General features: G+C 44.6%; 4 protein-coding genes across 7 annotated transcripts in view; 3 read left to right on the top strand and 1 right to left on the bottom strand.

Annotated features, from left to right (window-relative positions):
• Window positions 1-13,132: 13,132 nt before the first annotated feature.
• LOC120027207 (homeobox-containing protein 1-like) lies at window positions 13,133-33,219 on the bottom strand. The gene is made up of 11 exons (XM_038972098.1): window positions 32,997-33,219; window positions 32,388-32,478; window positions 29,890-30,328; window positions 24,100-24,185; window positions 23,552-23,662; window positions 21,749-22,009; window positions 19,135-19,291; window positions 16,132-16,214; window positions 15,848-15,943; window positions 14,843-14,961; window positions 13,133-14,725 (listed from the first exon to the last, which is right to left on the bottom strand). The coding sequence occupies exons 2-11, from the start codon at window positions 32,464-32,466 to the stop codon at window positions 14,582-14,584; spliced, it is 1,575 nt and encodes a 524-aa protein (XP_038828026.1). The 5' UTR covers window positions 32,467-32,478; window positions 32,997-33,219; the 3' UTR covers window positions 13,133-14,581.
• Window positions 33,220-46,799: 13,580 nt separating this feature from the next.
• Window positions 46,800-48,171, top strand: LOC120027428 (gap junction beta-4 protein-like). The gene is made up of 2 exons (XM_038972360.1): window positions 46,800-47,335; window positions 47,584-48,171. The coding sequence occupies exons 1-2, from the start codon at window positions 46,800-46,802 to the stop codon at window positions 47,885-47,887; spliced, it is 840 nt and encodes a 279-aa protein (XP_038828288.1). The 3' UTR covers window positions 47,888-48,171.
• A 3,291-nt stretch (window positions 48,172-51,462) lies between these two features.
• LOC120027112 (gap junction beta-3 protein-like) lies at window positions 51,463-52,257 on the top strand. The gene has a single exon (XM_038971951.1). It carries the CDS (start codon window positions 51,463-51,465, stop codon window positions 52,255-52,257), a length of 795 nt encoding a protein of 264 aa, XP_038827879.1.
• Window positions 52,258-56,581: 4,324 nt separating this feature from the next.
• The window catches only part of LOC120026813 (extensin-3-like), a 44,841-nt gene continuing 44,839 nt past the window's right edge, over window positions 56,582-56,583 (top strand). For all 4 annotated transcript variants that reach the window (XR_005473238.1, XM_038971529.1, XM_038971528.1 and 1 more), the window contains exon 1: window positions 56,582-56,583. This exon is cut by the window's right edge and continues 163 nt beyond it. The gene's annotated coding sequence lies outside the window, so the exon portion shown is untranslated.

Below are 56,583 nucleotides of genomic sequence, written 5' to 3'. Positions count from 1 at the left end.
AGTCTCCCTGGCTTTAGCCAGACAATAGTCTCCCGGGCTTTAGCCAGACAATAGTCTCCCAGGCTTAAGCCAGACAATAGTCTCTCCCTGGCTTAAGCCAGACAATAGTCTCTCCCTGGCTTAAGCCAGACAATAGTCTCTCCCTGGCTTAAGCCAGACAATAGTCTCTCCCTGGCTTAAGCCAGACAATAGTCTCTCCCTGGCTTAAGCCAGACAATAGTCTCCCAGGCTTTAGCCAGACAATAGTCTCCCAGGCTTTAGCCAGACAATAGTCTCCCAGGCTTAAGCCAGACAATAGTCTCTCCCTGGTTTAAGCCAGACAATAGTCTCCCAGGCTTTAGCCAGACAATAGTCTCCCAGGCTTTAGCCAGACAATAGTCTCCCTGGCTTTAGCCAGACAATAGTCTCCCGGGCTTTAGCCAGACAATAGTCTCTCCCTGGCTTAAGCCAGACAATAGTCTCTCCCTGGCTTAAGCCAGACAATAGTCTCTCCCTGGCTTAAGCCAGACAATAGTCTCTCCCTGGCTTAAGCCAGACAATAGTCTCTCCCTGGCTTAAGCCAGACAATAGTCTCTCCCTGGCTTAAGCCAGACAATAGTCTCCCAGGCTTAAGCCAGACAATAGTCTCTCCCTGGCTTAAGCCAGACAATAGTCTCCCAGGCTTTAGCCAGACAATAGTCTCCCAGGCTTTAGCCAGACAATAGTCTCCCTGGCTTAAGCCAGACAATAGTCTCTCCCTGGCTTAAGCCAGACAATAGTCTCCCAGGCTTTAGCCAGACAATAGTCTCCCAGGCTTTAGCCAGACAATAGTCTCCCAGGCATTAGCCAGACAATAGTCTCCCTGGCTTAAGCCAGACGATAGTCTCTCCCTGGCTTAAGCCAGACGATAGTCTCTCCCTGGCTTTAGCCAGACAATAGTCTCCCTGGCTTAAGCCAGACAATAGTCTCTCCCAGGCTTTAGCCAGACAATAGTCTCCCTGCCTTTAGCCAGACAATAGTCTCCCTGGCTTTAGCCAGACAATAGTCTCCTTAGCTAGCTTTTTTTAATGACCAGCACTGTAGGTGCACGAGACAACTTTACCAGCATCATAGCATACGTATCGATGTATTGTTGTGACATATGAAATACGAGTGATAGTGTAATCAATGTATAAAAACGAAGAAAAACATTTATGAACGTGTTAAATTATTATGTGACGTGCAGTCATATTCAGATCCTGATTGGTCATCAAGCTTATTTGACACTTTAAATAGTGCTTTTTAACGTGTATCTTTTTTGACACGCAAAGACCCAAACGGCGTTCCATATAAATCCTGGTTGAGAATGAAATGACTGAACAAATGAACAACGAAACAGCACAGCAAGTAAGTGAAAGAAATAGGTTTTGATTATGTTTTACTGGTAATGGGGACATACGTAAATGCCAACAAAATAACTGTTTGGTCAGTGTGGTGTGGTGTGTGTAACCTTTATTTAAATAATAGTTAAGAACAAATTCTTATTTACAATGACGGCCTACCCCGGCCAAACCCGGACGACACTGGGCCAATTGTGCGTCGCCCTATGGGACTCTCAATCACGGCCGGATGTGATACATTCTGGAACTATTTAACTGTACTATAATGCTTAAAAGGCAGCTAAAATGTAAAATGCGGTTATCGGTATCGTTTTTTTGGGTGAGGCAAGGAAAATATTGGATATCGGTATCGACCAAAAACATATCGGAGCATCCCTAGTTAAAACATGGTAATAACGGTCCTCTGAGTATATTAAAAAAGGTTTGGTATACCTCAACTGGTCCATCCAGCCCTGGAGATTTCCCGGACTTAAAGGCTTTAAGAACACCTCCTCCCAGCTGCCCACTGCACTGAGGATAGGAAACTATGTCACCACCGATAAATGCACTATAATTGAGAATTTCAATAAGCATTTTTCTACGGCTGGCCATGCTTTCCACCCGGCTAACCCTAACCCGGTCAACAGCACTGCACCCCCACAGCAACTCGCCCAAGCCTTCCCCATTTCTCCTTCTCCCAAATCCAGTCAGCTGATGTTCTGAAAGAGCTGCAAAATCTGGACCCCTACAAATCAGCCGGGCTATAGAATCTGGACCCTTTCTTTCTAAAATGATCTGCCGAAATTGTTGCAACCCCTATTACTAGTCTGTTTCAACCTCTCTTTCTTGTCGTCTGAGATTCCCAAAGATTGGAAAGCAGCTGCGGTCATCCCCCTCTTCAAAGGGGGGGACACTCTTGACCCAAACTGCTACAGACCTATATCTATCCTACCCTGCCTTTCTAAGGTCTTTGAAAGCCAAGTTAACAAACAGATTACCGACCATTTCGAATCCCACCGCACCTTCTCCGCTGTGCAATCTGGTTTCAGAGCTGGTCATGGGTGCACCTCAGCCACGCTCAAGGTCCTAAAAGATATCTTAACCGCCATCGATAAGAAACAATACTGTGCAGCCGTATTCATTGACCTGGCCAAGGCTTTTGACTCTGTCAATCACCACATCCTCATCGGCAGACTCGATAGCCTTGGTTTCTCAAATGATTGCCTCACCTGGTTCACCAACTACTTCTCTGATAGAGTTCAGTGTGTCAAATTGGAGGGCCTGTTGTCCGGGCCTCTGGCAGTCTCTATGGGGGTATCACAGGGTTCAATTCTCGGGCCGACTCTCTTCTCTGTATACATCAATGATGTCGCTCTTGCTGCTGGTGAGTCTCTGATCCACCTCTACGCAGACAACACCATTCTGTATACTTCTGGCCCTTCTTTGGACACTGTGTTAACAACCCTCCAGACGAGCTTCGATGCCATACAACTCTCCTTCCGTGTCCTCCAACTGCTCTTAAATACAAGTAAAACTAAATTCATGCTCTTCAACCGATCGCTGCCCAGGTTCATAACCCAATTTAAATATATTACTCAGTCTGCAAACCAGAATTTGTAAGATCCTGGTCGAATGAAACAGAAGGAGGCCCAGCTAAATAGTCAAAAAAGGTATATTCTCGGAACGTTCTAAAGTCAGGAATACAAAACAATTCATTTTATACTGACTTCTCACGCCCATACATTCACACAACCATTCACGCACACACACACACACACACACACACACACACACACACACACACACACACACACACACACACACACACACACACACACACACACAAGACGCACACACACGTCCTGCTACCCAGCCGCCAGAGATTAGTGACCTTGTCCTTGAGACATACTCCCTGTTCTCTCCCAAATCTCTAGTCAAGTCGGCACCGAGCTCAGACAGTCTGTGTTTATAATACCATAAAGACATATTGTCTTTACCCTAATTCTGACTAGGACTACACATTTATTGATTATGATGTTATACATTCTAATCACTTCCATACAATTATATGTTTCAGGGCGGAATATTCTAATCATTCAATTAACCGATAATTCTCACCTAACAATCCACCCTCAATGACTAAATAATACACACTGATACATCAATTGTATACAAGAATAATCCAGACCAATACATTGCTTATCATATCCTGCCATATGTTACCCCATCTATTGCAAGCCCAACGGTTTCCCCTCTCTCTGGGTGGGAAGACCTCCTTCCCTGCTATCAGATTCACAGTGGTCATAAGTTATCTGCCACAGTTCCTTGTCTGCTATGATTCAAACACATTTCACATGTTTTACAGTGACAGGGTGGAATCCTTTTAATTATTGCCTAAACATTTACTACAAAAAATTACACATCTATTTTTATTAACATTGTCAATGTCACTCAAAATCAAATCTCACAAAACCAATATGTGTATTTTTTCTTTGGACACTGTGTTAACAACCCTCCAGACGAGCTTCAATGCCATACAACTCTCCTTCCGTGGCCTCCAACTGCTCTTAACTGCTAGTAAAACTAAATGCATGCTCTTCAACCGATCGCTGCCTGCACCTGCCCGCCCGTCCAGCATCACTAGTCTGGGCGGTTCTGACTTAGAATATGTGGACAACTACAAGTACCTAGGTGTCTGGTTAGACTGTAAACTCTCCTTCCAGACTCACATCAAACATCTCCAATCCAAAGTTAAATCTAGAATTGGCTTCCTATTTCGCAACAAAGCATCCTTCACTCATGCTGCCAAACATACCCTTGTAAAACTGACCATCCTATCGATCCTTGACTTCGGTGATGTCATTTACAAAACAGCCTCCAATACCCTACTCAATAAATTGGATGCAGTCTATCACAGTGCCATCCGTTTTGTCACCAAAGCCCCATATTCTACCCACCACTGTGACCTGTATGCTCTTGTTGGCTGGCCCTCGCTTCATACTCGTCGCCAAACCCACTGGCTCCAGGTCATCTACAAGACCCTGCTAGGTAATTATTATTATTATTTATTTTCACCCCATTATTTCTATCTTTACTTTGCACATTCTTCCACTGCAAATCAACCATTCCAGTGTTTTACTTGCTATATTGTATTTACTTCGCCACCATGGCCTTTTTTTGCTTTTACCTCCCTTATCTCACCTCATTTGGTCACATTGTATATAGACTTATTTTTCTACTGTATTATTGACTGTATGTTTGTTTATTCCATGTGTAACTCTGTGTTGTTGTATGTGTCAAACTGCTTTGCTTTATCTTGGCCAGGTCGCAATTGGAAATGAGAACTTGTTCTCAACTTGCCTACCTGGTTAAATAAAGGTAAAATAAAAAATATATATAAAAAAAATTGCATCCAGAAGTTCCTCCGAGTTACACCAGGAACGCACAATTCCTCCATCAGTGCTCAGACTGTCCGCAATAGGCTGAGAGTGGCTGGACTGAGGGCTTGTAGGCCTGTTGTAAGGCAGGTAGGTCCTCACCAGACATCACCGGCAACAACGTTGCCTATGGGCACAAACCCACCGTCGCTGGACCAGACAGGACTGGCAAAAAGTGCTCTTCACTAACGAGTAGCGGTTTTGCCTCACCAGGAGTGATGATCGGATTCGCATTTATCGTCAAAGGAATGAGCGTTACACCGAGGCCTGTACTCTGGAGTGGGATCGATTTGGCGGTGGAGGGTCCGTCATGGTTGTCGTAGCTGAATCAGAATTAGTTAGGTAACATATATAAATAAGATGTTTTATTTATCTTTATGCTTGTCATTAGAATGTCTTCTTTTGGACTATACTGTTGGCAGTTGCATTTTCCTTTCTCTCTTGGGAAAAGTCACTTGGGGCCCAGAGAGGGGAGAGGTCAGGCTTGTCTTTTACATGTCTGGTAATATGCGAAACATCTGTGAAACCATGTGAAGGGCTCCACTATGTCTGTAATCCAGTCACTCCCTTCTTTTCCCATTGGGGGAGGAGTATGGCAGTGTCTGGAACCATTATACAATCTCTTCTGATGTTGAACTTATCTTTCATAGTATATGCCCTAGAGGTTCACTCCCCTTAGTGAGCTTCTCCAGGAGTGGGGAGAAGATGGGGTGTATTTGAGATGGGCGTATCTAGAATTGACAATTGATATATGCCATTGGATGAGGTAATGTTTTGGTCCTAAGTGGTACCAAGAACGAGATTAGAATCTCGTCTAAAGAGACCAAACTGAACGATAATTTATAGCTAATTCTATCTGGATGGGATACTCCTCTTTCAAGTAAAAGACATGTGACATGTGGTTCATCATGTGAGTTGAGAGGGGTGTGTCTTGGCTATAAAAAAAACTAAGAATTATTTTGTAAGCACTCTCAGAGAATTCATTTATAGACACTGAATTGATCTGAGAGTCAAAGGGCTATGGTGAAGCACATATAATTACGGATGAACTTTAAAATATAACTCTGACTTGTGTGTGTTTTGTAAACTCATCATTTAGTAATACAGGAAATTACCATGACATGGTCTGGGGCGGTGTGTCACAGCATCATCGGACTGAGCTTGATGTTATTGCAGGCAATCTCAATGCTGTGCGTTACAGGAAAGACATCCTCCTCCCTCATGTGGTACCCTTCTTGCAGGCTCACCCTGACATGACCCTCCAGCATGACAATGCCACCAGCCATACTGCTCGTTCTGTGCGTGACTTCCTGCAAGACAGGAATGTCAGTGTTCTGCCATGGCCAGAGAACTGCCCGGATCTTAATCCCATTGAGCACGTCTGGGGACCTGATGGATCGGAGGGTGAGGGCTAGGGCCATTCCCCCCAGAAATGTCTGGGAACTTGCAGGTGCCTTGGGGGAAGAGTGGGGTAACATCTCACAGCAAGAACTGGCATATCTGGTGCAGTCCATGAGGAGGAGATGCACTACAGTACTTAATGCAGCTGGTGGCCACACCAGATACCGACTGTTACTTTTGATTTTGACCTCCCCCCTTTGTTCAGGGACACATTATTCCATTTCTGTTAGTCACATGTTCAGTTTATATATATCCATGACATTCATGATTTCCTTAAGAGCACGAGGGTGATAGTTTGTAGTGCGATTTCCTTTTCAGTCCATTGAGGTATTTTAAAAACAGTATTATAATATTAGAGTCTTATATTGCCTGTAGGGTTGATCAATTATTATATTTTCAAAGACCTGTGGATCATCATGATTTGGTCCGTATAGGTTAATAAGCCATATCTGATTATGGTCCAATAACATATTTAAAATCATCCATACCCCCATGCTTCCCACAATGTTACCAATTGCCTTAGGTCTGGGATGTAAGACTAACAGGGTAACTTTTAATGTCAGCCAACAGTGAATGACTATATGTCACCACCTTGTGGTGAAAATGAGGAGTTACAGGCTTGATGCAGCTCGTTATTACAGGCAGGTACGTTGTAATGATATGAGAACTATGTAAACCTACACTGGAATTACACGCTGTAGTTTTTAAATGACTTTACATGGTCAGACTGATGGAACCAAAACACTACAGTTTGTTTACATGTTTTCTTTTATTTATTTTTTGTTGACAGGTAAAAGCAGACAGAAAAGAAGAGCTTTAAGAGTCTGTCCATACAGCCCCTTAATACAGATCTATAGGTGACTAAAATATAAACGCAACATGTAAAAGTGTTGGTCCCATGTTTCATGAGCTGAAATAAAAGATCCCAGAAATGTTCCATACGCACAAAAAAAGCTTATTTCGCTCAAGTTTTCTGCACAAATTAGTTTACATCCATGTTAATGAGCATTTCTCCTTTGCTAAGATAACCCACCTGACAGGTGTGACATATCAAGAAGCTGATTAAACAGCACGATCATTACACAGGTGCACCTTGTGCTGGGGACAATAAAAGGCCAATCTAAAATGTGTAATTCGGTTACAACACAATGCCACAGATGTCTCAAATTTGAGGGAGCGTGGAATTGGCATGCTGACTGCAGGAATGTCCAACAGAGCTGTCGCCAGAGAATTGAACGTTCATTTCTCTACCATAAGCCGCCTCCAACGTTGTTTTAGAGAATTTGGCGGTACATCCAACCGGCCTCACAACCGCAGACCACATGTAACCATGTCAGCTAAGGACCTCCACATCCGGCTTCTTCACCTGCGGGATCGTCTAAGAAGGGGGGGTTCTCAGGAGTATTTCTGTCTATAATAAAGCCCTTTTGTGGGGGAAAAAACGAATTCTGATTGGCTGGCCCTCCCAGGTCCACGGCTGCCGTCATGTGAAATCCGTAGATTAGGGCATATTGACTGATTTCCTTCTATAAACTGTATCTCAGTAAAAACTTTTTAAATTGTTGCAAGTTGCGTTTATATTTTTTGTTGAGTATAGGATCAGATTAGCTTCCATTAAACATTATGGCGGAGGACACATAACTGACTTGATATCAGTGTCGGTGGGTAACTTGATCTAGGATGATCTTATTCTCCATTTAAATCTATCCTGATCCTATAGCGGGCCTGATAATGTGTCTAGTGGCAACTTCAGACCCAGTCCGAGGGGGACGGGGTTGTAGTAGGGTTACACAATCCCAGAAACTTTCCTAATATTCCTTGGTTTTACAGAAAAAGCCTGGTTGCAGAATTCACAGATTTACAGTTTATGCTCTCCTAATTCACGGATTTACAGTTTATGCTCTCCTAATTCACGGATTTACAGTTTATGCTCTCCTAATTTTCAGGAATGTTCCCACAGCCAGGATTACTGGAAAACCTGGGGGAGTTTGGGGAAAATTACCGTAGCGACCCTAGTCTGTTGTTATAAACAGGGTAACACTACTTTACGCCGACCCTCTATCATCCGGTCTACATAACGCTGTCATGGCAATAACGTAAGAGGTGTCATAAAACAGTCATAACAGCTAATGTTATGTATACATCCGCTGACTTTATAACCTCCCTAACCCAGAGGTCAGGCTACTTGGCTAAAGTTACTGTAGATACTGCCAGTCAGTGACTTAGCAAAAGTTACTGTAGAAATTGCAGGTCAGGCTACTTGGCTAAAGTTACTGTAGATACTGCCAGTCAGTGACTTAGCAAAAGTTACTGTAGAAATTGCAGGTCAGGCTACTTGGCTAAAGTTACTGTAGATACTGCCAGTCAGTGACTTAGCAAAAGTTACTGTAGAAATTGCAGGTCAGGCTACTTGGCTAAAGTTACTGTAGATACTGCCAGTCAGTGACTTAGCAAAAGTTACTGTAGAAATTGCAGGTCAGGCTACTTGGCTAAAGTTACTGTAGAAATTGCAGGTCAGGCTACTTGGCTAAAGTTACTGTAGATACTGCCAGTCAGTGACTTAGCAAAAGTTACTGTAGATACTGCCAGTCAGTGACTTAGCAAAAGTTACTGTAGAAATTGCAGGTCAGCTACTTGGCTAAAGTTACAGTAGATATTGCAGGTCAGCTACTTGGCTAAAGTTACAGTAGATATTGCAGGTCAGCTACTTGGCTAAAGTTACAGTAGATATTGCAGGTCAGCTACTTGGCTAAAGTTACAGTAGATATTGCAGGTCAGCTACTTGGCTAAAGTTACAGTAGATATTGCAGGTCAGCTACTTGGCTAAAGTTACAGTAGATATTGCAGGTCAGCTACTTGGCTAAAGTTACAGTAGATATTGCAGCGACTTTAACCCAACACCCTCATCAAGGGGTTCGGATCTCTTGGCGTAACGGCAAAGCTGTTTGGTTGACAGTCCCTGGACCCAGTATCAAGTCAGTATCAAGAGGCTACTCCCAAATCCCATACAATATACTAAATCAAGATAATGAGGTAACCTAAACAGTGGTATGTGTCATAACAGGGATAAGTCAGGGGACATAAAGTGCATTCGTAAAGTTCAGACCCCTTGACTTTTTCCACATTCTAAAATGGATTAAATTGTTTTTGTTTTTTATCAATCTATACCCCATAATGACAAAACAGGTTTAAAAACTTTTGCTAATTTATTTTTAAAAAATATTAAAAAAATATTAAAATAATTATTCAGACCCTTTGCTATGAGACTCAAAATTGAGCTCAGGTTCATCCTGTTTTCATTGATCATCCTTGAGATGTTTCTACAACTTGGGAGTCCACCTGTGGTAAAGTCAATTGATTGGACATGATTTAGAAAGGCACACACCTGTCTATAAAAAGGTCCCACATTTGACAGTGCATGTCAGAGCAAAAACCAAGTCATGAGGTCAAAGGTATTGTCCATAGAACGCCGAGACAGGATTGTGTCGAGGCACAGATCTGGGGAAGGGGATCAAAACATTTCTGCAGCATTGAAGGTCCCCAAGAAGAGTGGCCTCCATCATTCTTAAATGGAAGAAGTTTGGAACAACCAAGATTCTTCCTAGAGCTGGCTGCAAATCGGGGAGAAGGTCACTGACAGAGCTCCAGAGTTCCTCTGTGGAGATGGGAGAACCTTCCAGAAGGACAACCATCTCTGCAGCACTCCACCAATCTGGCCTTTATGGTATAATGACCAGACAGAAGCCTCTCCTCAGTAAAAAAGGCACATCACAGCCCGCTTGCAGTTAAGGACTCTCAGAGCATTAGAAACAAGATTCTCTGGTCTGATGAAACCAAGATTGAACTCTTTGGCCTGAATGCCAAGCGTCATGTCTGGAGAAAACCTGGCACCATCCATACGGTGAAGCATGGTAGTGGCAGCATCATGCTGTGGGGATGTTTTTCAGCAGCAGGGACTGGGAGACTAGTCAGGATCAAAGGAAAGATGAACAAAGCAAAGTACAGAGAGATCCTTGATGAAAACCTGCTCCAGAGCGCTTAGGACCTCAGACTAGGGCGAAGGTTCACCTTCCAACAGGACAACGACCCTAACCACACAGCCAAGACAATGCAGGAGTGGCTTTGGGACAAGTCTCTGAATGTCCTTGAGTGGCCCAGCCAGAGCCTGGACTTGAACCCGATGGAACATCTCTGGAGAGACCTGAAAATAGCTGTGCAGCGACACTCCCCGTCCAACTTCACAGAGCTTGAGAGGATCTGCAGAGAAGAATGGGAGAAACTCCCCAAATACAGGCGTGCCAAGCTTGTAGCATCATACCAAAGACTCAAGGCTGTAATCTCTGCCAAAGGTGCTTCAACAAAGTACTGGGTAAAGGGTCTGAATACTTATGTAAATGTAATATTTCAGTTTTATTTTTTTAATAAAATGTGTACCAAAAAAAAACTATTTTTCCTTTGTCATTATGTGGTATCGTGTGTAGATTAATGAGGGGATAAAAAAAAAAATCCATTGTAGAATAAGTGGTAATGTAACAAAATGTGGAAAAAGTCAAGGGGTCTGAATATTTTCCAAATGCACTGTAAGCTGTACATGTCTACTGGTTCCTAAATGAGTCTACCTCACTAGTCGTCTGTACCTTGGCATTGCTTTGGCATTAGGAGGTAAAATGTCAGCGGGCTTGTATAGGGGTGTGTGGGGGTTGTCTGAGCTTGCCTTTTCAGGCTTATCTTTCCTATTTGCTTAAATGTATGATTTATGGAGAGGTCACAGAGTTCGGTCTGTAAAGTTAGGATTCAGGCCCTGTGATAACAGAAATGTCTTGGTGCATTGCATGACCAATAGAGAATAACAACTACTAAGGCCTTGGGCCAGTGGCTAGGGGGGAGAACAGCTCAATCCATATTGGAAACAAAGTGTTTCCTTAAACACTGTCTATATCATTTTAAGAAGGGAAAACACACGGAGAGAAATATTTTTCATATGCATAAATGTCATTTAGTTTCACCCCCCCCCCCCCAAGCTTTTGACCAAGAGCAAAGAGTTGACAGAACATGAACTTGTAAGCACATTAACAGAGTTGTGTGTTTGTTCCTTCCACTTCCTGGAAAAAACATGTCATAAAAGGGAATCACCAGGAAGTGCAGCTTTCAGTCATACACACATACCATATGTAAAGAGTAGCACTAGAATGGGCAGAGGTGCTTATAGCACAACAGACATTACAAGTCATGATTAATGATTAACAACACATTTTATGTCGCCTAGAACACTTTTAGAAATTAAACCTGTAGACTACAGACTAGCTTATCTGGGTTTCAGAGAATAGTAGACTTGAGTGGTTAATGTATGTTGATAAGAGAAAAAAAAAGGACATAATTGAACTAATTATAATTAGTTACTAATACATAATGTTCCTTTGATTAATAGAGACATTCATTGACAAAGAAAGACGAGTAGACGGAAGCATATAGAAGGGAACCCTGGGCTAGCTTGGCTTGCTGACATTAAAAATAAGACATACAGTTGAAGTCGGAAGTTTACATACACTTAGTTTGGAGTCATTATAACTCGTTTTTCAACCACTCCACAAATTTCTTGTTAACAAACTATAGTTTTGGCAAGTCTGGTTAGGACATCTACTTTGTGCATGACACAAGTAATTTTTCCAACAATTGTTTACAGACAGATTATTTCACTTATAATTCACTGTATCACAATTCCAGTGGGTCAGAAGTTTACATACACTAAGTTGACTGTGCCTTTAAACAGCTTGGAAAATTCCAGAAAAGGATGTCATGGCTTTAGAAGCTTCTGATAGGCTAATTGACATCATTTGATTCAATTGGAGGTGTACCTGTGGATGTATTTCAAGGCCTACCTTCAAACTCAGGGCCTCTTTGCTTGACATCATGGGAAAATCAAAAGAAATCAGACAAGACCTCGGGAAAAATGGAGACTTCCACAAGTCTGGTTCATCCTTGGGAGCAATTTCCAAATACCTGAAGGTACCACGTTCATCAAAGTGCAAATCAATCCCAGATCAACAGCAAAAGACCTTGTGAAGATGCTGGAAGAAAAAAGGTACAAAAGTATCTATATCCACAGTAAAACGAGTCCTATATCGACATAACCTGAAAGGCAGCTCAGCAAGGAAGAAGCCACTGCTCCAAAACCGGCATAAAAAAGCCAGACTACAGTTTGCAACTGCGCATGGGGACAAAGATCGTACTTTTTGGAGAAATGTCCTCTGGTCTGATGAAACAAAAATAGAACTGTTTGGCCATAATGACCATCGTTATGTTTGGAGGAAAAAGGGGGAGGCTTGCAAGCCGAAGAACACCATCCCAACCGTGAAGCAGGGGGGTGGCAGCATCATGTTGTGGGGGCGCTTTGCTGCAGGAGGGACTGGTGCACTTCACGAAATAGATGGCATCATGAGGGAGGAAAATTATGTGGATATATTGAAGCAACATCTCAAGACATCAGTCAGCAAGTTAAAGCTTGGTCGCAAATGGGTCTTCCAAATGGACAATAACACCAAGCATACTTCCAAAGTTGTGGCAAAATGGCTTAAGGACAACAAAGTCAAGGTATTGGAGTGGGAATCACAAAGCCCGGACCTCAATCCCATAGAAAATTGGTGGGAAGAACTGAAAAAGCGTGTGCGAGCAAGGAGGCCTACAAACCTGACTCAGTTACACCAGCTGTCAGGAGAAATGGGCCAAAATTCACCCAACTTATTGTGGGAAGCTTGTGAAAGGCTACCCGAAATGTTTGACCAAAGTTAAACAATTTAAAGGCAATGCTACCAAGTACTAATTGAGTCTATGTAAAGTTCTGACCCACTGGGAATGTGATGAAAGAAATAAAAGATGAAATAAATCACTCTACTATTATTCTGACATTTCACATTCTTAAAATAAAGTGGTGATACTAACTGACCTAAAACAGGGAAATTTAACTAGGATTAAATGTCAGTAATTGTGAAAAACTGAGTTTAAATGTATTTGGCTAAGGTGTATGTAAACTTCCGACTTCAACTGTACATAATACACAGTAAATGCAGTGAGGAAAACAAGTTGAAAAGACGTAATCTCAACCCATTTTTGCTCACTGGGTGTTCATGTTTTGGCAGAAAACAGTCAATATTATTACATGATATGAAACATTCCTTTGAACAAGCTTATTACAGAGAAATATTGGACGATTCATCAGCCTCATCCACCATGTTTGGGTTTACCTGAGATTCCGTTTGTCCCTCAGGGTTGGACTGTTAACACTGACCGGACGACTTGATTGATCACTTGACCCGATCGATAGATTGAGCCCAAAGTCTAACAAGGTTTACTAAGATCAGGTCAGACATTCAAGCGAGCAGAGAAGGCGGATATTATCACGCTGATATTAAATCGAAACACTATCGTCACACCAGAGATCAACCAAACTCAGCCTCGCTCGCTTCAACCAAACACACCCGACTCACCTTATCATCGAACACACCTGACCTGCAGGTTAAAAACATTCCTTACTCACTCCACTTAGCTACAGTTCCATTTTACACAACCACTCGTCAATGCCTTTTGAAAAGAAAAATCGCAAATACATATTTTAAAGAAAGGCTTTTAGCTTATAGAAGGGACGATATATCCGCTTACCGGTACAACTCTCTTCCTTCTAAGGAGTTGTCTTTCGTTTAAGACAGTCTTGGAATGCACTATATATATATATAGAGATAAATATTGCCATTACTATAAAGCATGATTACTGTATACATACAGTGACCTCCCTACCACTAGAGGCACCAGAGCGACCTGTAGCACCCTTTTCCACTATTAACTCTGACTGTCATAGCCCCTGAAGACCTCGAGGGGAACAGACACTCAGAGCAGACATAACCCCTGAAGACCTCTAGGGGAACAGACACTCAGAGCAGACATAACCCCTGAAGACCTCTAGGGGAACAGACACTCAGAGCAGTCATAACCCCTGAAGACCTCTAGGGGAACAGACACTCAGAGCAGTCATAACCCCTGAAGACCTCTAGGGGAACAGACACTCAGAGCAGACATAACCCCTGAAGACCTCTAGGGGAACAGTCACTCAGAGCAGTCATAACCCCTGAAGACCTCTAGGGGAACAGACACTCAGAGCAGTCATAACCCCTGAAGACCTCTAGGAGGACAGTCACTCAGAGCAGTCATAACCCCTGAAGACCTCTAGGGGAACAGTCACTCAGAGCAGTCATAACCCCTGAGGACCTCTAGGGGAACAGACACTCAGAGCAGACATAACCCCTGAAGACCTCTAGGGGAACAGTCACTCAGAGCAGTCATTTTTCTTTCTTTTTTAAAATCCCTTATATATATGTAAAAATCCACACTTTAGTGACGCTCTTCTCCCATAGGTCACTCCTCATCCACAGTCTCCCTTTTCGATTCGTCAGCTTTGTGTTCCAGGACCTGAGGGGCGGGGCTAGGAGGGGGAAGGACATTGACGGCAGCCAATGAGGGGTCTTGTTGATCAAGGTCCTTCCTAGATGAAATCTCTTCCTGTGAAGGAAAAAGGTATTAATTTATTAAACAGTTGACTCCCGATACATGCAATTCAGTTCATTGTTTCAGGGATCATTTAACAAATCACTCTGATTCGTTGATTCACTGACTCACCTGCTCTAAGAATCGTTGATTCACTTGCTCTGCGTAGTCATGTGGCTCCAGCTCCTCCCCGTTGGAGTGACAGCTCGGGCTGCGAACCTCGATACCATGACTCTCCAAGATGGCCGCCTCTGAGGGGGCGAGAGAGGGGAGGAAGGAAAGCGTAAGGAGGGTAAATAACGACTGAGAGGGGGGCAACTTCTTCAGATCTATCTCCAGTCTACAAATTATTTGCAATTATGTTCTGGTCCCCCAAACCATCCACTTTCTGAAAAAAACCACACCACGGCTGATTCTAGTTGATGGTCCCTGATGTGCGACTTGGTACGGCGTATATGTTAGGTGAGAATTATCGGTAAATTGAATGATTAGAATATTCCGCCCTGAAACATATACAGTAATTGTATGGAAGTGATTAGAGTGTATAACATCATAATCAATAAATGTGTAGTCTAGTCAGAATTAGGGTAAAGACAATGTCTTCATGGTATTATAAACACAGACTGTCTGAGCTTGGTGCCGACTTGACTAGAGATTTGGGAGAGAACAGGGAGTATGTCTCAAGGACAAGGTCACTAATCTCTGGCGGCTGGGTAGCAGGACGTGTGTGTGTGTGTGTGTGTGTGTGTGTGTGTGTATGGTTGTGTGAATGTGTGGGCGTGAGAAGTCAGTATAAAATGAATTGTTTTTTATTCTTGACTTTAGAACGTTCCCGTGAATAAACCTTTTTGACTATTTAGCTGGGCCTCCTTCTGTTTCATTCGACCAGGATCTTACAAATTCTGGTCTGCAGACTGAGTAATATATTTAAATTGGGTTATGAACCTGGAGAACAAAATTATCTTATCAGTATATCTTGGTACGGCGTATATCTTGGTACGGCGTATATCTTGGTACGGCGTATATCTTGGTACGGCGTATATCTTGGTACGGCGTATATCTTGGTACGGCGTATATCTTGGTACGGCGTATATCTTGGTACGGCGTATATCTTGGTATTGAGCATCAGAGACTCACCTATATTAGCCCGTCTCTTCATCTCCTTCCGGCGGTTGGCGAACCAGTTGTACACCTTCAGAGCCGTGACACGCTCAAACTCAGACAGCTTGCCTCCTGGGTAATGACAACAGGGGAAAAAAGATGAACAAGTTGAATACATTTAATTGGGTGAGCTGCTCCCTCTTCGTGATAAAATGAGAGCCTTTTAAAAACATGGGATTCGATTGACAAAGCAGACGTTTGAGAGACCTAACAGATAGATTTGGTTACAGGTGTGTTCTAGCCAAACAAACCAAACTGACCAGGTTTCTGAATGACTGAGTTGCAGGCATTAGCGATCTCCTCTCTCTTCGCCTCGTCAGGGTACTGGTTCTCCACGAAGAAACTGATAGCCAATAAGAAAACAGAAAGATGAGTCCTTCCTGCCCATGACCACAACCAATCTCAAACTCTCATCATAGTGGAGGCGGGAGAAAGACACCATCCCAGCCAATGAGAGTGCAGCTACATCAGCCTAAATCAGGGCCGTTAACCAATCAGAGACACTCATTTAAACGGTACAGTAGATTAATGGACACATTAGGTGGTTTACATTCAGTACTGTTTTTATAACTCTCCCTTTCTCTCCTCTTCTAGGACACCCATAAATAATAACCAAATGTTACAATAACAAATCAAATGTATTTATATAGCCCTTCGTACATCAGCTGATATCTCAAAGTGCTGTACAGAAACCCAGCCTAAAACCCCAAACAGCAAGCAATGCAGGTGTAGAAGCACGGTGGCTAGGAAAAACTCCCTAGAAAGGCCAAAACCTAGGAAGAAACCTAGAGAGGAACCAGGCTATGAGGGGTGGCCAGTCCTCTTCTGGCTGTGCTGGGTGGAGATTATAACAGAACATGGCCAAGATGTTCAAATGTTCATAAATGAACAGCATGGTCAAATAATAAATCAGGAGTAAATGTCAGTTGGCTTTTCATAGCCGATCATTAAGAGTATCTCTACCACTCCTGCTGTCTCTAGAGAGTTGAAAACAGCAGGTCTGGGACAAGTAGCACGTCCGGTGAACAGGTCAGGGTTCCATAGCCGCAGACAGAACAGTTGAAATAACAGAGAGATATACTGCACCAAAAGTTTTCACTAGTTACCACAGACAACGTCCATGTAGTAAGATTCATTGGGGTAAAGAAAATAGTTTTTTAGTCTTAATTTTAGGTTAGCAGTGTGGTTTAGGTTAGGTTCCCGAGGGGTTGGGCTCCGGAGTGGCGAAGCGGTTGAAAGGCCCTCTCCTTTTCTCTCCTCTCTCTCTCCTCTCTCTCCACGCCCCTCTCCTCTCTCCTTTTCTCTCCATGCCCCTCCTCCCTCCATGTCCCTCCCTCCATGCCCCTCCCTCTCTCCTCTCTCTCTCCTTTTCCTCTCCATGCCCCTCTCTCTCTCTCTCCCCCTCTTCTTTTCTCTCCACACCCCTCCCCTCTCTCTTTTTCTCTCCAAGCCCCTCCTCTCTTCCCTATTCTCTCCAAGCTCCTCAACTCTCCAAGCCCCTTAACTTCACAAAATGCAGGAGCAGCATTTTCCTCCGTCCCTCCCTCCTCCTCCTCCATGCCTCCCACCTCTCCCTCCATGCCTCCCACCTCTCCCTCCATGCCTCCCTCCATGCCTCCCACCTCTCCCTCCATGCCTCCCACATCTCCCTCCATGCCTCCCTCCATGCCTCCCACCTCTCCCTCCATGCCTCCCACCTCTCCCTCCATGCCTCCCACCTCTCCCTCCATGCCTCCCACCTCTCCCTCCATCACAATAACCTTTACAGTATCGTCCTTCAGTGAACTCTAAACTAGCCCATAAATGAGTAGCAGCACTGCAGTGGTATTGCGTAATCCATAGAGCTGTGGGTTGGTGTGCCTTGTCTTAAGTGCCTGTGTATTTCTCATTACTGAGAGTGCCCTCTGCTTAGAAATATCACAGAGTCAATCGTTTATATTAGGATATACTTTGCTAAAAAAAAAAAAACGATAGACTGGTTATAAAGAATCTGTTAAGATACATACTGGGCTCTGATTTAAAACATTTCATTCATTTAAAAAGTTAGATGAGCACCATATGAAATTTAGGAGCAGCAGAAAATATATATTATTTTACAATTTATTGAGATACTAAATATATGAATTCTAGCTACTTTCGAAGCACATGTTGTAACCTAGAAACAAAATACATGTGTCTATTTATGAAAGCTAAAATGTTTATACAAAAACACCTGTCGATGAAATTACAAACGCCACGTGTAATAGTAGGTTTCAACAGTCGAAAAGCACTATTTTCCTATTGAGACGCAACACATTGAAAATTGTACACCGTCTCTTTAAAAAAAAAAAAAACGTCAGGTTTGCGATGACAACGTGCAAGACAAGAGATCTGTCACACATTCATTGCTATCAAAGAACGTGTGTTGCTATGATCATTGATCTCCTGAAGAAGCTGCACTTTTTTCACAGTCGACAATATTCAATGACAAGGTGACATTGTTAGGGCCACACCTTGTCATTGAATCTTGTCGACTGTTTTATTTAACTAGGCAAGACAGTTAAGAACAAATTCTTATTTTACAATGACAGCTTACCCCAGCCAAACCCTCCCCTAACCAGGACGACGCTGGGCCAATTGCATGCCGCCCTATGGGACTCCTGATCATGGACGGTTATGATACAGCCCGGGATCAAACCAGGCCTCTATCACTGAGACGCAGTGTCCTAGACCGCTGCACCACTCGGGGGTTAAATTAGAAGCTCCATCACAAACTTCAATAGACTCAACCACTATTATTGTTTAGTGCTGGGCTGGAGCAAAAGCCTGGACACCACATAGCTCTCCAGCCCAGACCAGGGTTGGTGGACCACTGGCCCTAGTAGAGTAAAGCACTCAGACTCCAAAAACATGTCCACACAGCAGTGTTCTAGATTATTGGACAGTTGGCTTTCATACTGTTTCGAATTCTCAGTGCAACTCAAGCGATGTCGCCAACCGCCAACCCGTTTCAAAAATGGTCACACCCGTATTGAACAAGCCACACCTCACCAACCACCAAAACATACCTCCAAAAAGGCACCATTTTGGGGAAACGTTGTCATTCAATACAAACAACGTAGCAAACGTTGAAGCGAAATGAACGCACCCCTAAATATCTTTTTTTGCGACAGAATCACTAACATGAATAGACTCAACCCTTATTGGTTAGCGCTGGGTGGAGAATCTGTTTTGGATCTGTTGTCATGGAAACCAGACCCAACCAGGGTCTGTGATTGGCTCACCTCTCCATGATTGACTGGCACTCCTTCCTCCAGGTGAACCTGCTTCCCCTCCGCAGCCTCAGAGGACCGCCCACCACCCCGCCCCTCTCCCCGGGGCTGACCCCCATCCTCCAATCAGGCTCCTCCTTCACCAGGGAGCGCATCGACAGGGTAGCACCTATAGCGGGTGACAGGGAGGGAGGACAATAAAAAGAATGGACAAACACATTTCTTTTTAAAGATCACTGATTTCAACTAGTAGCCTGATAGCAAAATAAAATAGTTATTGAACAAAGTATAAAACTGTTTCAAGACAAGTCAACATTTACGATACAGGACACAGTAAAAACCCACACACCAGGAAGGCAGACAGTGGACATACAGTGCATTTGTAAAGTATTCATGATCCCTTGACTTTTTCATCATTTTGTTACGTTACAGCCTTTAAAAAAAATTACATGTTTTTTTTCCTTATCCACACACACACACACACACACACACACACACAGAGAGAGAAAGGTAAAACTGTTTTAAAAAAAAAAGTATTTAGACCCTGTACTCAGTTGCGTCAACAAAGTACTGTGGCAGAGATTACAGCATTGAGTCTTCTTGGGTATGACGTTACAAGCTTGGCACACCTGTATTTGAGGAGTTTCTACCATTCTTCTATGCAGATCCTCTCAAGTTCTGTCAGGTTGGATGGGGAGCGTCGCTGCACAGCTATTTAAGTCTCTCCAGAGATGTTCGATCGGGTTCAAGTCCGGGTTCTGGCTGGGCCACTCAAGGACATTGAGACTAGTCCCAAAGCCACTCCTGTGTTGTCTTGGCTGTGTGCTTAGGGTCGTTGTCCTGTTGGAAGGTGAACCTTAGGACCTCAGTCTGAGGTAGAGAGCTCTGGAGCAGGTTTTCGTCAAGGATCTCTCGGTACTTTTCCCCGTTCATATTTCCCACCATCCTGACTAGTCTCCCAGTCCCTGCCGCTGAAAAACATCCCCACAGCATGATGCAGCCACAACCATGCTTCACCGTAGGGATGGTGCCAGGTTAACTCCAGACGTGCCGCGTGGCATTCAGGCCAATCTTGGTTTCATCGGACCAGAGAATCTTGTTTCTCATGGTCTGAAACTCCAAGCGGACTGTCATGTCCCTTTTACTGAGAAGTGGCTTCCGTTTGGCAACTCTACCATAAAGGCCTGATTGGTGGAGTGCTGCAGAGATGGTTGTTCTTCTAGAAGCTTCTCCCATCTCCACAGAGGAACTCTGGAGCTCTGTCAGAGTGACCACGACCACAGCCCTTCTCCCCCGATTGCTCAGTTTGGCCAGGTGGCCAGCTCTAGGAAGAGTCTTGGTGGTTCCAAACTTCTTCCATTAAAGAATGATGGAGGCCACAGTGTTCTTGGGGACCTTCAATGCTGCATACCCTTCCCCAGATCTACGGACAATTCCTTCGACCTCATGGCTTTGTCTTTGCTCTGACATGCACTATCAACTGTGGGACCTCATATTTTTTATTCAATCCATTTTAGAATAAGGCTGTAACGTAACAATATTTGGAAAAAAGGGAAGTGGTCTGAAACATTTCCAAATGCACTGTAAGCATGCAGGCAAGGTCAAGTGATCACAGGCATGTGTCAGACAGAGTGGACTAGGTCAAGTGATCACAGGCATGTGTCAGCTCCAGTCTTCCATGACTCAGACAGATGTCACAACACAGTGCCCTTATGGAGTCTAAAATAATACAGCCCCTTCCTCACACCTTTATTCCATTCCAATCTGATCTGATTTGGCCAAAAAAGAAAATTCAAATGTGAAACGATATACAAAACTAAATGTAAACTCAGTTTTTACAGCACTACAACCCTGGAGGAGAGGAGTTGATCACCCTGTTTTGGTTAAGGGGGGGGGGGGGGGCGGTTCCCTCCTCAGTCCTGTGGCTGCCGGTTATCTGGCTGTGTGCCGGCTGCCGGTTATCTGGCTGTGTGCCGGCTGCCGGTTATCTGGCTGTGTGCCGGCTGCCGGTTATCTGGCTGTGTGCCGGCTGCCGGTTATCTGGCTGTGTGCCGGCTGCCGGTTATCTGGCTGTGTGTCGGCTGCCGGTTATCTGGCTGTGTGTCGGCTGCCGGTTACCTGGCTGCGGGGCTGCCGGTTACCTGGCTGCGGGGCTGCCGGTTACCTGGCTGTGTGCCGGCTGCCGGTTACCTGGCTGTGTGCCGGCTGCCGGTTACCTGGCTGCGTGCCGGCTGCCGGTTACCTGGCTGCGGGGCGGCTGCCGGTTACCTGGCTGCGGGGCGGCTGCCGGTTACCTGGCTGCGTGGCGGCTGCCGGTTACCTGGCTGTGGGGCGGCTGCCGGTTACCTGGCTGTGGGGCGGCTGCCGGTTACCTGGCTGTGTGGCGGCTGCCGGTTACCTGGCTGTGGGGCGGCTGCCGGTTACCTGGCTGTGTGCCGGCTGCCGGTTACCTGGCTGTGTGCCGGCTGCCGGTTACCTGGCTGTGTGCCGGCTGCCGGTTACCTGGCTGTGTGCCGGCTGCCGGTTACCTGGCTGTGTGGCAGCCGGTTACCTGGCTGTGTGGCGGCCGGTTACCTGGCTGTGTGGCGGCTGCCGGTCACCTGGCTGTGTGGCGGCTGCTGGTTACCTGGCTGTGTGGCGGCTGCAGTGTACCATGGCAACAGGTGCATCAGCAGCTCTCTCTGTCTGCCCCAGGTGGTGGAGGAGGTCGCGGCTGTAGTGGCCATGGTGCCCGTGGCGCCCGTAGCGGCGTTGCCCGTCCCGTCTCTGTCCCCTCTCCTGGCTGCCCTGGGTCCAGAGCCCAGGTTTTGGCCCAGCCCCTGGCCGAGACCACTGAGCCCCAGGCCCAGACCCGCCGGGCCATGCTGGCTTTCACTCCACCTCAGCCCTTCAGTCAGGACAAAACCAAACCGGTGGTCAGGCCGAAGCCAGATATACGGAGACGTTTTGAGAGTTTTAGCAGAAAGCAAGTTGATACTTGCAGTCAATCAAAATCACCTGTTTATATGGCTATCAACAGGAATATAGTTTATAAAAAAAAATGGCAGGCCAGACATGATTTGTTTTATAGCTGAATCATACTGAACGTTGAGTTCTGTTGTGAACAGGTATTTAGCGCCAAAGAAGCTAATAATTGTAGAATTATTAAAAGTGCCTGCTCGGTAGACAAAAAAGCATAGAGAAATGCTAGGCAACATGTTAGCATTAGTATCCAGAATTAGCATCTCTGTTAGCGTTGCGATAGGGTCATCATTGTTAGCCACGTAGGAATGAAAACCAGCACGTGCAGCAACTGAACTGAGCACCACAGAAGACAGCGGCAGAGGAGAGGAGACGGTGTGAGGAGGGCTTATTTCATGCATGTGACTGACACAGGAGTAAAAATCACTTGTCTGGCGACTCAAAGACAAGTGACTCAAAGACAATCTATACATGTCTGTGGTTGGTGTTAATTCTCTCATCAGGTCACGATGCTACTCTAGCTTGTCTTAAAAGGGATAGTTTAAGATTTTGGCAATTAACCACTTTTTCTACTTTACCAGAGTCATATTTTTTATTTTTATTTAACCTTTATTAAAACTAACAATTTGTTCTTAACTGACTTGGTTATTTACAATGACGGCCAAACGCGGACGACGCTGGTCCAAATTGTGTGCCGTCCTATGGGACTCCGAATCAAGGCCAGTTGTGATACAGCCTGGATTCGAACCAGGGTCTGTAGTGACGCCTCAAGCACTGAGACGCAGTGCCTTAGACCGCTGCGCCACTCGGGAGCCCCACTCATAGATATCATTTGTATGTCTCTGTGTGTAGTTTGAAGGAAGTCGAAGGTAGTTTCTGGAGCCATTGCTAACTAGCGTTAGCGCAAAGACAGGAAGTCAACAGGAACAGCTAGCGTAATTGCCAAAATCTAGAATCTCTCTTTTTTTATTTATCCGTTATTTTACCGGGTAAGTTGACTGAGAACACGTTCTCATTTACAGCAACGACCTGGGGAATAGTTACAGGGGAGAGGACATAGCTAGATGTAAACCACATTCATTCAAGCCAGATGACTTTAACGTTATCGATTAGCATCTACAGTAACAGATCCGTTTATATCCTACTGTGTCTTGTCTCTGTGAGTCATAAATATCTCTGTCTCCTGATCTCTGTCCTTCACTGAACTCTAGCCAGCCCTCCAGGACTCTGTGTGTGTGTGTGTGTGTGTGTGTGTGTGTATGTGTGTGTGTGTGTGTGTGCGCGTCCGTCCGTGTCACAATGCTCGGTCACAGGGATGGGACACAAATTAATGGACAGAGGGACAGATGGCACAAGCAGCTTCCAAAAGACCCCATAAATGTGTCATAGAGTCAACATGAACCCTTTCCTCCCTCTAGCACGATAGACCCAGCGAACAGTAGCCTCCACCTCCTACCGTGGCTCTTACCTGGGTTGCTCTTCTCTAGCAGGTACCAGCGGTAGAAAGATCTGCGTTTGGAGTCGCTCATCTCCAAGCCCTGCTGCAGCAACCACTGGGAGATGTAACTCTGACTGATACCTAGAGAGAAGAGAAGAGATGTAACTCTGACTGATACCTAGAGAGAAGAGAAGAGATGTAACTCTGACTGATACCTAGAGAGAAGAGAAGAGATGTAACTCTGACTGATACCTAGAGAGAAGAGAAGAGATGTAACTCTGACTGATACCTAGAGAGAAGAGAAGAGATGTAACTCTGACTGATACCTAGAGAGAAGAGAGGAGATGTAACTCTGACTGATACCTAGAGAGAAGAGAGGAGAAAGAGTGGAGAAGGAGAGCAGATGAGAAGGAGAACAGAATGAGGGAAGGAGAAGAGAGCCAGGGTGAAAGTATTAGAAAATATCCTAGACAGAAAGACAGTAATAGTGAAACAAAACGACATCAACAGTACCTACAAGAAAAAAAAAAGATGCCACAGGTACACTGAAAGCTGTCTGAGCAGAATACATGTATTACCTGTGACCTGTCCTACGATGGCCTGGGAGATCCTACGGTTGTTGAGGAAGGCCTTGATTTCCTCCTTCACCAGGTTACTGTCCCTCCTAGAAGAACAGGCACCACAGAGTTAGCAGACGACACAACCATAGTAGGACCGATTACCAACAATGACGAGACAGTCTACAGGGAGGAGGTGAGGGCCCTGGCAGAGTGGTGCCAGGAAAATACCCTCTCCCTCAACAGATGCACAATTGAGAGCATCCTGTCGGGCTGTATCACCGCCTGGTATGGCAACTGCACCGCCCCGCGACCGCAGGGCTCTCCAGAGGGTGGTGCGGTCTGCAAAACGCATCACCGGGGGCAAACTACCTGCCCTCCAGGAGCCCCACATACAGACAGGGAATCACCAGTCACTTTAATAATGGAACACTAGTCACTTTAATAATATTTACATACTGCTTTACTCATCTTATATGTAGATACTGTATTCTATTCTACTGTATTTTAGTCAATGCCACTCCAACATTGTTTGTCCTAATATTTATAAATTCCATTATTTTACTTTTAGATGTGTGTATCGTTAGATACTACTACTCTGTCGGAGCTAGGAACACAAGCATTTAGCTACACCCGCAATAACATCTGCTAAATATGTGTATGTGACCAATAACCTTTGATTTGAAGAAGAGACCACACACTTCCTGCAACAGACACCACAGAGTAAGAACAGACCACACACACTTCCTGCAACAGACACCACAGAGTAAGAACAGACCACACACACTTCCTGCAACAGACACCACAGAGTAAGAACAGACCACACACACTTCCTGCCTCCTCACATCTGCACTAATGTGAATCTACTAATGCCGTCTGGGGTACGCCAAATAAAAAATGTGATTCACATTTTCAAACAGTCCATTTAGATTTTCCAAAGGGGCTATACATTTGGCTGATGTCCCCGTCCCCCCCCCCCTCACCTGAGTAGCTTCGTTTCACTGCCAAAAATGTAATTAAACCGTCTAGTGTTCAGCAAAACAACAACACAATGTCAAATACAGGTAGACTAGTCAAATAATTAACATCCAATCACATTAACCGATAGTCTCTAGTGGGAATTCCACTAACAGTCCGTATGGAGGCAAACGTACAGAAGTGTGTTGGTTATCAAGGGGCAAAGTAGTGGCAGGCTGTTTTTTACATTGAGAGACGAGCTTAAAGTTCTTTGCTGACCATAATTTTCACGTGTCTGACCGCTTGCATGATGACGAGTTTCTCACACGACTGGCCTATCTGGGTGATGTTTTTTCCTCGCCTGAATGATCTGAATCTAGGATTACAGGGACTCTCCGCAACTATAGTCAATGTACGCGGGAATTAAATCAGAAGCCGTTGCCAGATTTCTGGATAGGTCTGCTCTCAAGAGTTTCTTGCCTTGGCAAATCGCGCTGTTAAAGACACTGATGCCCTTTGCAACCACGTACCTATGTGAGAGTGGATTCTCAGCCCTCACTAGCATGATAACTAAATACAGGCACAGACTGTGTGTGGAAATTGATTTCAGACTGAGACTCTCCAATACAACCCAACATTGCAGAGTTATGTGCCTCCTTTCAAACACACCCTTCTCATTAACCTGTGGTGAATTATTCATACTTTTTGATGAACAAATAAGATTTGATATGTAGGATGGCAAAAAAAAAAAAAAAAGAGCAAAAATGATTGATTATTATTATATTATTGATTTGTGCCCTGGTCCTATAAGAGCTCTTTGTCACTTCCCACGAGTCGGGTTGTGACAAAAACTCACACTCATTCTTATGTTTAATACATTTATCGTATAGTGTGTGTGTGTGTGGCAGGCTTATTACAATGACGGCAAAAAAACAACATTTGAGAGGGCACGATCCTGGTGCTGGAATGTTTGAAGGGGTAGGGGACTATAAATACAGTTTGGGAACCACTGTACTGGTGGAAGTGAACACATTCTTCACCATATGGGTTTTACCCTCCACTGTATTTTCAGATAAACAAGATGAAGGATATGACTCAAGACTCCACATTTCTGGAGATCTACAACGTACACACAAAATCAGAGCGACTGGTTTCTGGAATGTCTAAAACCTTGTAAGGGAAGAAAACCAGACAAGGCTTAGTTTGTTGACAACATGTGAACTATATTTTGTCTCCAATGTTTATTGAAAACATCAATACATTTTCACAATGGAGGACTTGTCTCTCTCAAATACAGTGTTAAGAGTTGTTGGTTAGCTAGCTGGTATATGTTTTTTTTGTTGTTGAAAATCCCCCAAAATTGTATTTCTAACATTTATTTCATGTTAAAAGAGATGTTGTATGTTTCTGGACATCGTTTTAATGTTACGTGCACAACGACACGCCATTCTTACTCCAAACACAACAATGGAGGAATCTATATGAATGTAGAACAAATACAGACAGGAAATACAAATACGAGAAGAAAAAAACACACGATAAAGCAAGGTGACTATATACAGGGTCATTACCATAGTAACAATGATACTGGAGTGATGGAGGTAGATATGTATAGGGGTAAGGGGACTATATACAGGGTCATTACCATAGTAACAATGATACTGGAGTGAAGGAGGTAAGTATGTATAGGGGTCAGGGGACTATATACAGGGTCAGTAGCATATTAACAATGTACAGGGATACTGGAGTGATGGAGGTAGATATGTATAGGGGTAAGGTGACTATATACAGGGTCAGTACCATATTAACAATGTACAGGGATACGGGAGTGATGGAGGTAGATATGTATAGGGGTAAGGTGACTATATACAGGGTCAGTACCATATTAACAATGTACAGGGATACTGGAGTGATGGAGGTAGATATGTATAGGGGTAAGGTGACTATATACAGGGTCAGTACCATATTAACAATGTACAGGGATACTGGAGTGATGGAGGTAGATATGTATAGGGGTAAGGTGACTATATACAGGGTCATTACCATAGTAACAATGATACTGGAGTGATGGAGGTAGATATGTATAGGGGTAAGGTGACTATATACAGGGTCAGTACCATATTAACAATGTACAGGGATACTGGAGTGATGGAGGTAGATATGTATAGGGGTAAGGTGACTATATACAGGGTCAGTACCATATTAACAATGTACAGGGATACTGGAGTGATGGAGGTAGATATGTATAGGGGTAAGGTGACTATATACAAGGTCAGTACCATATTAACAATGTACAGGGATACTGGAGTGATGGAGGTAGATATGTATAGGGGTAAGGTGACTATATACAAGGTCAGTACCATATTAACAATGTACAGGGATACTGGAGTGATGGAGGTAGATATGTATAGGGGTAAGGTGACTATATACAAGGTCAGTACCATATTAACAATGTACAGGGATACTGGAGTGATGGAGGTAGATATGTATAGGGGTAAGGTGACTATATACAGGGTCATTACCATAGTAACAATGATACTGGAGTGATGGAGGTATATATGTATGATTGCCTGGATGCAATCATCTCGTTACCCGCCCCTCCCTACACACCTGACCTTAATTAGCCAGGCTAACAGCTAACAGTAGGAGAATAAGTCATCGTCACCAGGGACTCTGGTCGTTATCTGGTAATGATATAATCATCCTCCTCTCCAAGACTAGTCTCTCTCTCTTACTGTGTTCACCTCAAATAACCATCCTTCTCTTTGTCATGTTTCGCTATTCTCTCCTAATCGTCTTCTACCATCTCTTTAAGCAGTAGGCCCACACCTCTCCTCATTACTGTCCTATAGGCCCACACCTCTCCTCATTACTGTCCTATAGGCCCACACCTCTCCTCATTACTGTCCTATAGGCCCACACCTCTCCTCATTACTGTCCTATAGGCCCACACCTCTCCTCATTACTGTCCTATAGGCCCACACCTCTCCTCATTACTGTCCTATAGGCCCACACCTCTCCTCATTACTGTCCTATAGGCCCACACCTCTCCTCATTACTGTCCTATAGGCCCACACCTCTCCTCATTACTGTCCTATAGGCCCACACCTCTCCTCATTACTGTCCTATAGGCCCACACCTCTCCTCATTACTGTCCTATAGGCCCACACCTCTCCTCATTACTGTCCTATAGGCCCACACCTCTCCTCATTACTGTCCTATAGGCCCACACCTCTCCTCATTACTGTCCTATAGGCCCACACCTCTCCTCATTACTGTCCTATAGGCCCACACCTCTCCTCATTACTGTCCTATAGGCCCACATCTCTTTAAGCAGTAGGCCCACATCTCTCCTCATTACTGTCCTATAGGCCTGTACCTCTCCTCATTACTGTCCTATAGGTCCACACCTCTCCTCATTACTATCCTATAGGCCCACACCTCTCCTCATTACTATCCTATAGGCCCACACCTCTCCTCATTACTGTCCTATAGGCCCACACCTCTCCTCATTACTGTCCTATAGGTCCACACCTCTCCTCATTACTGTCCTATAGGTCCACACCTCTCCTCATTACTATCCTATAGGCCCACACTTCTCCTCATTACTGTCCTATAGGCCTTTACCTCTCCTCATTACTGTCCTATAGGCCTTTACCTCTCCTCATTACTATCCTATAGGCCCACATCTCTCCTCATTACTGTCCTATAGGTCCACACCTCTCCTCATTACTATCCTATGTGCCCACATCTCTCCTCATTACTATCCTATAGGCCTACATATCTTTTCTCCTTTCCTGTCTCCATTAACTTCTTATGGCTAGAGGGCAGCATTTTCACGTTTGGATGAAAAGCGTGCCCAGAGTAAACTGCCTCCTACTCAGTCCCAGATGCTAATATATGCATATTATTATTAGCTTGATTTGTTTCTACGAACAGTAATATAACTTTTTGGAATTCTCGTCCGACATTTCCGCTGGACTTGCCCGCGCCTCGTGAGTTTCGATTTGTTTACTAAACGGCCTAACAAAAGGAGGAATTTGGACATAAATGATGGACTTTATGGAACAAATCAAACACTTATTGTGGAATTGGGATTTCTGGGAGTGCATTCTGATGAAGATCATCAAAGGAAAGTTAATATTTATAATGCTATTTCTGACTAATGTTGACTGCGCAACATGGCGGATATTTCTTTTGGCTGGTTTGGGCTCTGAGCTCCGTACTCAGATTATTGCATGGTTTGCTTTTTCCGTAAAGTTTTTTTGAAATCTGACACAGCGGTTGTATTAAGGAGAAGTGGATCTAAAATTCCATGCATAACACTTGAATTTTCATCAACATTTATGGTGAGTATTTCTGTAAATTGATGTGGCTCTCTGCAAAATCACCGGATGTTTTTGGAACAACTGAACATAACAAGTCAAAGTAAAATGAGATTTTAGAATATAAATATGCAGTTTATCGAACAAAACATACATGTATTGTGTAACATGAAGTCCTATGAGTGTCATCTGATGAAGATCATCAAAGGTTAGTGATTAATTTTATCTCTATTTGAGCTTTTTGTGACTCCTCTCTTTGGCTGGAAAAATGGCTGGGTTTTTCTGTGACTTGGTGGTGACCTAACATAATCGTTTGTGGAGCTTTCGCTGTAAAGCATTTTTGAAATCAGACACTGTGGCTGGATTAACGAGAATTGTATCTTTAAAATGGTGCCTAATACTTGTATGTTTGAGAAATTTGATTTATGAGATTTCTGTTGATTTGTATTTGGCGCCCTGCAATTTCATTGGCTGTTGGCGAGGGGTTCCGCTAGCACTCTCTCAAACTGCCCTCTTGCCCCCTCCTCACCTCATGTACTCCTCAACCTTCTCCTCCAGGTCCCAGTCCTCCTCCGCCATGATGTCATAGCTGAATGACCTCTGAACTCCGACTGCCGGGGGGTACAGCGGCGGGGGCGAGGTTTCGTAGCTGTTGCTAGGCGACATGGAGGCGCCATCCAGCCCGGGTGTCTGCGTGGTGACGGAGGCCAGGGAGAGGGAGGAAGAGGAGGAGGAAGAGGAGGAGGGGGCTGGGACAGAGGCTGTGGTAGGGGTAGTGTTGGTTATGGGGTTGGCGGTGTGTGTGTCGTTGCAGTACGGGGGGCGCTGGTCGGGATCTAGCCGCTCTAGGGACGCCAAAGCCTGGATGATCTGTGGCTTGGTCATCCCTGAGAGACGGAGACGCTGGAGGAGGTCGATCTGCTCGATGGTATAGCGTGGCTCCACCTCACAACACTCCATCCTGACATCTAACGGGTTAAAATAGACATGACTAGTTCACACACACTTTCAAAAAGGTCTCTAAAATACTGTATCAGAGACACGTTGTTATCAATTTGATTTACAATTAAAAATATAGCTGGATTTGGAGTCAGTGTGAGGCTACATCCATCTCTATGGGGTAACTGTGGGTCATTCATGAATCTGGCTTCCCTTGTCCCGCAACTAGGCATCTATATTAACATTTAACATCTCCGACTTACTTTAACTGAGGCCTCAGTAAACATAAAAGTAAAAAGTCAGAACTGTTAATGTAAATGCCTAGCTGCGGGCTGAACTTTGGCACAGTCACAACACTTACATATTTGTCCTGGGCATAAGACAGTGCTGATTCACAGCCTGATTACTCATTAAGTTATATAGTGTATTCGGAAAGTATTCAGACCCCTTCCCTTTTTCCAAATGTTGTTACATTACAGCCTTGTTCTAAAATGGATTAAATAAGTACAATTCCTCATCAATCTACACACAATACCCCCATAAGGACAAACCCAAAACAGGTTAAGAAATGTTTGCACAATTATTAAAAATAGAAAACAGAAATAACTTGACATAAGTATTCAGACCCTTTGCTACGAGACTCGAAATTGAGCTCAGGTGCATCCTGTTTACATTGATCATCCTTGAGATGTTTCTACAACTTGATTGGAGTCCACCTGTGGTAAATTCAATTGATTGGACATGATCTGGAAAGGCACACACCTGTCTATATAAGGTCCCACAGTTGACAGTGCATGTCAGAGCAAAAACCAAGCCATGAGGTCGAAGGAATTGTCTGTAGAGCTCAGAGACAGGATTTAGTAGAGGCACAGATCTGGGGAAGGATATGCAGCATTGAAGGTCCCCAGGAACACAGTGGCCTCCATCATTATTAAATAGAAGAAGTTTAGAACTCTTGGTGGTTTTCCTAGAGCTAGCCGCCCGGCCAAACTGAGCAAATCGGGGGAGAAGGGCCTTGGTCAGGGAGGTGACCAAGAACCCGATGGTCACTCTGACAGCATTCCTCTGTGGAGATGGGAGAACCTTCCAGAAAGACAACCATCTCTGCAGCACTCCACCAAACAGGCCTTTATGGTAGAGTGGCCAGAAGGAAGCCACTTGTCATTAAAAGGCACATGACCGACTGCTTGGAGTTTGCCAGAAGGCACCTAAAGGACTCTCAGACCATGAGAAACAAGATTCTCTGGTCTGATAAAACCAAGATTGAACTCTTTGGCCTGAATGCCAAGCGTCACATCTGGAGGAAACCTGGCACCATCCCTACGGTGAAGCATGGTGGTGGCAGCATCTTGCTGTGGGGATGTTTTTCAGTGGCAGGGACTGGGATACTAGTCAGGATCGAGGGAAAGATGAACGGAGCAAAGTACAGAGAGATACTTGATGAAAAGCGCTCTGGAGCAGGTTAGGACCTCAGACTGAGGCGAAGGTTCACCTTCCAACAGGACAACAACCCTAAGCACAAGGCCAAGACAAAGCAGGAGTGGCTTCGGGACAAGTCTCTGAATGTCCTTGAGTGGCACAGCCAGAACCCGACCGAACATCTCTGGAGAGACCTCAAAATAGCTGTGCAGCGACGCTCCCCATCCAACCAGACAGAGCTTGAGAGGATCTGCAGAGAAGGATGCGAGAAACTCCCCAAATACAGGTGTGCCAAGCTTGTAGTGTCATACCCAAGAAGACTAGAGGCTGTAATCGCTGCCAAAAGGTGCTTCAACAAAGTACTGAGCAAAGAGTCTAAATACTTACGTCAATATCATATTTCCTTAAATTTTTTCTAAAAAACAGTTTTTACTTTGTCATTATGAGGTTTATGGGTATATTGAATCTATTTTAGAATAAGGCTGTAACATAACACATTTTGGAAAAAGTCAAGGGGTCTGAATACTTTCCGAAATAACCTATGTATTTATTGCCATGATGTTGAATGCTAGCTATGTACTGACATGAATAATTAAATCTGTGCATTGATTGTAAAATAATGTGTCATTGCCCCTGCCCATGGCATTACAGTGCCAGACTGCAGCCTACCTGATAGCGGGGGTGAGAGGCGCCCTGTGGGCAGAGGTTCGGTTCGCGGTGCCGCAGCCGGGAGGCACCACTGTCGCATGGCTCGATGGAGCTGCCGGGGAGAGGTAGGCGACAATTGATGATGCGGTATAGGAACGAGGGAGGAAATGTCACTCTAGTCAACTAGCCAGCTAGCTAGCAACTTCACTTCAAATATGATCAAAGTTTGTAGTTAAATTAGACGTTGCCTGTTGCTAAATAAGTTAGCTAACTAGCTATCAAGTTAGCTTGTTGTTAGCCATTTGCCAGGTGAGATGCGCCAGTCACTTTCACTGACGTGCTGCAGTCTGGTTCGGTTATATGGTTAGCTTATCATGCTAGCTAATTATTAGCTTGCTATCTATAATCTGTTGACAGTAACTTGCAAGCTATTAAAAGTAGCAAACTTTAGCTAAGTTGTAAAGCTAGCTAACTCATTGCATCCACCCTGCACCAATAGCTAGCGCACGCTAATTAGGTCATAAACCAGAGAACTTTGCACCAAAATTATCTTGATTTAGCCGAGGTGGGAGATAATGGCATGCTAATGGAGACACATGATGCTAACCGGCAGCGCCCCTTTTATCTTACCTCCCGCTGCTGTGGCAAGCTGCAGCCGTTTAAATGGGTCGCTATAACGCAGCAGGGGACGCTATGTGGACACTTCTCTTGAAATGCTCAACCGTGCACGTCGACCGACCAAACTTCGTAACGGTTTCCAACTAGCTAATGAAGGTGATCCGTGCAGGGTCACATTGTCCCGGGATGCAGCAGCAGAACCGTAGAGAAACAGATTCGGTAAACGGGGAGTCGGTCTCAGTTTCTGACCTCTAACCCCACCACACTGTCCCGGGATGATATAGGAAGTTATTCATCTGGGAGGGAAAATCAAAACGTTTTGTTTTATTCATTAATACATTCAGTTCTCAAAAAAAGTTAATAGTGTAAACCTTATAGCCATTAGCCTATAACAAAGTGACCTGTAAAGCACATTGAGGCAAAGCATTTTGTGACAAAAAAGGCTTTGTTAATACGTTTGATTGATACATTGATTGATTGATAAAACACTATTAGGCAACATTCTATTCCTTCTGTAGCATGTTGATATTTCTATATCTGATCTGTTTATAAAGTAGGCCCTAATGACAGTCCAGGAACATCTACACTATGGGCTTTTGCCCTCAGAACAGCCTCAATTTGTCGGGGCATGGACACTACAAGGTGTCATTCCACAGGGATGCTGGCCCATGTTGACTCCGATGCTTCCCACAGTTGTGTCACGTTGGCTGGATGTCCCTTTAGGTGGTGGACCGTTCTTGATACACACAGGAAACTGTTGAGCGTGGAGAAAAATCCAGCAGCGTTGCAGTTCTTGATACAAACCGGTGCGCCTGGCACCTACTACCATACCTCGTTCAAAGGCAATTCAATGTTTTGTCTTGCCCATTCACTCTCTGAATAGCACACATGTCTCAAGGCTTAAAAAAACCCTTCTTTAACCTTGTCTCCTCCCCTTCATCCACACTGATTTGTAGTGGATTTAACACGTGACATCCATAAGGGATCATAGCTTTCACCTGGATTCACCTGGTCAGTCTGTGTCATGGAAAGAGCAGGTGTCCTTAATGTTTTTCATTCTCAGTGTATATGTCTCTTATGTATTTCATTCACCTGGTCAGTCTATGTCATGGAAAGAGCAGGTGTCCTTAATGTTTTTCATTCTCAGTGTATATGTCTCTTATGTATTTCATTCACCTGGTCAGTCTATGTCATGGAAAGAGCAGGTGTCCTTAATGTTTTTCATTCTCAGTGTATATGTCTCTTATGTATTTCATTCGGCATGATCACATATCAATCAGATTGCATGCAGACTTATAAATGGCATCAAGTGAAAGATACAGCGCCATCAGAATGTATTCATACATACCACTTGACGTATTCCACATTTTGTTGTGTTACAGCCTGAAAAAAAAAAAAAAAAAGGATGACATTTATTTTTCTCTCACACATCTACACACAAAGTGAAAACATGTTTTTACTGAAAATATAGGTCAGTCATAAGTTTGGATACAACTACTCATTCAAAGGTTTTTATTTGTACTATTTTCTACAATGTAGAATAATAGTGAAGATATCAAAACTATGAAATAACACATATGGAATCATGTAGTAACCCAAAAAAGTGTTTTAGACACTTCGAAGTAGCCACCCTTTGCCTTGATGATGGCTTTGCACACTCTTGAAATTCTCTCAACCAGCTTCATGAGGTAGTCACCTGGAATGCTTTTCCAACAGTCTTGGAGGAGTTCCCACATATGCTGAACACTTATTGGCTGGTTTTCCTTCACTCTGTGGTCCAAATCATCCCAAACCATCTCACTGACAGTGTCACCAGCAAAGCACTATTGCACCTCCTCCTCCATGCTTCACAGTGGAAATTACACATGCAGAGATCATCCGTTCAACTTGCTCAGTGTCTCACAAAGACACGACGGTTGGAACCAAAAATCAAAAATTTGGACTCATTAATCAATCAATCAAATGTATTTATAAAGCCTTTTTCACATCAGCAGATGTCACAAAGTGCTGTACAGAAACCCAGCCTAAAACCCCAAACAGCAAGCAATGCAGGTGTAGACGTTACCATTTTGGGGCGGTAGGTAGCCTAGTTGCTGGATCGAATCCCCGAGCTGACAAGGGGGAAAATATGTCGTTCTGCCCCTAAACAAGGCAGTTTAGGCACTGTTCCCCGGTAGGCCGTCATTGTAAATAAGTAAAGGTTAAATAAAAAAATAATTTAAAAAAAGAAGCTTGACCAAAGGACCAAATCAGACCAAAGGACAGATTTCCACCAGTCCATTGCTTATGTTTATTGGCTCAAGCAAGTCTTTTCTTCTTATTGGTGCCTTTTAGTAGTGGTTTCTTTGCAGCAATTCAACCATGAAGGCCTGATTCACACACTCTCCTCTGAACAGTTGATGTTGAGATATATCTTATTTGAACACTGTGAAGCATTTTTTGGGGGCTGCAATCTGAGGTGCAGTTAACTCTAATGAAACGCTCTGCAGCAGAGGTAATTCTGGGTCTTCCATTCCTGTGGCGGTCCTCATGAGAGCCAGTTTCATTATAGCACTTGATGGTTTTTGTGACTGCACTTGAAGAAACATTCAAAGTTCTTGAAATGTTCCAGATTGACTGACCTTAATGTCTTAAAGTAATAATGGCCTGTCGTTTCTCTTTGCTTATTTGAGCTGTTCTTGACGTAATATGGACTTGGTCTTTTACCAAATAGGGCTATCTTCTGTATACCACCCCTACCTTGTCACAACACAACTGATTGGCTCAAATGCATTAAGAAGGAAACAAATTCCACAAATTAACTTTTTAAGAAGGCACACCTGTTAATTCAAATGCATTCCAGGTGACTACATCATGAAGCTGGTTGACAGAATTCCAAGAGTGTGCAAAGCTGTGTCCAAACGTTTGACTGATACTGTATGTATTCACACCCATGAGTCAATACTGTAGAAGCACCTTTTAGCAGCGATTACAGCTGTGAGTGTTTCTGGGTAAGTCTCTAAGAGCTTTCCACACCTAGATTGTGCAACATTTGCCCATTATTCTTTACAAAATTCTTCAAGCTCTGTCAAATTGGTTGCTGATCATTGCTCGAAAACCATTCTCAGGTCTTGCCAAAGCTTTTCAAGTAGATTTAAGGTGAATTCATCTCCCAGTGTCTGGTGGAAAGCAAACTGAACCAAGTTTTCCTCTAGGATTTTGCCTGTGATTAACTCCATTCTGTTTCTTTTTTATCCTGAAAAACTCCCCAGTCCTTAACGATTAGAAGCAGCCACCAATATGCTTGAAAATATTTAGAGTGGTACTCAGTAATGTGTTTTATTGGATTTGCCCCAAACATAACATTTGGTATTCAGGGCGAAAAGTGAATTGCGTTGCCACATTTTTTTGCAGTATTACAGTAGTGCCTTGTTGCAAACAAGTTACATGTTTTGGATTATTTATATTCTGTACAGGCTTTCTTCTTTTCACTCTGTCATTTAGGTTAGTATTGTGTAGTAACTACAATGGTGTTGATCAAGCCTTAGGAGAAAACTATCATAGCCATTAAACTATGTAACTGTTATAAAGTCACCATTGGCGACAATGTTTTTGATCCATCCTCAGTTGTCTCCAATCACAACTCTGTGTCACAGCCCTTTGTCTCCTGTTTCCAATGTTGCCACATTTTTTTGCAGTATTAATTAAATGCATTATTGAAAACAGGATGCATCTTTTGGCATATTTGTATTCTGTACAGGCTTCCTTCTTTTCACTCTGTCATTTAGGTTAGTATTGTGGAGTAACTACAATGTTGTTGATTCATCCTCAGTTTTCTTCTATCACAGCCATTAAACTCTTTAACTGTTTTAAAGTCACCATTGGCCTCATGGTGAAATCCCTGAGCAATTTCCTTCCTCTCCGGCAACTGAGTTAGGAGGTACACCTGTATCTTTGTAGTGACTGGATGTATTGATACACCATCCAAAGTGTAATTAATAACTTCACCATGCTCAAAGGGATATTCAACGTCCGTTTTTTTTTACCCATCTACCAATAGTCCCTGGTCTTTGTGGTTGAATCTGTGTTTGAAATTCACAGCTCGACTTACAGATAATTGTATGTGTGGAGTAAAGAGATGACGTAGTCATGAACAAACCATGTTAAACACTATTATTGCATACAGAGTGAGTACATGCAACTTATTATGTAACTTGTTAAGCACATTTTTACTCCTGAACTTATCATAACAAAGGGTTAAATACTTATTGACTCAAGACATTTCAGCTTTTCATTTTTTATTCATTTGTAAAAAATATATAACAAAACATATTTCCAATTTGACATTATGGGTTATTGTGTGGAGGCCATTGACACCAAATCTCAGTTTAATCCATTTTAAATTCAGGCTGCAACACAACAAAATGTGGAAAAAGTCAAGGGGTGCAAATGCTTTTTGAAGGGCCCTCACCTCATCGTACACACACACACACACACACACACACACACACACACACACACACACACACACACACACACACACACACACACACACACACACACACACACCATTGAAATGAACATGCCCTTGCTGAAGTTGCATTCTTCTTGGTCTCCGACCCAACAAATCTCTCTCACTTCCTCTCTCTCACTTCCTCTCTCTCGATTCAATTCAAATGGACTTCATTGGGAAACGTGTTTACAAAGCAAGTAAAATAAATAAATGAAACAACGACAAAAAACAGCAAAGCGAATTAAACAAAAACTATCAGACATTATCAGTATCAATCAAATTTCAATCACATTTATTTATAAAAGCCATTTTTACATCAGCCGATGTCACAAAGTGCTGTACAGAAAACCAGCCTAAAACCCCAAGGCTAGGAAAAACTCCCTAGAAAGGCAGGAACCTAGGAAGAAACCTAGAGAGGAACCAGGCTCTGAGGGGTGACCAGTCCTCTTCTGGCTGTACTGGGTAGGCCAGAGGAACCAGGCTCTGAGGGGTGACCAGTCCTCTTCTGGCTGTACTGGGTAGGCCAGAGGAACCAGGCTCTGAGGGGTGACCAGTCCTCTTCTGGCTGTACTGGGTGGATATTATAAGAGTACATGGCCATTAACGCCAGATCGTTCTTACATGTTTTTATTTAACCTTTATTTAGGCAAGTCAGTTAAGAACAAATTCTTATTTACAATGTCGGCCTACCCTGGCCAAACCCGGACGACGCTGGGCCAACTGTGCGCCGCCCTATGGGACTTCCAATCACGGCCGGATGTGATACAGCCTGGATTCGAACCAGGGACTGTAGTGACGCCTCTTGCACTGAGATGCAGTGCCTTAGACCGCTGCGCCACTCGGGAGCCCGAGGTTAGATGTTCAATCAATCAAATGTATTTATAAAGCTCTTTTTACATCAGCCGATGTCACGTTCAAACGTTCATAGATGACCAGCAGGGTTGTAGAGGGTGCAACAGGTCAGTACCTCAGGAGTAAACGTCAGTTGGCTTTTCATAGCCTAGCATTCAGAGGTCGAGACAGCAGGTGCGGTAGAAAGAGAGTCGAAAAACAGCAGGTCCGGGACAAGGTATTACGTCCGGTGAACAAGTCAGGGTTCCATAGCAGGTGGAGCAGTTGAAACGGTGGACTGGGGACAGCCAGGAGCCATCAGGCTAGGTAGTCCTGAGGCATGGTCCTAGGGCTCAGGTCCTCCGGGAGGGGAAGGTGATAGGGAGAGAGAGAGAATTAGAGGGAGCATACTTAAATTCACACAGGACACCAGATAAGACAGGAGAATTACACCAGATATAACAGACTGACCCTAGCCCCCCGGCACATAGACTATAGCAGCATAGATACTGGAGGCTGAGACTTGGGGGGGGTCAGGGGACACGGTGGCCCTGTACGACGATACCCACAGACAGGGCCAACCAGACAGTATATAACCCCACACCACTAGATGGATATCAACAGACCACAATCTTACTACCCTGAGACAAGGCTGAGTATAGCCCACGAAGATCTTCTCCACAGCAAGAGCCCGAGGGGGCGCCATGATCACATCTGACTCAACCCACTCAAGGGACGTACCCCTCCTAGGGACGCATGGGAGAGGACCAGTAAGCCAGTGACTCAGCCCCCATAATAGGGTCAGAGGCAGAGAATCCCAGTGGAGAGAGGGGAGCCGGCCAGGCAGAGACAGCAAGGGCAGTTCGTCGCTCCAGTGCCTTGTCGTTCACCTTCGCACTCCTGGGCCAGACTACACTCAATCATATACACTCAATCATAGGACCCACTGAAAAGATGAGTCTTCAGTAAAGACTTAAAGGTTGAGAACGAGTCTGTGTCTTTCACATAGATAGTGTTTAGCAGTTGATGTTATTCTTCAATAACACAGACCCCAAAGCAAATCAGGGGGAGAAAAATATATTAGAAGAGAACAAATCATAGTTGTTATGCTGGAAAGTAGATGGTCGATCAGTGTCTTCCTGTGTTTTCTCCACTGAACAAAGAGACAGGATGTACTTTATACCCAAGCCTAGCCTGTGGTTGACCAATTAGAATTCCTTGCAATAAAATTGGGCCAATCGCCAAATACCAAGTATCCGGTTTCAGGCTCAATGTATACTGTAGACAATTTGGACCAATGAGAACTTGCCACATGTAGCTTTGAGTCCCAGACTGGAATTCCTACACAGATCCTAAACCGATGTTGACCTGAAAAACACTAGTTCCAATGCTCTCTAGCCCTCTTGACCTCTAGTCCTCTGCGTTGTGTATTTACAGTATCTTATAATATTCTTACAATAGGCAGACCATTCCATAAAAATTGAGCTTTATTGGAGAAAGCCCTGCCTCCAGCTGTTTGCTTAGAAATTCTAGGGACAATAAGGAGACCCGCGTCTTGTGACCCTTGCCTGTCCTGACTCCGAGCCCGCCTGCCTGACCACTCTGCCTTACGACTGACCCTGAGCCAGTCTCAACGTCAACTGTGAAGAGGCAACACAGTGTCTGTGTTATTTTGCCCATCTTAATCTTTTCTTTTTATTGGCCAGTCTGAGATATGGCTTTTTATTTGCAACTCTGCCTAGAAGTCCAGCATCCCGGGATCGCCTCTTCACTGTTGACGTTGAGACTGGTGTTTTGCCGGGTACTATTTAATGAAGCTGCCAGTTGAGGACTTGTGAGGCGTCTGTTACTCAAAACTAGACACTCTAATGTACTTGTCCTCTTGCTCAGTTGTGCACCAGGGCCTCCCACTCCTCTTTCTATTCTGGTTAGAGCCAGTTTGCACTGCTCTGTGAAGGGAGTAGTACACAGCTTTGTACGAGATCTTCAGTTTCTTGGCAATTTCTCGCATGGAATAGCTTTCATTTCTTAGAACAAGAATAGACTGACGAGTTTCATAAGAAAGTTCTTTGTTTCTGGCCATTTTGAGCCTGGAATCGAAACCACAAATGCTGATGTTCCAGATACTCAACTAGTCTAAAGAAGGACAGTTTTATTGCTTCTTTAATCAGAACAACAGTTCTCAGCTGTGCTAACATAATTGCAATATGGTTTTCTAATGATCAATTAGCCTTTTAAAATGATAAACTTGGATTAGCAAATACAACATGCCATTGGAACACAGGAGTGGTGGTTGCTGATAATGGGCCTCTGTACGCCTATGTAGATATTCCATTAAAAATCAGCCGTTTTCAGCTACAGTAGTCATTTACAACATTAACAATGTCTACACTGTATTTCTGATCAATTTGATGTTATTTTAATGGACAAAACATTTGCTTTTCTTTGAAAAACAAGGACATTTCTAAGTGACCCCAAACTTTTGTACGGTTGTGTATGTACGGCAGAACCAAATCGGAGAGGTAGGTAAGAGGAGCCCATGTAATGCTTTTTAGATTACCACTGGAGTAACGTGATCACATGTTTTGGCCTCTGAGACATTAGGGACAAAACCCACTGAGTTGATGATGGGTCTATGGACTTTTCCATGTGAATATTAAAGTCACCAAAAAATTTGAATATTTATCTGCCATGACTACAAGGTCCGATAGGAATTTGGGGAACTCAGTGAGGAACGCTGTATACGGCCCAGGAGGCCTGTAAACAGTAGCTATAAAAAGTGATTGAGTTGGTTGATATCAGGTAGGAAGGTAAGACCCAGATACAGACCATTCGAATAAACAATAGTTTACTATTTCAACAAGGGCAGGCAATCAACAGCTCAAGGCAGGCAGGGGTCAGTAAACCAGAGGTGGGGCAACGGTACCGGGCGGCAGGCAGGGTCAGGGTAAGGCAGGGGTCAGTAAACCAGAGGTGGGGCAACGGTACCGGGCGGCAGGCAGGGTCAGGGTAAGGCAGGGGTCAGTAAACCAGAGGTGGGGCAACGGTACCGGGCGGCAGGCAGGGTCAGGGTAAGGCAGGGGTCAGTAAACCAGAGGTGGGGCAACGGTACCGGGCGGCAGGCAGGGTCAGGGTAAGGCAGGGGTCAGTAAACCAGAGGTGGGGCAACGGTACCGGGCGGCAGGCAGGGTCAGGGTAAGGCAGGGGTCAGTAAACCAGAGGTGGGGCAACGGTACCGGGCGGCAGGCAGGGTCAGGGTAAGGCAGGGGTCAGTAAACCAGAGGTGGGGCAACGGTACCGGGCGGCAGGCAGGGTCAGGGTAAGGCAGGGGTCAGTAAACCAGAGGTGGGGCAACGGTACCGGGCGGCAGGCAGGGTCAGGGTAAGGCAGGGGTCAGTAAACCAGAGGTGGGGCAACGGTACCGGGCGGCAGGCAGGGTCAGGGTAAGGCAGGGGTCAGTAAACCAGAAGTGGGGCAACGGTACCGGGCGGCAGGCAGGGTCAGGGTCAGGCAGAGGTCAGTAAACCAGAGGTGGGGCAACGGTACCGGGCGGCAGTCAGGGTCAGGCAGAGGTCAGTAAACCAGAGGTGGGGCAACGGTACCGGGCGGCAGGCAGGGTCAGGCAGGGGTCAGTAAACCAGAGGTGGGGCAACGGTACCGGGCGGCAGGCAGGGTCAGGGGCAGGCAGGGGTCAGTAAACCAGAGGTGGGGCAACGGTACCGGGCGGCAGGCAGGGTCAGGGTAAGGCAGAGGTCGGTAATCCAGAGGAGGGCAAAGGTACAGGTCGGCAGGTTCAGGGTCAGGGGCAGGCAGAGTGGTCAGGCAGGCGGGCTCAGAGTCAGGACAGGCAGGCAGGCTCAGGGTAAGGCAGAGGTCGGTAATCCAGAGGAGGGCAAAGGTACAGGTCGGCAGGTTCAGGGTCAGGGTCAGGCAGAGTGGTCAGGCAGGCGGGCTCGGAGTCAAGACAGGCAAGGGTCAAAACCAGGAGGACGAGAAAAGAGAAACTGAGGAAAAAACAGGAGCTGAGACACAAAAAAGTTGGTTGAATTGAACAAACAAGACGAACTGGCAACAGACAAACAGAGAAGACAGGTATAAAAACACAGGGGTTAATGGGGAAGATGAGCGACACCTGGAGGGGGGTGGAGACAATCACAAAGACAGGTGAAACAGATCAGGGTGGGATTTCATGACTAGATGCTCAGACATTTGAAAACACAGTCATTTTGGCAGGGGTAAATTGAAAATGTTCTGTCGTACATGTTAGCAACATCTCTGCCTTTGCGGAACGAGTGGGGGATATGGTCACTAGTGTAACCAGGAAGACAGGCCTAATTTAACACAATAAATGACTCAGTCTTGAGCCATGTTTCAGTCAGGCCAATCACATCAAGATTATTATCAGTGCCTTGGAAGTGAGGCATCTAACATTAAGTAGCCCTATTTTGAGATGTGAGCAATCACAATAATAACAGGAAAGGAGGCCTTCATTCCAGTGAGATTGCTAAGGCCAAAACTGCTATGTATAGTTCTGCCCAACCTAGATTGTGTCACAGATACGGTCTCCATGGGGATAGCTGAGCTGACTACACTGACTGTGCTAGTGGCAGACTCCACAAAGCTGGTAGGCTGGCTAACAGGGTGCAGGCCAGGCAGCAGGCTATCTCATTGTGGAGATAGAGGAGTTACAGCCCTGTCTATGTTGATAGATAAGAGAGCACCCCTCCAGCTAGGATGGAGTCCCGTCACTCCGCATCAGGCCAGGCTTGGTCCTGTTTGTGGGTGAGTCCCAGAAAGAGGGCCAATTATCTACAAATTATATATTTTGGTAGGGGCAGAAAACAGTTTTCAACCAGCGATTGAGTTGTGAGACTCTGGTATAGAGCTCTCTGGGGACCAGAGACAATTCCTCGATGCCGACAGACGTCTGACTGTTTAATCCTAACATCATTGGTGCTGACATTGATAACAATATCCCTATATAACAATATCCCTATATACGGTAACAATATCCCAATATCTAAGATCGCCAGTTTTAGCCTTAGCCAGCACCCTCTTCAGATTAGCCTTTACATCGGTAGCCCTGCTCCCTGGTAAACAGTGAATGATCGCCGGTTGATTATTTTTTAAGTCTAATATTGCGGCGGGTAATGGAGTCGCCAATGACTAGGTTTTTCAATTTGTCAGAGCTAATGGTGGGAGGCTTCGGTGTCTCAGACCCCGTAAAGGGTGGAGGAGAGACCTGAGAAGGCTCGGCCTCTGACTCCGACTCGTTGCTTAATGGGGAGAACCTGTTATGTTTCTGTCGGCTGAATGAGTGACACCGGTTGAGCATTCCTACAGCATTTCCCTCCAGAAGCCATGAGAAAGTTGTCCTGCTGCGGGGACTGTGCGGGGGGATTTATACTAACGTTACTATCTGTACTTACTGGTGGCACAGACGCTGTTTCATCCTTTCCTACACTTAAAATTCCCTGCATAACGATTGCATCTGAAGCTGGGCTTGCAGCACAGCTATCCTCACCACAAGGCAATAGTTATCCTGTATATTATGAGTGCAGCGACTGCATATAGATGGCATAGTGTTTAATGTTACTACTTAGCATTTTCGGCTAGTGGAGGTCCTGGAGAACCATGGACGGGTAAAGCGTCCGGGGTGAAAAAAGTTTGATTAAGTTTGATTAAACAGTTATTAAAAGTAAAAACAAATGATTTGGCAGGTAGCCAAGTAGAAAGCAACAGCACGGAGACAATGCGGAAGTGTGACGTGTGCTACGGTGAAGAAGGAGACCTCAAAGCCCGAGAAAAAGCATCCGGAGTGAAAAAGTTTAATGAAGGAAGTTGTGCGAGGAAAAAAACGAAGACGTTGGTAAACGGTTATTAAATGTGAAAATAGAAAGGTTTGGCAGGTAGCCAAGTAGCAACAAACAGCACAGCAGCACAGAGACAACATTACGCTAAAAGTTTGAAGAAAATAACAACATTTATATGATATTTATATGATATATCAAAATATGACATTATGATGTTAAAATAGTAGAATGGAAGAATGATGGAGGGGCGGGGGGGGTAAATAGGCAGATACATATAGGTTATATTTACATTGGTGTTTCTGACCCCCTGGTTGACCTTTTCTTGTGGCATCCGGTCAGGATGTTAGAAAGTGCAGCTCGGTTTCCACCTCATTTTGTGGGCAGTGGACACATATCCTGTCTTCTCTTGAGAGCCAGGTCTGTCTACGGCGACTTCTCTCAATAGCAAGGCTATACTCACTAAGTCTGAACATAGTCAAAGATTTCCTTAATTTTGTATTAGTCACAGTGGTCAGGTACTGTGTACTCTCTGTTTAGGGCCAAATATAATTCTACTTTGCTCTGTTTTTTGGTTAAATCTTTCCAATGTGTCAAGTAATTATATTTTAGTTTTCAGATGATTTAGTTGGGTCTAATTGTGTTGCTGTCCTGGGGCTCTGTGGGGTCTGTTAGTGAACAGGGCCCCAGGAACAGCTTGCTTCGGGGGCTCTTCTCCAGGTTCATTTCTCTGTAGGTGATGGCTTTGTTATGGAAGGTTTGGGAATCGCTTTTCTGGTTTTCGATAATTAGTGGGTATCGGCCTAATTCTGCTCTGCATGCATTATTTGGTGTTTTACGTTGTACACAGACAATAGTTTTGCAGTTTTCTCAATTTGGTGTTTGTCCCATTTTGTGAATTATTGGTTGGTGACCCAAGACCTCACAACCATTGAGGGCAATGGGTTTATAAATGATTCAAGTATTTTTTTGCCAGATCCTAATTGGTATGTCAAATTTTATATTCCTTTTGATGGCATAGAAGGCCCTTCTTGCCTTGTCTCTCAGATCGTTCACAGCCTTGTGGAAGTTACCGGTGGCGCTGATGTTTAGGCCGAGGTATGTGTACTTCTTTGTGTGGTCTACGGCAATGGTTCTAGGTCGATTTTATGTTTGTGGTCCTGGCATCTGGACCTTTTTTTGCACACCATTACTGAGATTCACTGTCAGGGCCCAGGTCTAACAGAATCTGTGCAGAAGATCTAGGTTCTGCTGTAGACCCTCCGTGGCTGGGGATAGAAGCACTAGATCATCTCCAAACAGTAGACATTTGATTTCCGAGCCCGCTAGAGTGAGTCCTTGTGCTGCATACTGTTCTAGTGCCAATTCATTGATACAAATGTTGAAGAGAGTGGGGCTCATGCTGTTTCCCTGCCTCACTCCCCCCCCCCCCCCCCCCCCCCCCCCCCCCCCCCCGGCCCTGATGGAAGAAATCTGTGTGTTTATTGCCAATTTTGACCTCACACTTGTTTGTGAACATTGATTTTATAATTGCGTAGGTTTTTCCCCCTAACACTGCTTTTCATCAGTTTATATAGCAGACCCTCAACAAAGCATGAGAAGACTTTGCTTTTGTTTTGTTTGTTTGTCAATTAGAGTATGCAGGATTTACACGTAGTCTGTGGTATTTTAATAAGAAGCCAATTTGACATTTGCTCAGGACATAATTTTCACTGAGGAAATGTTGGAGTCTGCCGTTGATGAGGTTACTGTTGACATAGATTCCGTGGTAAATTATGGGGGTCAAATTTGTCTCCGCTTTTGTGGATCGGGGTGATGAGACCTTGGTTCCAAATATTGGGTAAGATGCCAGAGCTGAGGATACTATTGAAGAGTTTGAGTGTAGTCAACTTGAATTTGTGGGCAGTTTATCTTATCATTTCATTCTTCTTATTTCTTAGTGTATTTCTGTACTGTTTTAGTGTTTCGCCATTTGTATTTATCAGGGCAGCAGCTACTCTTCCTGGGGTCCAAACACATTAAGGCACTTACATTACATAGTGAAGGTGTATGTTCTTGTTTTCGGGGTCTCTGTGTGTTTGGTTGGTTTCACAAATTTTAGGGCGGGTTGTTTTACACTCTTCATCAAACCACTTCTTTTTGCTGTTCATTTTCTCAGGTTTATGCTAGATTTTTTTTTTTTTACAATTTGATGTTAGCTGTCAAATATACTGTTCAGACTTTATTTTGCTAAGTTTACACCTTCACTATTGCAAGGAAAATATATATTTCTCTCTCTCTCTCTCTCTCTCTCTCTCTCTCTCTCTCTCTCTCTCTCTCTCTCTCTCTCTCTCTCTCTCTCTCTCTCTCTCTCCTTTTTGTGGTTTGAATCAGTCTCCTTCTCTCTATGGTAAAAGTTGAATAATAAGTTGTCAGCCACTCCCTAATCTACTCAAACACTGAGCTGAGGGTGTTGCGGCTATGTTTACCTAGCTAGTGCACTCAGTATGGGCATGCAGTACATCCTCCCCTCTTGTGCCAACCAAGCTGAGTAAGTCTTATTAAAGACCCACCTTTCCAGAGTGCAGTTGAGTATTTATTTTAGAATCCCACTGGGAACGAGAGGCGGTTGAGACAAGAGGGGCCTGTTGGAGGCTGAACTGAACTTCTACTACTACTTCTTCTACAACTTGTACCTCCACTATGAACTGGGCGTTTTTGCAGGGCCTGCTTAGCGGGGTCAATAAGTACTCCACGGTGTTCGGTCGTATCTGGCTCTCCGTCGTCTTCATCTTCAGACTCATGGTCTTCGTCGTGGCTGCGGAGAAAGTGTGGGGTGACGAGCAGAAAGACTTCGACTGCAACACCCGCCAACCTGGCTGCCACAACGTCTGTTACGACCACTTCTTCCCTGTCTCCCACAGCCGGCTCTGGGCACTCCAACTCATCTTCGTCACCTGTCCCTCGCTCCTGGTCGTCCTCCATGTCGCGTACAGAGATGAGCGAGAGCGGAAACACTGTCTGAAGCACGGCGAGGGATGCACCCGTCTGTATGACAATACGGGGAAGAAGCGCGGCGGCCTGTGGTGGACCTACCTCTTCAGTCTGCTGTTCAAGATGGCGGTGGACGGCGTGTTCATCTTTCTGCTGTTTTACATCTACGAGGCGTACTTCTTCCCGCTGGTGGTGAAGTGCTCAGAGGACCCCTGTCCCAATGAGGTGGACTGCTTTATTGCCAGGTATTGCTATTATTATTACTATTATTACAAACAGAGCACACTTTGCACTGATCATTGCCATGGCCCTGCGGTTCTGCTGACCATGTGAGACCATCAGGAGAATCTCTTGAGTGCTAAGTATCACAAATGCTGCACTTGTTGAGGTGTGGAACGGCGTGAGCTAAACCAGTATGTGAATACAATGCTTTGTTATTTTTGAACAACCTGTACTATTTCACGAAGCTCATCTTTTATTGTCTGCTCCCCAGGCCAACAGAGAAGCGAGTGTTCACGGTCTTCATGGTGGTGATAAGTTTGGTGTGTATACTCTTGACCCTGTGTGAGATCCTCTACCTGCTGGGGAAGAAGTGCAGGGAGTGTATTGGCGGTGGAGGACCCCGTGCCATCAGGGAGAGTCCCCAGTTTACCATGCCAGCTACCATACCCCTGACAGAGAAAGATACCTCTGTATTCAAGCAGTCTGAACTGAAGAAGATGAATATGGCTGACGGGGATGGCGGAGTGGGTAAGAGAGAGGGCCCTGCTCCGGGTTACAGTGTGACTGTCTCTTGATTTAATTCTGGTCCTGGAGATGCCAATAACTTGTACAGGCTTTCCGTTCAAGCCCAGTATTAATACCTGATTAGTTGCATCAAGGCATTGATGATTAGTTGATCCGTTGTGTTTTAGTAAGTCTAGTAGTAGTTAGTAGATAGTACAGGTCTTTGAAGAAACGCCTACGGAAAGACTACAACATCCTGTCGTGTCTGTGTCAAGGCAAGGGCCACATATACTGTTCAGTGTGAGTATATGGGTCTGATACTCCAAAATGTTGTTTACAAAGTCACTGCCAAAATGGGAAACTATTGTGTACATGTTTAGTCATGATTAAATAGAGAATGACATGCCATCTGTTTTTTTTGTTAAACGTTTTCATTTCATGAAATGTACATTTATTTCTAGTCTTGTTCAGTTATTGATATATGTAATATAATTTCAAGCCTGATGATTGTAGTCTGCTTGTCATTTGAAATAAAAACCATATTTTATTATGATCTATTATATTTTTGTTGTTGTATTTTCTATAAATATAAAATGTTTCTTTTAAATTTCAACTAAAATATCATGATGATTTTCAACTTAAAAAGTAAAGTCCATTGAACACAGAACTGATAGTAAATCAGATCGGATCCAAAGCCTCTTCTTATTCATTCCAGCAACCATTTCTCTGCCATTTTACAGTACATACAGCATGCTAGCACAACAGGAGATGCAGCAGTGTTCCACTAGAAGGTATTGAATTGAGTAGTATTAAATCGATCACATATTTTACCTTTATTTAACCAGGCAAGTCAGTTAAGAACAAATTCTTATTTACAATGACGGCCTAGGAACAGTTCCGCCCAACAACAGATTTTTACCTTGTCAGCTCGGGGATTCGATATAGCAACCTTTCGGGTTACTGACCCAACGCTCTAACCACTAGGCTAGGCTACCCCTACATTTTGAATTAAGTTTGTTCAAGAGTCACTCTTAAAACATTCACATGAACCTTTATGTAACAAAGTTAATTCCATGTAGCATGCAGCTTGCAAACACCTGATGAGATCAAAGTGGGGGGTTTTCTGCAATGAAAGAGAACCACAAAATGACACACCTTGATAATGAAATGAATTAAATAGTAGTTAATTCTACAGGTTGGCAGTAATAGGTTGGGAGTGGTCAGTAAGCAGGGGTGATAGTACAGTCTATCTACATTAAAATGACCCCTCCTAAATTATCTGATCACAGTCACATCCGGCATGACTAAAAGTCCCATCAGCCTCGGCAGTGGGACTAGCTGTACAGCTGTGTGATGTGGTGGTGAGAGGTGACACGTTCTATAGCTAAATGAACTGTCTAGTCTAGATAAAGAGTGTCTGTTAAATGAATCAAATATACATGTACATTTGCTGAATGGGCACGAACACCAAATGTTCAGTGTTTGAGTATCTATAAATATGAATCAACAACAAATACTACAAACACTAGTAGTCACCGTATCAGTGAGACGAGTGCTCTAGGTCTACATCCCGATACCTCTGTACCATAGGTCCAGCTCTCCATGCAAATAAAGGATCAGCGTTTATCTCGGGAATCTGTGGCAGTGCCGGATAAATGAGGGTGACTAGGCAGACATGGAGTGGTACCAAACCATACTCATCTGTGTGGACCTGGGGTGTTTACCGATACCAGAGGCACCTGGTGGGAACACTTAGTCACCATGACAACTCCAATGTTGATTTTAACAAGGGTATTGCATCACTAACTGGCCAGTGGAGGGAGAAAACAAAAAACCCCAGCACTGATTCCAAATCTTGACCACACCTCCAGAGTGTGGCTAAATCATCATGTCCAGACTTACAGTAGTGCAGCCATTTTGTTCTGCCCTGCCATTCAATAGTCAAATCAGACTGAGGCAAAGTTGAACAGAGAGACGGACAAGCTTTGAACAGAGAGACGGACAAGCTTTGAACAGAGAGACGGACAATCTTTGAACAGAGAGACGGACAAGCTTTGAACAGAGAGACGGACAAGCTTTGAACAGAGAGACGGACAAGCTTTGAACAGAGAGACGGACAAGCTTTGAACAGAGAGACGGACAAGCTTTGAACAGAGAGACGGACAAGCTTTGAACAGAGCGACGGACAAGCTTTGAACAGAGAGACGGACAAGCTTTGAACAGAGAGACGGACAAGCTTTGAACAGAGAGACGGACAAGCTTTGAACAGAGAGACGGACAAGCTTTGAACAGAGAGACGGACAAGCTTTGAACAGTGAGACGGACAAGCTTTGAACAGAGAGAAGGACAAGCTAAAATGGATTGAGCATCAATCAGCCTAGCGATCTGAAACAACTGTAAGTACGACTTGACTAATAATCCATCTGTACTCGTGATACGAAATACTTTTGCCTCAAAATGATGTGTATTCAGCAACAAGTAATCTATCATATACTCTACCTGTTATTTGAACATGATTCCACTGTTTTCATAAGACATTACTTTGCTCAAGATGTTCTCCTATGAAATCCCACAATAACAAAAAAAAAAATGATTTTGTGAGCATTAGACTCTTGATGGAAGGCAAACAGTGTTTTGATCAGATATTAAAGCCGCCTTTCTTCAAAGAACCCCACGCCTTTAAGCAAACAGCTTCAGAAGGTGAAGAGAGAGTCGCAGGGAGATTTGGATGAAAAGTTTGATCAGAGTCTAAATAAAAGGCTGTGAACAGATCTTTCAAAAGAAAAATACTTTAACACCCTGAAGAAATGTATTTCTCCGTAAAATTGAAGAGTTTTATTATATGTTGTTCAGCTGGTAGATGTTTCCTGTTTGTAGCTCTATTACCTATCATTCTGTAGCCTTCCAGTAGGGCGATGGCGATGCCAGTGTTAGGCGTTGGCGATGCCAGTGTTAGGCGATGGCGATGCCAGTGTTAGGCGTTGGCGATGCCAGTGTTAGGCGATGGCGATGCCAGTGTTAGGCGATGGCGATGCCAGTGTTAGGCGATGGCGATGCCAGTGTTAGGCGTTGGCGATGCCAGTGTTAGGCGATGGCGATGCCAGTGTTAGGCATTTGCGATGCCAGTGTTAGGCGATGGCGATGCCAGTGTTAGGCGATGGCGATGCCAGTGTTAGGCGTTGGCGATGCCAGTGTTAGGCGATGGCGATACCAGTGTTAGGCGATGGCGATGCCAGTGTTAGGCGATGGCGATGCCAGTGTTAGGCGATGGCGATGCCAGTGTTAGGCGTTGGCGATGCCAGTGTTAGGCGATGGCGATGCCAGTGTTAGGCGATGGCGATGCCAGTGTTAGGCATTGGCGATGCCCGTGTTAGGCGTTGGCGATGCCAGTGTTAGGCGATGGCGATGCCAGTGTTAGACGATGTCAAGGGGTCTGCAACTTGATTTTAAGTAGATCCCTTTCCCTGAAATGGAGGATGGACTGGCTCAATTCATACATACCCTGGTTGTTCAACCGTTATTCATACACTTATTAATGAATCACTTTCTCTTCTTCCTCCAGCTTCAAGTCCAAAGACAGAAGCTCATCCACACAGCCGGGTGAAAGTTCAACGGTGAAAGAAGGGGATCCCACTCCGATCTCACCATGGACTGGAAGACGTTCGAGGCGCTGCTTAGCGGGGTCAATAAATACTCTACCGCGTTTGGACGTATCTGGCTCGCGGTGGTCTTCGTGTTTCGCGTCATGGTCTTTGTCGTGGCCGCAGAACGCGTCTTTAGTGAGGACCAGAAAGACTTTGACTGCAACACCCGTCAACCCGGCTGCGCCAACGCCTGTTACGACCACTTCTTTCCTTTCTCCCACACCAGGATCTGGGCAATCCAGCTCATCTTCGTCACCTGTCCCACCTTCATGGTCGTGATGCACGTGGCGTACCGTGAGGAACGCGAACGCAAGTACCGCATCACACATGGTGAAAACGCCCGTCTCTACGACAACACAGGACAGAAGCACGGAGGACTCTGGTGGACATATCTCCTCAGCCTCTTCTTCAAGACGGCCATCGAGGTGGCGTTCCTCTACCTCCTGCATCTCATCTACAACAACTTTGACCTGCCGCGCCGCGTCATTTGCGACCTCTGGCCTTGTCCTAACCAGGTGGATTGCTACATCGGCCGGCCCACAGAGAAGAGGGTGTTTACCTACTTCATGGTAGGAGCGTCGGCTGTGTGTATAGTGCTCAACGTGTGTGAGATCTTTTACCTGATAGCCATCCGGTTGCTGAGGATCAGTCATCGGGGAAGCCTCCATACCTCCCCCAACATTAGGTGCTCTGAGCTGGACTGTGATGGGTGTCAGATGCTGGCGGCGACAACAGAGTACCAGGAGTGCAACGAGGCCAACTCATCCATGGAGAAGAAAAGTACATCTATATTTTGAGTCAGACATGAAACTTTTTACAATTGAACTTTTATTAGATGACAAATCTTTATTGACTAAATGTTGTCAAACAAAATCTGAGTTTTATCAATACATTTATTTTAGTCAAATGTAATTTTTATGGCCACCACCTCCTCACCCTCCCTTACGGACACGCCTCTGTGAGGGTGAGAGACTGACGAAGGTTAAGAGTTCTTGAAAGTGATTTGACAGGTCGTGTTTCCCCTGCTCAGACGTTGCTGACGAATACCAGAGTTTACAACACATGGTCGGTATTTTACATATCAGCTAACCGCATTTTATGCTAATCTGGTGCCCGACTGCACAGTCGATGTTGTCGCAGCCAATCATTGGTTGATGCACGTAACGTCTCAGCAAGGAAACGCAACACCCTGCTCATCTGATCTGGTCCCCTGCTTTTTTCTGTTCATTTATTATTATCATCATTTGTTTTGTTTTTTAAATTTTCCTTATTCATTTCAAGTTTTCTTACAGTGAAATGCAGGGCGGTGTACAGACCTTTCAGGGAGAAAGTGCTCAAAATGAAAAAAGCCCCCCCCCCTTGAAAAATATAAATGGACTTTTATCATTCATGTCTTGAACTTCATAACATAGACTACTAACTGCCTCGGTAGCGAACATTTTCAATGTTTTCAGCATAGGCCTGTTTATTTCTGCAACACACTCACTCGTCACAAACTGTAAGCAAGCTAGTGCCTCCAAAAGACATGATTGACATCTGAAAAAAGGTATCAGCTGATTTTTAAGTTAAGAAAAATTTAACCTTTATTTAACTAGGCAAGTCAGTTAAGAACCAATTTTTATTTACAACGACGACACTGGGCCAATTGTGCGCCACCCTGTGGGATTCCCAATCACGGTCGGTTGTGATACAGCCTGGATTCAAACTAAGGTGTCTGTATTGACGCCTCTAGCACTGAAACGCAGTGCCTTAGACCGCTGTACAACTAGGGATCATTGATGTTGATGATTGATGGAAATCTACTATTTAGCTAGCTAGATAATTTTTTTTTACTGATTGTGATTCATCTTCAATGCTCTTAAATAATAACTTTAGAATATAGCCTAATATTTATAATCTTCAAACTAATGATATATGGCTGGCTGGCTAGAGGCTTGTGTGGATATTGTAGTATATGGTGGTTAGCTAGAGTCTAGACTACTTGTGTTCAGTGCTTATGTCACGCCCTGACCATAGAGAGCCTTGTTATTCTCTATGTTGGTTAGGTCGGGGTGTGACTAGGGTGGGTGATCTAGGTTGTTTATTTCTATGTTGGCCTGGTATGGTTCCCAGTCAGAGGTAGCTGGTTATCGTTGTCTTTGATTGGGGGTCATATTTAGGCAGCCATTTCCCCACTGTGTTTTGTGGGATCTTGTTTATGTGTAGTTGCCTGTGAGCACTTCATTGTCATCACGTTTCGTTTGTTCTTTATTGTTTTGTGCGTTTCACTTCAATAAATATGTGGAACCCATATCACGCTGCGCTTTGGTCCGAATGTTCTTACGACGATCGTGACAGAAGATTCCACCACAACAGGACCAAGCAGCGTGCCCAGGAGGAGAAGGTGTCCTGGACTTGGGAGGAGATCTTGGATGGGAAGGGATCCTGGACTTGGGAGGAAATCATGGCAGGACAGGATAGCCTTCCTTTGCGGCGGACGCAAGGAGAGGAGGGAGGACAGCGACGACGCCGGGGTTTTCGGCCACAAAGAAAGCCCAAGAAATCGTCCGATTTGTGGGGGGGGGGGGACATGGGGTGGTCGGCAGAGCCAAGGAGTGAACCAGAGCTGGTCTGGGAGAAGATGGAGAAATTGGAGGAGAGTGAAATTAGAGAGTTGTTGTGTTGGTGTATGATGCACGACATTCACCCTAAGGAGCGTGTTATCTGTTTGATGCCACCTGAGTCAGCTCTCCGTACTCGTCCTGAGGAGCGTGCTAGCAGTCTGGTAAAAACTGTGCCGGCTCCACGCACCAGGTCTCCAGTACGTCTCCACAGCCCTGTACGTCCTGTGCCAGCTCTCCGCACTCGCCTTGAGGAGCGTGTCATCTGTCCGGTACCATGTGTGCTGGCTCTACGCACCAGGTCTCCAGTGCGCCTCCACAGCCCAGTACGTCCTGCGCCAGCTCCCCGCACTCGCTGTGCGAAGTGTGTCACCCTTCCGGTACAATTTGTGCCGGCTCTACGCATCAGGCCTCCAGTACGCCTCCCCAGTCCGGTACGTCCTGTGCCTGCTGCTCGCACTCGCCCTGAAGTGCGTGTCACCAGTCCAGTGCAACCTGTGCCGGCTCCACGCACCAGGCCTCCAGTGCGCCTCCCCAGTCCTGCTCCAAGGCCGGAGCCTTCCTCTGCGCCGGTGCCCAGTCCAGGCACGGCATTCTACCCTGCTCCATGGCCGGACCCGTGGTCTGGGCGGGGGCAAAGACCCGCACCAGAGCCGCCACCGACACTAGTCACCCCCCCCTACCCTCTCCAGTTGGTTTCAGGTTTTGCGGCCCGGAGTCCGCATCTTTGGGGGGGGGGGGGGGGGGGGGGGGGGTACTGTAATCTAACCTGACCATAGAGAGCCTTTTTATTCTCTATGTTGGTTAGGTCAGGGTGTGACTAGGGTGGGTGATCTAGGTTGTTTATTTCTATGTTGGCCTGGTATGGTTCCCAGTCAGAGACAGCTGTTTATCGTTGTCTCTGATTGAGGATCATATTTAGGCAGCCATTTCCCCACTGTGTTTTGTGGGATCTTGTTTATGTGTAGTTGCCTGTGAGCACTTCATTGTCATCACATTTTGTTTGTTCTTAATTGTTTTGTGCGTTTCACTTCAATAAATATGTGGAACCCATATCACGCTGCGCTTTGGTCCGAATGTTCTTACGACGATCTTGACAGCTTAATTTGTAAATCGGAAGGTGCCGTAACAAAAGTGAGTGAGAGGGGGAGAACCTGGGGAGTTCTGAGGTACCGGAACACATGAACAAAAGTCCCCTTTATAATAAAGTATTGCATATCATCACATTTGCGAAGTGGGCGTAGATCAGTCGAGAGGTGCTTACAGAAATTGCACACATGTATTTTTTTATTTTAAATTTATTTAACCTTCATTTAAATATGGAGAACACATGGGGAACATTTTTTAGTAACCTAGGGTCTGGGAAAAATGTGGCCTTTTTTAAGCCCATTTCATACAATTAAACGTAACTTTACATGACTTGAGACTTTATAGAAGAATATTTTTTTAAAACCGCACAAATTATCGACACTAACAAACTCGTAATCTAAGATGAACAGAAACGTGCTCATCTTGAATACATCGATAGCCTAGACCAGGAGTGGGCAAACTTTTTGGCTCGAGGGCCACATCGGGATTTTGAAATTCAACGGAGGGACGCAAGTCCATATTAGGGCAAGAACAGCTCGAATAATAATAATTACTTTAAGACAATGATGTCATTTCGCTTTGCTTATTTGAGCTGTTCTTGCCCTAATATGGACTTGGTCTTTTACCAAATATGGTTATCTTCTCTATACCCCCCCCCCCCACACACACACACACACCTTGTCACGACACAACTGATTGGCTCAAACTCATTAAGAAGGAAAGAAATTCCACAAATTAACTTTTAAAAAGGCACACCTTTTAATCTCAATCCATTACAGGTGACTACCACATGAAGCTGGTTGAGAGAATGCCAAGAATGTGCAAAGCTGTCATCAAGGCAAAGGTTGGCTATTTGAAGAATCTCAAATATAAAATATATTTTGATTTGTTTAACACTTTTTGGGTTATTACATGATTCCATATGTGTTATTTCATAGTTTTGATGTTTTCACTGTTTTTCTACAATGTAGAAAATAGTAAAAATAAAGAAAAACCCTTGAATGAGTAGGTATTCTAAAACGTTTGACCAGTAGCGTATATATATATACCACCCAAAAGAGCACTTGGCGAGGGGGAGGGCGAAGGGGCAGGTGCTTGGACACAGCTAAACCCTATCTGAAACGTTATGTAGGCCTGGCTGTGTTATATTTGTTTTTTTGATTGGTCTATCTCTCCACCTAGTGGCGACAAAGTACCATCATATCCCCTCCTTTGAATAACTTTTTTTTGGGGGGGGGGAAATAACTTTATTTGAAATACTTGAAAACTGCATTTTGACTATAGTTTGTGTAATTTGTTTCTGTATGTATTATGATTGAATTCATGTTGTTTTAAAATAAAATAGAAAATCACAACAAGTTACGTGTGTGTGTTTAAATTCCATGGGGACCCGCCTATTTTTTGGTGTATTTTTTTAATATATGTACTTGTCGG

The sequence above is a fragment of the Salvelinus namaycush genome, chromosome 32, assembly GCF_016432855.1.
Source record: "Salvelinus namaycush isolate Seneca chromosome 32, SaNama_1.0, whole genome shotgun sequence".
NCBI lineage: Eukaryota > Metazoa > Chordata > Actinopteri > Salmoniformes > Salmonidae > Salvelinus > Salvelinus namaycush.
Note: the sequence above shows the minus strand (reverse complement) of the source record. Positions and strands in the feature narration are given on the sequence as shown.

Excerpts from the sequence above, each read along its gene's own strand:
- LOC120027207 (XM_038972098.1), bottom strand. The coding sequence starts at position 32,466 with ATGCGACAGTGGTGCCTCCCGGCTGCGGCACCGCGAACCGAACCTCTG. Across the intron at positions 23,663-24,099 it reads CATCGTAGGACAGGTCACAG|GTATCAGTCAGAGTTACATC; the intron begins GTAATACATGTA and ends TCTTCTCTCTAG. Across the intron at positions 22,010-23,551 it reads GCTAGAGAAGAGCAACCCAG|GGCTGAGGTGGAGTGAAAGC; the intron begins GTAAGAGCCACG and ends TCCTGACTGAAG.
- LOC120027428 (XM_038972360.1), top strand. The coding sequence starts at position 46,800 with ATGAACTGGGCGTTTTTGCAGGGCCTGCTTAGCGGGGTCAATAAGTAC. Across the intron at positions 47,336-47,583 it reads GTGGACTGCTTTATTGCCAG|GCCAACAGAGAAGCGAGTGT; the intron begins GTATTGCTATTA and ends TCTGCTCCCCAG.
- LOC120027112 (XM_038971951.1), top strand. The coding sequence starts at position 51,463 with ATGGACTGGAAGACGTTCGAGGCGCTGCTTAGCGGGGTCAATAAATAC.